General features: G+C 41.8%; 2 protein-coding genes across 2 annotated transcripts in view; both read left to right on the forward strand.

Annotated features, from left to right (window-relative positions):
- Positions 1-7,497: 7,497 nt before the first annotated feature.
- On the forward strand, positions 7,498-48,092 carry LOC145411526 (armadillo repeat-containing protein 2). Its single transcript, XM_080281537.1, is given in 20 exon segments — positions 7,498-7,784; positions 8,398-8,480; positions 9,839-9,943; positions 11,119-11,225; positions 14,245-14,340; positions 16,466-16,786; positions 17,757-17,763; positions 22,159-22,252; positions 23,233-23,390; positions 23,870-23,967; positions 24,283-24,360; positions 27,029-27,304; positions 38,330-38,526; positions 39,994-40,162; positions 40,795-40,935; positions 41,366-41,582; positions 43,445-43,558; positions 44,771-44,903; positions 45,221-45,381; positions 47,916-48,092. Coding segments are annotated over 20 exon segments (3,006 nt in total). The 3' UTR covers positions 48,080-48,092.
- Positions 48,093-62,758: 14,666 nt separating this feature from the next.
- Positions 62,759-72,089, forward strand: part of LOC145411700 (alpha-L-fucosidase-like) — a 12,192-nt gene continuing 2,861 nt past the window's right edge. Inside the window, exons 1-8 of the mRNA XM_080281718.1 lie at positions 62,759-62,775; positions 63,199-63,222; positions 64,913-65,061; positions 66,413-66,661; positions 66,997-67,160; positions 68,753-68,954; positions 70,175-70,315; positions 71,424-71,586. Coding sequence (XP_080137844.1) covers positions 62,759-62,775; positions 63,199-63,222; positions 64,913-65,061; positions 66,413-66,661; positions 66,997-67,160; positions 68,753-68,954; positions 70,175-70,315; positions 71,424-71,586 — 1,109 coding nt within the window. The remainder of the gene's footprint in view (positions 62,776-63,198; positions 63,223-64,912; positions 65,062-66,412; positions 66,662-66,996; positions 67,161-68,752; positions 68,955-70,174; positions 70,316-71,423; positions 71,587-72,089) is intronic.

A 72,089-nucleotide genomic window follows, 5' to 3' on the forward strand; every position in this document is an offset into this window, starting at 1 on the left:
ATATGGTGTCTTAGTTGGGGTAGTGTGGTTGAGGTTGGTGGTTGTGTAGTGGAGGGTGTTGGTCATGATGGTTGAGATTTTTTTTTTTTTTTTTTTTTTTTTTTTTTTTTGAGGGAGTGATGGTGGCAATGCTATGGTAGGTGATATGGCACTGTGTGTGTGTGTGTGTGTGTGTGTGTGTGTGTGTGTGTGTGTGTGTGGTAGAATTGGTGGTATTGTGGTGATGGTTGTGTGATGGTGGTGGTGTGTGAGTATTAATTTAGTTGTGGTTGGAAGTGGTATGGGTGGTTAAGACTGTAGTGGTGGTGGTGGTGGTTGTGTGGTACTGGTGGTGTGGGAAAGACGGTATGGTTACAGTGGTATGATAGCGTTGAGGTGATGTGGTGGAAATGGTGATGTGGGAGTGACAGGAATGATGTAGTTGAGTGGTTGCAGCGGTGGTGATAGTGGCGGTGGTGGTGGTTGTGTGGTACTGGTGGTGTGGGAAAGACGGTATGGTTACAGCGGTATGATAGCGTTGAGGTGATGTGGTGGAAATGGTGATGTGGGAGTGACAGGAATGATGTAGTTGAGTGGTTGCAGCGGTGGTGATAGTGGCGGTGTCGGTGGTGGGAGGGAGGATGTGGTTTTGTGGTTGTAACGATGATTGTGTGTGGTTGTGGTGGTAGTGGCACTAATTATACACAATAAGGAGGGCTGGCTGATATTCCTAGGGTCCACACGTGGTTCTTCCTTTACGATATGAGTACACGAAAGCACTTGGGAAATTTCGAGTCATCTCTTTTCATTTTAGACACTTATGGACCACTTATATCTGGGTTATTTATTGACATATATAAGAAGCACGCGATAATGGTTTGGCATCGCTTTGTGACATGATAGTTAACGGATTGATCCTTATCTGATAGGTGTATGTGAAAGGAATATAGAGATTTAAAAAATGCGCAGACAGACAAGTGTGTGAGGTGAAGCCAGGATTCCAGAACTTTGAATGACATCTGAATGATTGTGTGACCCATTTGAAATGACATACTGTAAGCAGTTCTCCCAATTTTATACTTTCCTTTTTCTTGTTTCTGGATCCTACCTGTTTCTTTTCTACGGTGGCAGTCAAAGTCAAGGTTATGGTTATGTTTGATGAAATGTATGTATGTATGTTTAATATACCATTTTCTGCCTGGTTTTGTTACCGTGGCCGTTAGAGGAAGCAGAATATCACAAGTAAGTTCATCTGTTTGTCCGTATGTAAATATTTCAGGGTTTGGTTCAACGATCTATTACCCTCTTTTCTGCTTAATTATTTCATTTACATTTATTTCCTGAATCAATGTTTATTGGCTTTGAAACAGTGTCTCTTCCTGGTTTGTTGTAGCGTGATAAGTGCGTGCGTGGTGCCAGTGATTACTTTGTCTCCCTGCATGTCAGTATCAGCAGTTAAGTGACATCAATTACAGGTGCCACCGAATTGGACTCTGAAAACACACACACACACACACACACACACACACACACACACACACACACACAACTTTAATCGCCGTCACCCTCACTTTGTATGTTTGTTGATGGATGTGCACCTTCTAGTTTGTGTGTGTGTGTGTGTGTGTGTGTGTGTGTGAGATCCCTTAATATTTCATGAACCGTCTGCCCCCTTTTTATGAGTGTGTGTGTGAGTATTTGTATGCAATATATATCAACACACACAAGTATCCCTGCACTCATGCACAGCAGAGTGAAGGACTAACTCACGGCGGCTTATCATCCTCGCATAAAGACTTGGAAAATATGATAGAAAGATGAGTAATTCAATACTGCTTACCTTTATTCTTTTTTATTCTTTGTTTTCAGGCGATTTTGTCAAGCTTATATAAACATTACAGTACTGAATGGTTTACAGTAGTTCAGCATGTAATCCGTCCCGTTTGAAATCTTTCCCCAACCTGAACAAAATCATCTCTAAGTGACAGCAAGACGTCTCGGGGTCAAGGCTTCTTCTTTAGGTGCCTGACATTCCACTTGTTCCTTTTTTCTTTTTTCTAATATACTTGATGACTCGACCTGAACATACACACACACTCACTCACTCTCTCTCTCTCTCTCTCTCTCTCTCTCTCTCTCTCTCTCTCTCTCACACACATCAAAATTAGACGAGCGGTACAGCTGGACTTTACCATTTTTTTTCTTTTCTATCGGCAAAATATGAACACTTTCTTGGAATTTACCATTTTCGTTTTTCTCTCTCTCGAATACGTGGAAGAATACTATTGTCAGGTACCCAAGTTCTTGTTTATAGGGCTTGAAGTTTTGATTATATGTAAAGAAATAATCTGCAGTTTTACCCTGAGCCCGGTGTTCCTTTCCTAAAACAATTATACCAGGAACAACAGAACCAAACAGATCAACAGTAAAAAGACCAACTGTAGCAACAAAACAATACAGTCGGTAGCAGCAAAAACACTGCCAACACAAACAATCACCTATAACAACAATAATAAGAACAACATCACCACGACCAAAAGCAATATTGACAACAGCAGCTACGTGACCTCAAACAGCAACAACCGCAACAACAACAACAACAACAACAACAAAATTACCCCAAACAAAAACAACAGCAGTAAGAGTAATTAGAAGCACAGTGACCACCTTACACGCACGCGCGCACACACACACACACACACACACACACACACACACACACACACACACACACACACACATTGGCAGGCTGCATTAATGAGCTATAACTCCTGTATTACCCAGAAGCCACCTCGTCATGTCTGTTCGGTCAGATGGTGGCTCCGGGAATTGTTTGTGTGTGTGTGTGTGTGTGTGTGTGTGTGTGTGTGTGAGAGAGAGAGAGACGTTTGTCTTAGCAATGTTAATCACTCCACATACCAGCTTTCAACTCAACCATTCATCTGTCTTCTCTCTCTTCCATCCATCCATCCACCTTCCTTCCTTCCTTCCAGCAATATCTAACGCTCCCTAGAACCTGCAACCTCCCCCCCCCCAGACATTCCACGAAGCCTTGTCAATGATCTTGAAGTTGATTTGGAATGGTGGCAGTGATGGTGTTGTGAGTGGTGATGGTGGTGGTGTGGATGGTGATTGGATTGGTAGTGGTGGTATTTGTAGTGGGTTTTGTGGTAGTGGTGGGGTAGTGAAGGTAGTGATGGTGGTAACTTGGATGGTTGAGGGGGGGTAATGATGGCGTTGGTGGTGGTTGAGGTGGCAGGGGTGGTGGAGGTGGGGGTAGGGGGGTTGGTGATTGGGGGTGGTAAAAGGGGGTAGGATTGGTTGCAGTGCAGTGTTTAATGAAAGGGAAGGCTGATTGAGGCAGATTGGATTGGGGGAGTGTGTGTGTTGGAATGATGGGCATGATGGTGGGGAAGAGAGAGTGGGGAAAAACGGAGAGTGCTGGAGTGGTGGTGATGGTGGGCAACAGAGGTGGGGAGTGATGGAGGGAGTGTTGGGATAGTGTGGAAGAGAGGGTTGAAGTAGTAGAGGAAGTGTTGGAGTGGCTGGGGAGAGATGATGGAGGATGACTGGAGTGGCGGAGGAGAGAGGGTGGGGAGTGAGGGAGGAAGTATGGATTGGAGTATTTATGGAGAGGAGGGTAAACACTGAACGTAAGTTACGAAGTCCGTTTCAGAATGGCTTTGAAGATTTCGTAACACGGCGATTAAAATTTCACATTACATCTCAATGTCCTCCTGCATATTGGTGATGTAAACTGTATCGGCATCAAAACGATATACAGAACAGTACGTAACATGCAAAAAAAAAAAAAAAAAAGAAAAACGCTGAAGGTGTAATATGCTAAATAAATCGCTAAGAAAGAGGTGTTACGAGACCCCGTGTGCCACTTGGAATGCGGCATGTCGGAAGAAGCCGCACACACTCATCCATCACTTCATAGAGTCTAATAAAAATTTTGTAAGCGAGTATGTAGACTATAGAGGAACCCCATTCTTTTAAAACAAACTTTTTTGAAATATCCGTGGTTACGTGTGCTCTTTAGCCTGCATCCCACATTACTAAGTGCAATCAGCAACACTAGAGGTTATACACGTTCGTTCTTCATGACGTGCTCCAGAAATTATCGTAAAAAATTAGGGGGCTTCTCTTCCCCTATGTGACCACACGCTTAACACCTTGAATCCGGTTACATAATATTGTGTTGCGTTTTTAATGTTGCCAGACGATTTTATGCAACATTGAATGCACATCTTTTTTTTTTTTTTTTTTTTTTTTTTTATTGTCCGACTCTGGGCATAGGCTTCACAGCCTGCTATCAAGGCCCAGCAGTCCTCCTACACACCATACACCTCTACATGTCACCACTTCGGCGCTAACACCCACCGTCCATATTGAATACATGCTAGGGCTGTCTCATACAGGACTGGTGTATTGGTATTAGCGGGGGTATTTTTACGACATGTCGGCGGGTCATCTGGTAGATCAGTAAAGCCTGATTTAATGAAATTCAAATCCTTAAACTGTTCCCTGCCCCAGCCGGGATTTGAACCTGGGTCCGTTAGGACCGGACGCCACCTCTCTACCGGTTGGGCCACCGCCTCTGTGGGGCAATTAATGAAAGTGTCTCCATTTGCTTGGTTAAATCGCCCGTAGGTAGCAAGAGTAAATTGAAATAGACATCATCGAACGGAAGGGGTAGATAATATGACCCTGAGGCACTAAAATCCATCGCCTGTGCTGTGTTATGCAAGGGATGTCTCATTGACGGGGAGGGAGTTAGCGGGGATGTTTTTATACTATACTGGTCTCAGGAAAGGCAGGGAATACCATTGTAACGAAATTTATATAATGTTTCTTGCAGCAGATGGAATTCAGTCATGATATCTGGAGAGGTGAGGAGAGAGAGAGAGAGAGAGAGAGAGAGGTATTGGCTCCACCTGTTCAGTACGATTACGCCATCTTATTTTAGTTCTCGCTACTGCCAGACGATTCCATTCAGCCAGGGGAAGATCTGTGTTATGTAAAGGATTAATGGAACTTAATTTCATCCCATTGATACCAGACGTCTCCTAAGCTGAACAGAATCGGCGGGTGGCAGAACGAATATAATAGACGTTGCCCTATTGAGGAGGGTATTGACAGCACTCCCGTGACGTACTTTATATATATTTTGTTGCTGCCGTTAGACGATTTTATTCAGCCTTGTAGAGACTTTTCGACCTGGAGGAGTCAGATACAGACTTCATTAACCTGTGCAATACGAGAGATCTTTCCTGGGTGAATATGATCGCTTGGAGGCAGCAAGAATAAACTAAATATACATCCTCTCACTGAACGGGTCAGTATTTCTACAGGACCAGTCAGACCCCTCTCAATGCAACGCTGATACAGGAATTAACCCTTACTGTGTCTTTTCATATGTGTAACCGATCTTCCTCATCTGTCCTTTCCCATTCTCTGTGATCTCCAGTCTTTTTGAACTCCATGCGGTCAGACATTTCGAAATTAAGGGGTCTTGAATTTAGCTGTCTTTTAGTTCAGTTTCCGTGTTTAGGGAAAAATTTTGGTGCTGTAAATTTTTCTTTAACCCGTACAGTCCAGAGACGTGTTACCCAAGCTGAATCAAATGGGAATCAAAGGTATCCCTGTCCAATAAGAGATTCTTATATTATTTTTTACCTTAACGGCCCAGGGACATCTTAAACGAATTGAAAATATATAATAAATTGGCAATGGCTTTCCTGGCATGTAAGGGTTATATAAGTTTTCCGTCACTCATACATATACTAGTCACTTCAGAAATAAATCAGAGTCAGTATTAATGTGCCAGTATGAAAAACAAGAATCTGTCACTCGCTATCTATAGTTAACAGTTACTGAGATTAGATTATCGTAAACATTGATTAGAGCCTTTCATGAACCCGACCTTTGAGGAGAATTAGTGGTGTGGTGCGTGTAGGGAAGGAGGTAGAGCAATATGTTATGGTCAAGGTCACACGGGAGTTGAGGTCACGCAGCCGGCCCTTCGTCAATATGCTCCTTACACACATGCGCTGTGGGATGGAGGTGAGAGGGGGGAGGGGGGTGTAAGCGGAGGGGGTCATCATATAATTGTGTGCTGTGCGTGTGTGTGTGTGTGTGTGTGTGTGTGTGTGTGTGTGTGTGTGTGTGTGTGTGTGTGTGTGAGAATTATGTGGTTGGTCATGTAGGTACGTATATATATATTTATATATATATATATATATATATATATATATATATATATATATATATATATATATATGTACAAGTTGTGATTATAAGAAATATAAATGTGTATGGATGTGTATTTACAGGGTATGTATGCTTGTGGATTTGAGTATGCATGTACAGTATGACTGTGTGTGTGTGTGTGGGTGGATGTGCGCGCGTACGTGTTTATGGCTGTAGAGTTGTCTTTGTGTATGAGATTTATGGGCATGGTTTTGTATAATTGTGTGTATATGTTCAGGGATACGAGTAGATACCGTTTTTATGACTCTGTGTGTGTGTGTGTGTATATATATATATATATATATATATATATATATATATATATATATATATATATATATATATATATATAAAACTAGGTGTGTGTGTGTGTGTGTGTGTGTGTGTGTGTGTGTGTGTGTGTGTGTGTGTGTGTGTGCGCGCGCGTGTGCGCGTGCGTGTGTGCGTGCGTGTGTGCGTGCGTGTGTGTGTGCGTGTGTGTGTGCGTGTATGTATGTATGTATGTAGGTCAATGTTGCCGCGTATATGATTATATATGTATGACAGTATGTGTATGGCTCAGTATGTAGGTTAGTGGTGCCATGTGTGAAAAGTTGATGCTGTATTGATTCACTTGTCAAATAGGCTTTTTTCTTCTTTTCAGGTCCCCGTGCTGAACTGGGGGGCCGCCCCTCCCCCACGGCCTTACCTTTACCCCTTATCCATAGTCCTTACCCTGACTGTAAACAATATTCTTTGACCCAGCACTCACACTTACATCTAACCCTTTACTTCCACCCTTAGCTTTAGCCCTTTGCTTTAGCACTAACACTTACCTGTTACATACAAATCAATGCCACATTCTTAGTCCTGGTTCTACGTCTTAACCCTTATCCTTAGATTTAACACTTATCCCTAGCCCTTAGCTCAAACGGTTATACTTGGTTATAGCCCTTACTTTTCCTCACAGTTCTTCTACTTCACTTCCCTAGCCTGTTTTCTTATATCTTCTGCAGTGTTACCCTCTCTTTTGTCCTACTTCCCTCCTTGTTTTATACTTTCCCTCCCTCTTCTGCTTTCTTGTCTCATCCATTTCTCATTTCCTGCTTACTCTCCTTGATCTTCTATTTCTCTTCCTCCCCTTTTCCTAGATTTCATCCCTATTCTTGTACTTCCTCATTCCAGCTTTCTCCTAATTTCTCTTCCTTTTCTCTTTCCTTCCATCTTTTCTTCTCCAACCTTCTATCTCTCCGTCTTCTCCTCTTCCGTTTCCCAACCTCTACAATGAGCCAAGCAGTGGAGAGACGCAGGGAGATGGGGGGCTGCGGGGGGGACATGCTTACCCCTTTCTACGCCCCCCCTGACCGCAAGACCTCAGCCGAAATTATCCGTGAGGCCAGGGCGTCCTTGAATGTGGGCGTGGGCGTGGGCGTGGGCGTGAACGTGGGTGTGCAGCGTGTGGGCGTGAGGACCGTGCAGACCAAACGCCCGTTCACCCCCAGGGAGCGAGAGAGAACCCTTTTTGGTAGTGCTACGGCAGGCAGAGGAGAGAGACCGCCCAGTTCCTTTACGTGAGTGTTGGGAGGATGGAGGGATTGGTGAAGAGAAGGGAGAGATGGAGAAGAGGGAAAGATGTAGAGAAGGAGGGACGGAGAGAGGGATGAGAGAGGGATGAAGAGAATAATATATAAAGGATAAACTGGTGAGCGAGCACTCTCTTTGTTAAAAAGAGGAAGATGGCCTAGTTGTTTCATTTGAGTAGTGTGTGGATGGAGGAAAGGATGGAGAAAAGGAGGAAAGAATACGCTAGGAACGGAGAGAGAGAGAGAGAGAGAGAGAGAGTTCAAATTCCTTCACGTAAGTACTGCTAAAAGGGTGGATAGGAGGAGAGAAGGGTTACCTTCTTCTTTGAGTTATGTCCGAACACAAATCAAGGAATGTCCAATACATCTCTCTGTCTGTAAAGGACAAAACGCTAATGTGTGTACTTGTGTTTCTTGATCCTACCCATCCAATGTAGTAGCAAGAAATATGGTTTGAATATGATGATGATGACATTCAGTGTTAATTCTCACGATGATGACATTCTAGTGTTAGTTCCCCTGATAATGATAATTTATTGCTTGGGATGATAGTAATAATTTATATACTCGAGTGTTAATTCTCTCTTCTGTTCTCCCTTAGGCTCTCGCCATTGCACTTCGACAGCAACGACAGCAGCGGGCGAGCCTCTGCCACCCCTGTCAGACTGCTCCCGTTACAGGATGACGGCAAAGGAGTAAGTTGGAGGGCAGGGAGGGGAAGGAGGGAGGGAGGGGGGGGAGGAGAAGAGATTGAAGAAGATGTATTGGAAGATGAGAGGGAAACTAGAAGAGGAAGAGGAAGGGAGGAAAAGAGACAGGGGAAAGGGGAGGAAAGGGAAAGAAAGAAGAAATAAAAGAGGGAGAGGGAGGGGAAGTAAGAGAAGAGGGAGGAGAAATAGAAGAGATAGAGGGAGAAGAGTCAGGGGCAGAAGGGGAGAGGTGAGACAGGGAAACAAGGAAGAAGAGGAAGTAGGATAAGAGGGAGAGGGAGGGAAAAACAAAAATATAAAGAAATTAGCGAAGATAGACGTCAGGAAAGTAGAATAGGTAGGGAGAGTCAAGGGTCGAATTAAAAGTCGGAGATAAGTGTTAGACCTAAGGATAATGTCTAGGATTAAGTATTAAGGTTAGGTATAAGGTTGAAGGATAATCGCAGATCTAAGGGCAAGGGATAAGTATTAGATCTGAAGGTAAGGGCTAAGGGTAATGTCCAGGAGTGAATTTAAGGCTTAAATCTAGGGTAAGGGGTGGGGGACGAGAAAGAGAGGGGCACTGAGGCACGATAGGCCTAATTGTGTATCTTTTTATAGGGAGAGATTTACAGCGTTATATATTAGATGACAAGAGATAATTGCAGACTGATATAGTGGTTGATAGATAGGTAATTACAGATGGGTTCATTATTAATAAACGATGAAGGTAAATTTTGACTTGTTGATAGATAATTACTAACTGATGTGTTGGTTGATAGATAATTAGATGTATTGATATATTCATAAAAAAAATTAATCGCAAACTGGTTGATAGTTTGAGGGATAGATAATTGCGCAGAGATACAATGGTTGATTGACTTATTGATTGATTGATAGGTGGTATGTGTGATTTATATATTTAGTTGATAGATGATTGCAAAGCTCATTGGTAGAGGTAATTAATGATTTATACTGATAGTTAATTATAGACTGATCGATTGACTAATAATAGACTGACTGACTGATAGAGATAGTTTGACTGACTGATGTATGAATAATTTATGCTGATTTATTTACTGATAGGGATAATTAGAGACTGATATATTAATAGAGATAGAGATAGAGACCGATTGATTTAGTTACAGATAATTAGAAGCTGACTTTAATAGATGTAATTGTAGACTGATTAACTGATAGAGATATAAGAATCCTGATTTTTTGATCATTATAGTTTGATAGATCTTGACTGATATATTGAAAGACAATTATAGAGTTACATTTTGATTCAGTGTGTGTGTGTGTGTGTGTGTGTGTGTGTGTGTGTGTGTGTGTGTGTGTTTATTCATCCATCCACCTATCCATTAATCCATCCACCCCTACAGACCAAGCTGCCGTCCCTGGTATCAGGCAGAAGAGTACAGAGACACCAGTTCAGAACTCTCTCCCTGTGTGATCGTAAGTTAGTTATTCTCTGGCTTCTTTCTTACTTTATTCTTGCTGCCAGTGGACGATTCTGTTTAGGTTAGGGAAGATTTTTTTTTAAACTGGAGGGGTTATATATAAATTCTTCGAAATCCCACTTTTAGTTTCATTCAGGTAGCAGTCTATCTATAACTTCCTTAAGTTAGCACTCTAACGTCTTTCAACAGGTATTCTTTTTAGTTTCTTTCAGTTGAGACTGTTTTTATCTTCTTTTCGACTAGGACACTTTTCCCAATTTCTTTACTAACACTTTCTTTTTTACATATTTCAGCAGCTCTTTTTTAACCTCTCAGCTGGCACATTTTGACTTCTTTCAGCCAGTACTCATTCTTAAAATCTTCTAACTAGCACTCTTTTTTTTAACATATATCAACTAACATTATTTCTTTAACTTCTTTCAACTGATACTCTTAATAACTTCTTTCACCCAACACTCTTTTTTAACTTCTTTCAAGTAGCACCCTCTTTTTTATTTCTTTCAGTTAGCCCCTCCCGTTTTTTTTTACCTTCTTTTAGCAAGCACTCTTTAATTTCTTTCATCTAACATTATTTTAAACTTCTTTCTATGAACACTTTTTACATTTCTTTCATCCAGCACTTTAAACTTCTTTCTTTGAACACTTTTTACATTTCTTTCAACCAGCTTTTTATTTCTTTCAGCAAGCACTTTTTAAATTATGCCACTTGCCATTGAATTGATAATGCGAAACTAAGCAAGCCTCTGATTTTTAGCGGTCATTTATGGACCATCTGTACTTGTTAGATGTGATAAGCCTGTGTACCACATTACAGAGCAGTCAGTTGCGATACAGAAAGGTCAGACATGTATCATCATCACATGCTTCAAAACTTATCGTCAGAAATGAGGGGGAGGGAGGGGGTCCACTCATCTTTCCCTCTTATAACGCCTTCAGTTTGGTGATGGATTTGTTTTATTATTGTTTTCTGTGGATGTATTTTAGGCTTCACAAATGGATTGGGTTAGATACTGATTTCATTATACTTTTCATGGGCATAAGTCATTCCTAAGTTGAAAAAAAAATTACCAGCAACAAGAGTACCGGTAGAAGAAAAAAAAGAAAAAGACTGCACTTTGATTCTTGTTAATAATACAGTTCTAACTCGCTGGGTATTGCTTCTGTTGGCAGTGCCTGAGGAAATAGAGGAGGGCGGTGATGATAGCAGCAAGGCGTATAGGCGGCCTCCTGGACCACCTCCTCGCAGCACCACTATCAATACGCTACACAGTTTGGCCGTGAGTACCATGTTTAATTGTGTGTGTGTGTGTGTGTGTGTGTGTGTGTGTGAATTTTATTTTATTCCTGATTAAACCATGCAAATTTGTAACCAGATCTATTTGTTTACCTATACAGTATATTTATTTTGTGGTTTCACATTGTAAACAGTGTTTAAATGTATACTTTGCCTGGTACATATAACTGGTACATAATTGACGGTGTGTTAATTATGCTGATTGTGTCTGCTATTTTTTGCATATGAAATGCCTGACCTGAAAGGTCCTTCTCTTCTAGAGCCTATCTCCAGCCTTAGGTGGCGAAAAAGTCATGATGATGATGATGATGATGATGGTAATTAGTGAGGATGAGGATGATGATAATGGTAGTTGGTGATGATGATGGTAGGTCGTGGTGATGATGATGATGGTAGGTCGTGGTGATGATGATGAAATCTTGTGGATTGAGTCACGTGTACCGTGCCACCCCTGTGCCAGTGCTATTGATTACACCCACCACTCACACTGTTCTGTCATGGATTTTGCGTCATGGGGCGGCATTCTCCTCTGCATAGCGTGCTTTCTGGACCATTTCCCAACTAGCTTCTTTCTACTTATGGCTGATTATTAGTCTTTGGTACACTACGCGGTTTATGCAATCTGTGTCGACAGTAACCTCTTCATTCCAATAATTATTATCATATTACTGTTTGCAACTTAAAAATTGTTTATTCTGCTTGGGAGAGACTATTCAGACTTGAGGTTCAGATATAACCTTCATTAAACCATGCACTATAAAGACACTCTCGTAACATGAAAGAAATTGTCTGGAAATCACAAGAGTGAAATCGAAAAACACCATCAGACTGAAGGGGTTAAAATGATGTAGATAAAAGAGAACATCAAGTGTCTCACTGGGTAAGTGCCTCTTCCCGGTCGTCCATACATACGGCTGGTTGGTGTTCTGTTTTGCATTATTTAAGCATGTCAACACTGAGACGATATAGATAAAGTAAAATTCACAACATCCACTACACTACATGGCAGCACGTCCACACATACCAAGGAGCATCATGACAACTCCCAGCACACGATATCATACACAAATACTGTCATCTCTCCCCTTTTGCCTGCCTCAAACCAGCTTCCAGAAACATATCCATGCTCAAATCACTTGCCGCTCCATTCAGTCACTCAAAGACAACACACAGCTGCATGCACGGCCTCCTGATATCCACCCTGCTGAATCCTACCTCCCTCAAGAGGACAGGGTCCACCTAGCCAGGCTGAGATGTGGGCATCATCCAGCCCTCCCGAGTTATCAGAAGAGGCTGGATGACACAGTCGCTGATGAATGTCCAGGATGCAACATAGCACCAGATACTATTAACCACATTATGGAAGACTGCGTTGCACACACTTGCCTGTGCCAACAACACAACATACACTCCTTGAGAGCTCTGTGGGAAAGCCCGGTCTCGGCTGTGGTCTTCCATTACGACTCGGGGCTGTTCAGCCAGACTGCCTACGGAACAACTACTACTAGTACCTGGTGGTTTAATGGGTAATTAAGGCACTCCAACCGGATTGAAATTATGTAGGTTTATATCCAAAGGGTGGTTTGGGTTTATTGCTCAGGTAATACCACTCGGATGAGTGAGGCTCGTCACTCTCATTGTAAATGTAAGGACTTAGCCCCGGGCTCCTATGCTTCTCATGGGGCAACACAGGATTAGATTATATATATATATATATATATATATATATATATATATATATATATATATATATATATATGTATGTATGTATGTATGTATACAGTATACAGTATATGAGCCTTTGTGGTACAGTGGTAGAGTGTGCGTTTTCGTACATAGGAGAACGAGGGTTCACGCTTCGTCAGGGTAATAAACTTTGGGAGCGTTCTTCCGGCCACGTACTGCTTTGGCGGACGTAAGGGATGCTGTGATTGAATCAGTGTCACATACTATAAAGCAAGGTAAAGAGAATGAAAGGTAGTTTCATGGGGGGGTGAGGGGGAGCTAAAATACGTCTCGGTCTGCGCATGACGTCATAGTTAATACAGACTGCAGCTCATCCTGCTCAACACACGCCAGTCACACACACACCTGCCTGTGAATAGGTACTCCGTTTTCTGTTTTTAGGGGTGGCTATGGCAATACAGATAATTTTGTGAACATGCCAACAATTTGTATAGTTCGTGGATGCAAATCCATTCATGTGAAAGGTGACAAGAGAATACATTTTCATGCACTGCCGAAAGATGAAGAACTTAGAAAAAAATGGATTGAATTATGTGACACAAAGAAAAATCGGTCATCTGGTTTTGTATACAGCGGTCATTTTGAGAGTACGGCCTTTGAACGCAACCTTAAGTATGAATTGCTTGGTTTACCAGTGCCTCCTGGACAAAGGAAATTCAAGAAAGGAGCAGTGCCTACTCTTCAACTACCGAGTTTAACAAGTAAGTTCCATTACTGTGTAGGTGTGTTGAGTAGCGACCTGTATGAACATTCATAATATAAAAGCATACCATACATACAGATGGTTTTCTGTCAAGCTCCCGTTTTCTTCCACCACCCCCACCTCTCTCTCTCTCTCTCTCTCTCTTATTAACTTTGACGTCACAGAATCTGCGCGGCTCGGGGGGGCTGTACTTACCTCTCAGTATACTCTTCTCTTTACCTTGCTATAAAGTATGCTTGCTCTCAGTCGGCTTGCGCAGGCCTATTACACTTGGTTCACAGACTACACACTCATCCAATGCCACTCCAACACTAAAATCACATTACAAACACTTCTCACCATACATACAATCTCTACCAGACAGCCTAAGCCACTTGGTAGAGATACATAGGCTGTATCGTCCCCACTTCGGACTGGATAGGCCTGTCCTGCAGTGGACACTCAAACGGCTGATAATGATGATGATGAGATGTATATATTATTAAATTTTCCCCTGACAATTCCAAGCTAATGTGAATTTTGTTGGCAGGAGTCCCAGCAGGAGGAGGAAGAGGGGAAGGGAGGAAAAGTGGAGAGAAAGGGGGACGAAGCAGAGGAAAGCCATGTGTCCACCCCTAGTCCAGAGTCCAGACCTGAAGATGGAGAGAAGGTGGGTACACACACACACACACACACACACACACACACACACACACACACACACACACACACACACACACACACACGCACGCACGCACGCACGCACGCACACACACACACACACACACACACACACACACACACACACACACACACACACACACACACACACACACACACACACACACACACACACACACACACACACACACACACACACACACACACACACACACACACACACACACACACACACACACACACACACACACACACACACACACACACACACACACACACACACACACACACACACACACACACACACATCGATACTTCTTAATACTGTACGCATATATATATCATTCTTACTCACATAACTTTCATACAGATCCTCAATATTTCTCCTTCTTCTCACTGTGTATAATTCTGGTATTTTTTACTGTATACCTCTTACTATTATCACGATGTTCTTCTGCTTCAGTTGAATTAGTGTGCTCTCTCTCTCTCTCTCTCTCTCTCTCTCTCTCTCTCTCTCTCTCTCTCTCTCTCTCTCATATTCATTACGATCTTCTTCACTTCTTAACATTTTCCCACACCAAGGACACACTGAGTAAAGTAGTTCAGTAGGCAATTTTACTACGCTGAAAAATACCCCTGGCATTTTTTTTTATGGTAGATGCTTCAATATTATCCCTAATATATTCTAATTGGCTTTTTTATACCAGCTTTGTTTTTACCCCTAGTTAGACAGTAGCCTATAACCTGTGATTCTGCTGATATGTACACCTTCTTCCTACCGTATGTGCTTCTGCCACTCTAAAACATTGACCCCATTAGCCCGGGGACGTCACATTTAATCTTGCTATCACCTGACGGTTTTATCCAGCCGGTGATTTTTCTGAGTGGAGGGATTAGATTTTAGTGGTAGGTGGGGGCGCTCAGTATCCACTCACTCGATGTAGTGCTGCTTTCTTCTCGTCCTTCCTTCCTCTTCTGTCTTTCTTTCCTTCGTTCTTTCCTCTTCCTTCTGCCTTTGGGTGACGCTACTCTAAGTGACAAGCCAAATGGTGTCCTGTACACCAGGAAACCATTTACCACGCTGGGTGGTAACCATGTAACCTAATTATGGCGCCTGGTGGTTAATGGGTAATTAAGACGCTCCAATCGGATGGAGCCTATGCAGGTTTATATCCAAGGGGTGGTTGGAGTTTATTGCTCACGTATTGCCTCTCAGGGATGAGTGAGGCTGGTCACTCTCATCTTAAATGTCAGGACCAACTTGCCTAACCCCGGGCTTCTACTCTCCTCATGGGGTGGCATAGGTTTGGATGATGGGTGGATGGATGGGATTAGATTTGCTTTTATTAGCTCCTCCACTACAGAAAGTTGCCCCAAAATTGAATGAAATTGCCTGGAGTTAGCAAGACTAAACCAGTGTAAGACGTCACCGGATCCAAGGAGTTATTTGCGTAACATGTGACTTTAGTAATTGTCGCAGCTTCGTACCATCTGCTTCCGCCACTCCTGTTAATATTTCACTTATCTACTGCTGTTTGCTAGGAGTAGTAGCTTGTTTTCTATTTTATGTGCTTTCCTAGGGTCTGTAATCATGTCGGCTAAGGTAGCTTTCCTAGCACGTCTTCTTTTCAAGATATTTCTGCATCTGGTGCATTAATATTTCATGATATGTTATTATGCTGTTTTTAGTCGATACCGTATATAATTGATTTAATTAACTAAAGCGATTAGTAAGGTGTAATATGCAGAGTCACGAAGGAAGGGATTTTAGAAAGCCTTTTCTCATCAGCTAAGGAAGCTTTCAAACCTCATCTTTAACCATCTATTTTCAGTGTTTCACTTAAACATTTACTTTCATATTACGTATATTTTAATATTGTCACCTGTTGCATAAATAACTTACAAAAGACCAATTAACAAGTCATGCAGAAATAAACTGATAAGGAAGAATGTGCTACAGATTTTCCTAAGCTGACAGTAATAGGACCCTTCAGTAGATTATTCGGCAATCCCAACTTGTGCTTTGCAAAACGTCGGATGGTGTTCTCCACATCTCTCCACGCTGTTCGCATTGCCTGGCACCTGTTAGCTTCTCCTTCCAACTACTGCTACAGATGCGTGTGGCCGGGCAGCTGGAGCCTCAGGTCACCTCCTCTCCGCTCTTCCAGCAACTCCTCAACTCCGCCGACCTCGAGTTGAGCGACCTTGAGTCTTCGCTGAGACTCAGGAGGGAGTTCCAGTCCACCCAAGACCCCAAGCAGTCCAAACCCCCAGCTGAAGACAGCCCACAAACTAGTCAGAGCCTGCTGTCACCGCCCAGCAACGACCTCAAGCCTGGATTAGTGCATCTTCAACCCATAGCCCAGCCACCAATTCGCAGCAGCCTCCAGCCCACAGTCAAGCTAGACCACAAGCCCATCGAGGCAGCTCAATCGGTAGGACAGTCCCTTCAGTCAGAGACTGTATTTTTCATTGTATTCTTGCGGTCTGCAAATGGCTGGTGGTCTAGTTGGTTAAGGCACAGACTGATGTGGCTGGGGTTTATTGCTCACATAATGTGACTCACTGACGAGCGAATAGTTCCCCATGCCTTAAATGCCTGGACCAGTTAGCCTAACCATGGGCTTCTGCTCACCTGATGGGGCAGTAAAGGCTTGGATGATATAAGGTTAGAAAGATTATATATATATATATATATATATATATATATATATATATATATATATATATATATCCGGTATATAATATTTGTACATATATATATATATATATATATATATATACATATATCTATCTATCTGTCTATTGCCAGACACCATAGTCCCGTAAGGGGTGGCTATTTGAGTTATTTGTTTTACGGGGAGGGGCACTAACCCTCTACCAACCCACTTGTTGACACGTAGGGAGCACGTATGGTTTGGTTATGTGGTTACCACTCAGCGTTGTAAATGGTTTCTTGGCTTACAGGAAACCATTTGGCTTGTCAATCAATGTAAAGCCACCTGTAAAGGAAAGAAAAGCAATAAGAAGTGACAGGAAAAATGGGAGAAATAGGAAGAGAGGAAGGCAGGCACAGAAACAGAATGATAAAGGCTAAGGAAAACGTAGGCAGCACTACATCAAGTGAGTGGATGATGGTCGCCACCACCTACCACTAATACATATATATATATGTCGTGTGTGTGTGTGTGTGTGTGTGTGTGTGTGTGACGATGAGGAATTCGGAAGGAATTTGAGTTTAAAGTGGAGGGAATGTAAGATTATGTTCTGGAAGGAGGTAAAGAGAATTAGGGTGATAAAGAAGCTAGTAGGGGAATGAAAGATAAAAGAAGTAGATTGCTAGTGGACAAAAGAGAAGAAGTGAGCAGATGGAGAGAACACTTCAAGGAACTGTTAAACATAGAGAGTGAAAGTGATTCAAGTAATAGTGGCTGGGAGAAAGAGGGTGGTGAGAAAGGAGGAAGAGATCAGTAGGATGGAAGCTGTGGGAGCAATGAAGAAAGTCAAAATGGAGAGAGCCCCAGAAATTGATGGAGTGTGTGGTGAAATAATGGAGCATGGGGGAGAGATAGTAGTAGAATGGATATAAACGATGTGCAGATTGGCCAAGCAGGAAGGTAGAGTCCCGGAGGATTCGAAGTCAGGTATAATTATTCCCCTGTACAAAAGAAAAAGGGAAAACGAAGTGTTTGGTAATCATAGGGACATTTGTCTAATTAGTGTAATAGGAAAAATATATGGTAGGATACTTATTGACAGAGTTAGGGAAATAACAGAGGAAGTAGTTGGAGAAGAACAGGGAGGTTTTGGGAAGGGAAGAGGTTGTGTAGAGCAGATATTAATCCTTAGGTCAATAGTGGAAAAGTTTCTAGAGAAAGGAAAGAAGTTGTATGCGGTCTGCTTGGATTTGGAGAAAGCATATGACAGAGTGGATAGACACGGAATGTGGAAAATGTTAAGAATATACGGAGTAAATGGGAAGTTGTTGAATGCCGTGAGTATTAATCGAGGGTGCATGTGGATAGTGAACTGAATGAATTTTTCCATCTGAATGTTGGATTGAAACAGGGATGTGTCATATTTCCATGTAGTGTTTGAGGTTCTCAGGGAAACTTCCTGTATTGTTGTTTGCAGATGATACTGTATTGTTAAGTGAAGACTAAGGGGAGCTGCAAGACTTAGTGAATGAATTTAGGAGAGTGTGTAAGAAACGGAATCTAAAGATGAATGTAGGGAAGAGTAAAGTTATGGCCTTCGAGAGAAATGAAGTCAGTGAATGCACAATGAGGTTGGATGATGAGGAAATGGAAAATGTGAGTGCATTTAAGTACTTGGGTAGTATAATGAGTAAGGATGGAATTTTGGAGGATGAGGTGCTTGAAAGGGTGCAGCAAGGAAGAAAAGTTAGTGGTTCTTTGAAAGCAATGAAAAGAATCAGGGAAGTGAGCTTGGAAGTAAAAAAGTCGCAGCATGATAGTATTGTGATAACAACTCTAAGATACGGAAGTGAAGCTTGGACCTTATTGGAAGGACACAAGTCAAAGGTGAGAATAGTTGAAATGAGTTATATGAAAGGAGCATGCAGAGTTACATGGAGAGAGATACTGACAAATAAGGAAGTGAAGGAGCGTTGTGGTGTGGATGGTGGGTGTGATTAAAAGCGTCAGGGGAAATACATTGAGGTGATTTAGCCATTTGGAGAGGATGGAGAACGGTAGACTAACGGAGGTGTATGTGAGGTGGAGGGGACGAGAGGGAGGGGGAGGCTAAGGATGAGAGAGAGGGGTGAAGTGGAGAGGTATATGAAAGGGGGGGGGGTGATTTGGGGAAAGGGCAGTGAATTGGCGGGGGACAGGGCGACATGGAGGCGATTTGTTTGTGGCCAACTCTTAGGGGATTAACGGATCTGGCAATAGATAAATAGGGAGATAGATATGAGAGAGAGAACCATTAGGTAAATTTATTTAGTGGAAGAAGGATATGTAGTAGTGAATGGGTTAATGAAAGTCATACTTATATTCCCCCCCCCCCCCCGATCGAAAAGTGTGTCCTAAGCTGCATAAAAGCCTCTGAAACCAGCAACAGCAAAATATGAAAGACTTCGGAGCATAGGGGTAAATTTCTTCGCTCCAGAGACCAATTTTAAATTTTATTATTGCTACCACCAGGCCATTGTATTCAGCTGTGGAGAGACTTTTGGAGGTGAAGGAGTTAGATATAGGCTTCACTAGCCCACTCACTACTAGTGATGGTTCCCAGGTAGAAGAAAACCATTTTGTGGTATTAAGAATAAAATCAGCTAGTCAGCTAGTCAGGTCAGGTGCGGGTAAGGGGATGGGTCTGTTATGATGTGGCAGGGGTAAACCAGTTCTGCTGTCGGGCCCTGCTGTGGATGTCACTGCTTGCATTGCGCAGTTGACCCTTGTGCGGTGTGATGCGGTGAGGATCTGTCCGTTCTCCCCTTTGGGGCTAAGATGCGAATGAATGTGTTTGAATGGATGAGTAAATGGAGAGTGAGTCGTCCTGTCTCGGCTACCTCCCTTTCCTTGGGGGAAGCAGCCTAGGTATATAGATAGATAGATAGAAGAATAAAATACAAGCTATAATCCAAATGAAGAGGTTATTCCACGTCCAGCTTCTACTTTCAGCAGCAGTGGTGAACCTTAGACGGCAGCAGTAGTCTTTATTTTTGATGATAAAGAATTTACTTGCAGGAAATTTCTTCTGCTGAATAAAATCGGCTGGAAATAGTATTCCTAGCGCTTTCAGGACGGTGACATGTATTGCATTACGCTGGCTATCTTCTGACAGTTATATTCAGATTAGGTTAGACTTTCTGAACTTGAGGGATGTTCTTCATTGATTCATATACCATTATGGGGCTTTTCTAGACTGAGTGAAATAGTGTGGTGGGTAGTAGGAATGAAACGCAAAAGACGCTATCGGATAGGAAGGGTTAAGTGAGCCTCATTCCAAGCATGATCCCAAGGTTGCATAGCCTAGCAGACTTCTTACCACCTTTTGCTTTGTGATTTATTATACATATTGCACCGTGATATTCTCTTTTATGTTATTTGCGAATATATATTTAACTCTGGACACAGCGTGCCCAGTGACGTACTGTACAAAAGGGTAAAATAGCGTACTATGTAAAACAAGTCACTGATTAAGAGATGATGCCAAGTCTCCTATGAACTAGAAGTATGACACTAAGTATGATTCCTGTTTGTTTTGGTGTTGGATTTGTCTCCTGTTGTTTTTATGTAAGTCGTGCAGAATGATTTTTTTTTTTTCCCCCACTGGAGAGTTGCTGGGCCCCAGGGAACGGGGTGTTAGGCCTATGCCCAGAGTTGGTGCATAAAAAAAAAAAATAATAAAGGTAATTCCGGCGACAACTATGTTGATTTTGTCAGCTAGACGTCTTTGAAGTGAAGGGTTAATGAAGCTTGTAACTAAGTCTATTATTTTGCAAAGTACCTTAAGCTGAATCAGATCATCTAATGTTAGCAAGAATAAAATGCACATCAATGAGTGAAAGGATATAAACAGCCAATAAGTGTGTATCTGGATTTATCATAAAACTGTAAGTATAGTATTTATAACGGTAAGTATGGAAGCTTCTTCTGCTTATGAATTTTGCATGTACCACACATTTGCTTGTTCAGTACAGCTTTTGCTCATTAGTTTTTACCGCTGTAGACAGTTTAGTACTTTGTTCTGTTACTTCGGTAGACAGTGTAGTACTCTGGGCCGCAGTGTATTTGGGAAAGGAGGCTAAATAACACCTATTCCTCAGCGATTTCTCTTATTTATAACACCGCATTCTCATTTATCATCATTTTAATACTGATGGAGTTGCGTAAATAATAATCAAGAAGATGGCAAACTGTGATGTGCAGAATTAATCGCTGAGGAAGATGTGATACAAAACCTCCAGAGCCACTTAAAATTTTAGCTTTAGCTTATACTATTTCACTGCTCTGCCAAACCTCGCTGTGTTACTCTTATATCTGCTGGTAACACTGGACGGACGGCCCCAATATTATTCCCTCCAGTGACATACATTTATTTGGATTCTTGCAGCCTCCAGACGATTGTACTCAGCGTTGGAGAGATGTTTCGAACTAGAGAAGTTAGATGTAGCCTTCTAAAACCCCTTCGCTACGGGAGGTCTGTCCGAAATTGAATATAATCGTCTGATGGAAGCATGAATAAAATAAACACGTCAGGTGGAAGCATGAATAAAATAAACACGTCAGATGGAAGCATGAATAGAATAAAACACGTCATCGAAGTAAAGTGGTTTCAGTGAAAGAGGTTAAACGTGTAGACAAACGTCCAATTTCTGATGGTCATGTATGGAACAGGTTTGAGGATCAGAGTTGATTGGGCTTCATGCCTCATTGCAAAGCCCGTGAAATAACGAAGAAGAGAAGCCACAAACTTTACTCTCGAGATAGGTTCAGCAAATGACATTTAGATATTTTGAGCATGCCGACCTCAAGAACGTGAAGGTTTGGACAAGCCCCCAGTTTTTTACGGTAATTCCTGAAGCATGTGATGGTGATAGAACATGTTTCTCTTCTGTATCATCGCTGACTACACTCTAATGTGTGAGGCAGGCTGATCACATGAAACATTCAATGGTGTTCGATAAATGACCGTCAGATATAGGGGGCTTGCTTACGCCTTCGTACACTCGGTGCAGAACATTCCTTTTTTCCTTGATGATGAAGGTAGTTTCCCCTGGTGCAGGTTGATGCAGGGCAGCCAGGAGGAGGCATCAATCCCCAGTGGGTGGGGCGAGGGGGACGCCGCGTCAGCAAGAGGGCGGGGGTCAACAGAGACTGGAGGCACGCTGTGGAGGCCAGGACACCATCAGGTACGCTATGACAGGCAGGGTAAGGCAGGCCAAAGGCGGCCAGAATAAGGCTAGGCAGAGTATAGGACAGGCCAGGGAAGAGTAGGGCAGGATAAGACAGACAGGATGTGGCAGGGCAAGGCATGACAAGGCAGGGGAATCCTGAGAAGGGTAGGGCTGCATAGACTTGAATTCGTATAGGGAAGACTTTATTTATTTAGTGTAGAACGATTCCAGCCAATGTAGAATAGTACTGGAAATTAGGGTGAGATTTCGGCAGGGTAGACTAGGTATGTGCCAGGTCAGGCTTGTAGGCTAAGGATGGTCACAGTATAGTACGTTAGGTAGGGTAAGAAGTGGGTTGGATTTGTTGGATTAGAGTATCCATGGAGAAAGTAGAGTATACTAGGAAATCCTGATTCGGTACAGTGACGACAGGACAAGCATGGTAGAGTGAGCTAAGATAGGGAACTGTAGTTAGGATGAGGTAAAGTAAAAGTGGTTGGATTAGAGTGTGCCTAGAGAGGATTGGATTGATCAGGGAATCCTGCTTTGGTACAGTAAAGTTACGGTAAAACAGGCAGGATAGCTTGAGTTAAGATAGGGCAGATTAGTTTACAACGATTCTGGGTAGGATAGAATGGGTAGACTAGGGTTGAATACAAAATAGAGAATTATGATAGTCAAAGTAAGGCATTTGGGACCGAAGTATAATAGTTGATGTTAGGTAGAATTAGGCTAGGAAGAATAAGACAAGCATAATAGATACTAAGTGGATAGGTTAGATCAGAGAAGAAGAACTGCAGTGAGGGTGGTATAGAATTGGGAAAAAAGTTAGTAAGTTAGATGGAGTAAATTATGTTAGTTTAGAATACATTATATTTAGCATGTACTGGGATAGATTATTATATGAGACAGAGACAGGTTGAATGAGGCTGGATTTGAGAAACGAAGGAGTATTGTTCCATCCCTCACATAAGTAACATCCTACATTTACCTTGCCCCCCGTTGTACAGTGAGCGAGGATGAGGAGGGCGAGGGAACAAAAGGGACGAGGATGGATGATTCCCAGCAGGAGGAGGACAAGAGGAGCCAGGAGCCCCCTGTGGACCAGACCCTGTACTACGAGGAGAAGGTGGCACCCATTCTGGATGAGATTAACAGAGCCCTTACATGTGGTTAGTGAGAGAGAGTTTTTTCAGTTATTGTGTGTGTGTGTGTGTTTGTGTGTGTGTGTGTGTGTGTGTTTGTGTGTGTGTGAGAGAAAGAGAGAGAGTACTGTACTGTAAATATGTGTGTGTGTCTGTCTGACTATTTGAATATTAATGTGTGAGCTCATACCTTTGCTCCTTAACTCCTTCACTGTAAGAGGTGTCTCCTAATTTGTATTGTATTGTTTGGAGGTAGGAAGATTAAACTAATAAAATACGTTATGTCATTCAGGAGGTTAAAATTCAGATCTTGTTAAGAAAAAGCTTGTTCCCCTTTTTGTTCCTGCTCACCCATCAGTACACCCGGGGATATGGATAGAATACAAATATTGCACATTTTATACTTGGTCAGGATTTGGAATTGGCAAATACTTTATGTCCTCCTTAGTTAATATCGTGCTGTTAGTAGGCAATAATGTAACCCTCCTCCTCCTCCTCCTCGTCAGGTGTGGAGGAGGGCGTGCTGGGTGAGTTGGTGGGTAAAGTATATGTTGTGCTGGAGGCGGGTGGACTGTTGGGACGACACTTCAGGTACCGCTCACAGGTAACACATTTACTAACTTTCTTGGCCTTAAATTGTGTAGAAAATTGCTTGCCAACAGTTTTGTCTTCGTTCATTTCCATTAGCTGTCACTCCCAGGTTCCACACTCATGCATCATATTGAGTTTAAGATGTGCAAAAGATTGCTTGTTTATACTTTGCTCTTCAGTCATACAGCCATCAGTTACATCACAGCCAATAGAGAAGGAATATTAAAGTGATAAAAATGAAAATGAAACCATTGTTCTTGATCTTTAAATTTTTGGAGACGTGTTTATCCAGCCGATTGATTAGGAGTCTTTATAAATACATTTCCAGGTTCTTCGTGCTGTGTTTAGGCTGGTAGACCGTGAACATGGTCCCCTCCTCGCTGCTATCGCAAGGGTCATGCTGGCGGTACGTGATTTTACATGTATTTTAATTGCATCTCCTTGAATATTTGTGGCACTCGGAAGTGAAGGCAGACAAGTGCTAATACCCATCTGTATGTGTGTGTGTCTACCAATCTGAGCATCTATCTGCTGTCTCCCTATTTATTTACCCGTCTGTCTTTCTGTACCTATACCCAGATGCTTTAATCCCGGTAGGAGAGGCCACAAACGAACTGCCTCCATTTTACCATGTCCTCTGCCGTTTGGCAGTCCCCTCTTCGGCGCACATTGCACTGTCTCATATACCTCTCTACACTATCCCTCCATCTCGTCTTCGGTCTCCCTCTATCCCCCTTGCCTTATTTACATACCTTCTCCTAGGCAGTCTCTCATTCTCCATTCGCTCCATATCACTAAACCATCTCGAGGTACTTCTTGTAATGCTTTCCGGTTTATCAGCAACAACACCACAACGCTTCTTCATATGTCCTAAAGTGTAAAAGATCTCAACATTAAAATATAGTAAGGGAGTGCTTGTATTCTGCATTAATTTTTAACGTTAATTTGTCTTCACTTCTGAGAGTCTCCTTTACTCTAGAGCTCTGATTTCAGCCCGATGATGATCCTTCATTCTTTCCAACTGAGTTGAAGGCCAGGTGCAGTCAGATTGTAGGGTTGATTTAACTGCTGACCAAGAAAACTCATTCCTGTTTTAAAGCTCATGAAATCTCATACAGACTTAACGTAGTTTTCAAGTATGAGGATGGCCGAGTTCCATTGGGCGAAAACAAACCGATTATAGTAACCTCGTGAATATTATATCGCTTTTCCTTTTTTTTTTTTTTTTTCTCCAGCTGGTTTCACTACTATGAAGAGCGACTTGTTGAACCAGAGGGGTCAGATACAACTTTCATTAATACCTCCACCACTAGAACACTTCCCTAACCTGAATAAGAACTTTTGGTAGCAGATAAAATAAAATAAAAATGAAATTTTGTGACTGAAGGGGTTGACTTTTGTGGATTTAGGTATCCTTGAAATATCCTGTCATAGCTGTTTTCTTTTTTCGTACTGCACAAACGGTATAATTTCTCCTGCACCTACTAAAGTCTTCTCTCGTAGCACACCGCCTTACTTTTGTTTTCAGTTCATTTTCGCTGCTTATCCTGAGTTTTATCATTATTGCCGCATTTTGCTATTGTCATCTGTTTTTCCCAGATTTCCTGAAGTGGATGGAATGGGTGGAGGGAAAGCACAGGAAAGAGCGTACGTCCTGATTGTTTTCAGCGTATAAAATGTTTAGTAATAGTTTTCGTCTCTGTTTCATAATAGTTTCTTCAGTTGCCCCATGAAATGATTACGTCCTGGTTGTATCGGTTCTGTCTCCTTGTTTTGCAGTAGGCCAATGTCTGATGATGTATGTAACTCTTAAAGTGGCCGCTGCAAGAATGCTGTCTCTTGCCCAGCAATGGACTGTGTTGCATTATTATGGTTACTGAAACACAGTATTCAGTGGAGTATGTATGTGTTTTATGTCTGTACTAAAGTGCACTACATCACTGAGGACAAGGTGCTGGATTTATTTATTTGTTTATTTTTGACTCGAAACATGACCTTTACCCGATAATTGTCTGGGGACTGGCTAAGCATTTTAGTCTGGTTAGTGCCTTTCAATCTTGGTTTCCACTGGGAAACCTCCCGGTATGTGAGGGTGTAAAAACCATGTTAATCTAACCCTTAAACGTTGGGGGACTTTTTTTTTTTTCTTATGCAGGACAACAGTAGGCGATTTTAGTTGTCCCTGGGAATTTCTCAAAGTGTGAGGATTGAGTGGGTGGTGGCGACTTCAGTGTTACGTGCACTAGTAAGCACTGTAACTTATGATAATTTTCCAGCACTTTAATTTTGGTGTAAATGAATATCCCTGTATCTTACTCATAATTTGTATTTCCTGCTAACATCAAGTATCTCCTCCTCTCTTACTTTTGTGCACGTTGCCTCTCCAAAATTCAACATCGGTAAATTACTGTAACCCTCTCGTGACCCCGCTGCTCAGTCGTAATGCAGCTTGATTTACCTTTGCAACCTTATGCCTGCAACCGCTCCTTTAACTTTGAGAATTACCTGCTTGAGTGGTGTTTGTTTAATTTTATTATAGTTTTAATTGCCTGTTTTTTTAGCTTCGTGTTCACATATTGTTTGCCATTTTTTTTTGACATTTCATAACTGATTTCTACTTCACAACGTTCCATGATCTCATAGTTTTGACGTTTAAACCCTTCAGTATGATGTATTCCTTTTCACTTCAGTGTAGTTACCTCCAGATGATTTTATGAACCACACCAGTTCGAAAAATTTCTCTTTAGCTGAGTATAATCGTTTGAAGTGACAAAAAAAAAAAAAAATCATCATAATGAAGAGATAAACACGATTTTAACCATTGTTGAGACTCCACATCCACTCTTAACCTGTGTACTGTCACTCGGCACTGATTTGATAGTTTTCCTAATTTTGAACTCTACCGTTCCTTTTTCTAGAGCCCACCCACTCTATGTGTACGTTGAAAATGGGGTTATGATTTATGGATGATGATTACCATTATTTCATCCTTGACGCTCAAAGTCTTGGGCAGCAACCTAACGTCAGTGTGGAAGCCTTTGTGTTATTATTAGTACTTTTTTTTTCCTTTTCAGCTTAAAGTGTCGGGCAGCAACCTAACCTCCGTCTGCAAGTTGGTGTTCAAAGTGACCCGCCACGACGCCAACGACGCCTTGTTTCTGGAGGGCAACCTGCTTGACCTTTTGCTGGAGGCGGTAGCTTGTGTGCCACCCCTGGACCAACCCGAGGCCTGCGTGTATGGATATGGGGCCCTCAAATTCCTAACTATGAATTCCCAGCTTGTGTCGAGATTGCTGAATAGGGGAGTGTTGGAGCTGCTGGTGCTGCATATGAAGCTTATTGTTAGCCATGTGAGTGTTGCTAGGGTATACTTGTACGTGTTAGTAATAGTTGTAATAGTAATAATAGCAGTAGTAGTAGTAGTAGTGGTGGTGGTAGTAGTTTTTATTGTTGTTATATTCATCTTGCTGTTTATTCAACATAATATATAGGAAGGTAGCTATGGTGCTTATTGCTGTTGCTGTTGTGATAACTATTACACTATTATCCCTCCCCCGTTTTTTTTTTCGTTTTTTTTTTTTTTGTAAGTTGGCCTAAAATTGCTATCAATCCATTTTGAATATTAAGGTGTAGCAATAGAGTAGCAGTAGAATACGAAGGTAGTCACGAAGAAGAAATATGGGAAGGATTTTGAGATGTATTATTGTCTTTTCTGCCACTGATCTACCTGAAATAACTGGCAAAAGGACAGAAGTCAGGATCAAGTTGGTCTGAAAGAAATGCAGTGATTGAAATAACTGTAATACTTTAGTGATGTTGTTAGGTTATCATCAAGTGTGCGTATATTGTTTGCCCCGATATGGAGCAAAGACTTTCGAAGGCTTGAGGGGTAAATAATGGATGTATGGTCCATTTCACTAAGCACTCCTTCGATATTTCTCCTCAACTTATCCTTTCCTATTCCTGTTTGTTGATTTAACCAACCCATACATTTGGGAAACAGGGTTAAGATAATGATGATGATGATGATAAACACTCACCCTCACTGTCTTCACTGTTGCCTTCCACATCAATAGGGTCATGATGATGGTTCATTGATATTGTTTACTAATCCAAAAGTATTACAAGAATTTTTGCATTGTAAGTACTATTAAAAACAGGCGTGATCCTCCTGAGAGTTTATTTAATTTTTAGAAACTACATGGTGCAGGTCTAAAACAAATTCCTTTAGAGCTTTGAAGGAAGAAAACAGTATCAAAGACAAGGGTGATCCTCTTGAGAGTTTATTTACTTTCTCGATAAGGTACGTGTTGCAGGTCTAACACAAAATTTCTTTAAAACTTTGAAGGAAGAAACCAGTAATTATTAAAAATCTAATTGTGGCATAAATAATCTTAAGTGCAAAATCGATAAGAAGGGAAAGAATCACAGGAGGTAGTTCAGTAAAAAAAAAAAAAAAAAAAAAAGTTCTCATGTTAATGTGTAGAAAGAATAAATTTGATTCAGTCCGTAGATACCAGCTTTGAATTTGTGTTTGAACGATACAAGCGAGATATGATTATGAAGGCATCCCACTCCGAATTATAGCACCATATGTAATGCAATTCCTAGATGTTGTTGGAGGTATTAAAAAAAAAAAAATGCTGATGCTGACCTAACCCCGCACAGCAACATGGTGACGCATTACGGGTAGTGTTGTCATAAAGACTTTGTAGTTAATTGTAGAGAAGTATATTTTAGACTTGTGGTCGAGCGGCTTTTATATCTTGTAGTAGTTTCCCCACCAGATGTCATGTAGTGACGGGAGAGGTAAAGAATAGTATGGGACTATTTTTATTTGTCTTGGAAATATTAAACAGGTATAATAGTATAAGTCCTGGGTAGCTACCTCCCTGTCTCGCTATCTCTCTCTCTCTCTCTGTTCTAAAGCTAATCTCCGTCTCGACCTCTCTCTAGGGTCGCTTGTCTCCTTCTAAACTCTCTTTCCTAAAATCTCGTGTAGTAGGGTGTGTGTGTCACGTATCTTCCTCATGGCAACAGAACTTTCTCACGAGAGGACTGCTGACAGCTAACTGAATCATCTCCTTACTGGCCGCTGTCGTCAGCTTTCCCCGTGTAAGACTTAAGCGCTGCTCGCTTCTCGCAAACACAACACCTTCTCATCATTTGACATCCTGCTTCTATCTGTCTCTCTATCTATCTATTTATCTATCTATCTATTATGTAGTCCTATATTTGCTCGGCCGCGCGAAAATGACGTACCATCGACATTTAATAGTTATAATATATTAATACATACTACATACACATTATAATGAACTTATAAGCTAATTAAGTGAAATACATAATATTGTAAAGTAACATAATTGTATGAATATTGTATACATATATTATGCATAGTAAATAGTGATTATTCAGTAATATTACATTTTAAATAAGTTGAATACATATTGGAATAAATGCATTAAAGTAAATTATTTAACTGTAATACAGTATGTACTTGGGTTATTATAGTGAAATGCATACATGCAAGAATAAAAATAGTTTAAAATTAAGATTATTGTAAGAGTTACTAATATTTCATTTAAAGATAATGGTACTGGTCTGCCATATATGGGTCATTCTTCTTTGTGTTATTATTATTATTATTATTATTATTATTATTATTTTTATATATATAATTAATACTATATACAAAATATATACACTTCATTCAGGGTGGTTAACTGTGATGTTAACTCTCCCCCACTAAACAATGACTCCAAATTAGCAATTCTTGCATGCATTCTGTGCATGGCCAACAGCAATACTGCAACCACAATGCAGATAATTATGAAGACAGAAGGTGCTTGGCTATACACATAATATGGGTTGAACATACTCAAACTCAAATCTTCCCAGGGCTTCATTGTTTCATTGATCAGCTGCATAGTTTCAAACTTAGGTGAAGTCAGCTTAATACTTGTGCTCATGTTTAAGTCCATATCAGGCAGTGGGTGGAAATGTTTGTGTGTATGGTTGATAATGGCGTAGTGATTGATGGTGGAAAAAGTAGACATGGATGGTGTAAATACCGCACAGTAGTCTGGTGCTATGTATAATCCTGAGGCTGATGTATGAGATGGTGGTATATCTGGACAGACTATGTAAACTGATGTGTTATGAGGGAAATAAAAAAACTGCGAGTGTCCAATGCGTTGATGGTGTACAAGTTTATCTGGAGCAAAAGTGAAGTTGCAATGATGATGAATATTGTTATTGCTGATGATAGCCATTTCACAAGGGACCGTATCAGTAGGCTGAAACGTGAAAATGTACGCAGGACAAAGATGAACAGCATGTAAGGATGTGCGGCACTTTCGCTCAATCGTTGACTCACTTGCGAAAGTGACAGTGTCTCGTCTCTTGGAGACCATGATGAGTTCGGTGTCTGTGTTGATGTTGATGATGACTAAAGTGTTGTTGTTTCTATAGGGGAAGGGGTGTATTTGGTATACTGTGAACAGGTCTTCCGTGATGAATGGTACATGAACTATCACTGATGTTGGTGTTAGTGTTGCTTCCAAGTACGGGTAATATAGCATAAATTCCCTACTGCGGAACAATGGCTTCAATTTATGTTTATGTATGCCTTGACTAACTATCTGACGTAGCTCATGAACTGGGAGTAAGTCATTTGTGATCTTGCCATCACCAGCATTCGAAATTCCTTGCATAAGTGCCCTGAAATGATCTCTAGTGTTCTCTAATTGTAGTAGAATCGTGTCAATATGTTCTGTGATGATGGAGAAGTGCTGGAAAAGGGTAACGTTACCCTCTAAGTCATTTATTTTATCTATACTCTCGAGAGCTACGTTTTCTGCTTGTTTCAGATTTTTTCACAATTGTTTTCATTGCTGAGTTCTGTCCTGTGATGAATTTATCTTGGTATGTTAGTACCTGAGCTATCTTATTAAATTTTTTGTTTATTTCTTTAAGGTCATCCTCTGTAGCCAATCCAAAGATGTTCCCAAGAATTGCGCCGCCCAGATCGAACAAACCGCGCTTTTGGCGAGTACGTGTGATGTTGTTCCTGTCGCTCAGCACCTCTGTTCCATAAGATGGGAGATCTTGGATCATGACGAGCATAGTTGACTTCGCCTGTTCTAGTTTCCATTTCGCTAACTTCACCATTTCATCCACTTCCTTGGTGATATGTGATTGTGAAACATAATTCCCTATCTTGAAGTCCAGAGTTCGCATCGGCGTCGCAAGTCTTTCTATATAAGTAGGTAAGTCATACAAGTAATCTAGACTTATTTCAGTACTCATGACGTCCTTGACGATTGTAGTCGTGGCCGTTGGAGCTATGAGGCATCCTTGTCGTACTATATGCTTGGGGTCTAGGTGCGCATATACCCTTACTATGTATAGGAGAATCCATAGCATAAGTCCCTTCATCGTAACCTACCGAAAAAAAAAAATCTATTAATTTCCTATAAAGCTGTGGTTGATGATAGTGATGATGTGCGTTACGGTTGGCTGTTATTTCATTTATAGAAGGAGTTTAAATCGATATTTAATTCTCGTAAATGATGTACTGTAGATTTCATTGGAATAGTTGCACCTATGTTCGATTGTTTGGTAATCATTGTTGTGTTCTTGCTTGGTTTCTTGAGGTACGTTCACCTGTTCGGTTGTATCCGAGGCTGAATAATTATGTGATAATTCCCTTGAAACTCGTTTTAAATGGTCAATATGAACTTGTTTTTCCTCGCCACTTGAAAGTGACTTAATTAAAACTTTGTTTGCCTTTATGTTAATTACTCTGTATGGGCCCTCAAATTTAGGGGATAATTTATTGTCTCTCGTATGAATGACTCCGTAAACAATGTCTCCTAAGCTGATAGGTGAATCTTTGCCTTTGTTAAATGCCTCCGTCATTTCTTCCTTGGACATCGTTAATTGTTTTTGCACTCTTTTGTGTATGTCCTGGAATTCACGTAAACGGAGTTTAGAGTAATCATCGTAATTGTATATAGGCATGCTGTCACCTTCTAGGAGCTCATATGGTAATTTTTTATCTGTGCCATATATAATGAAATGTGGTGTGTCACCAATGGATTTATTTATAGACCCATTAATGGAGGCCTCTACTCTGGGAATCCAATCATCCCAGCTTGCATAATTTTCACTGAGAATGTGTCGTAGCACATCTAATACCTTTTTATTTTGTCTCTCTACCAACCCATTCGATGCTGGGTGATAGGCCAAAACGTTAACCTTTTTAATGTTGTATTGTTTACATATTTCTTGTAAGATCTCAGAATTAAATTCTCCTCCATTATCACTTATTAATACCTTTGGGGTAGTAAAGCGACATATTACATTATCTGTTATTGCCTTTGCTACTGTCTCTGCTGTCTTATCTCTAATTGGAGCTAAAATGACATAACGGGAAAAATGATCCGTTGCTACGAATAAGTATAGGTTATTATTGTATGATAATGGCATCTTGAGTAAATCAACAGCGACAACGTCCCATGGCTGATGTGGTACTGGGTAATTACCCATCGGTGCAGGTGTGATTGGGTATCCTTTGTGTTTCGCACATGATTCGCATCTGTCTATATGATTGTGTATATCTCTTCGTAATGAAGGCCAGTAATATAATAGCTGGGCTTGGTTGAATGTCTTATCCTTTCCAGGGTGTCCTGCATGTGGGCTGTCGTGTATCATTCGTAATACTTGGGGTATCATGTCATTAGGTACTACCAACTGGTTAGTATTTCTTTGGCGTTTTGGTTGTTTAGAGTTAATTTTGTATAATGTATTATTGACCATTGTGAATTGTTCAAGTGGGACATGCAGTTTGGGTAATTGTATGTCATCTCCACTTTCTAACTTGTATATTACTTTTGACCATACTGGGTCAAGTCTTTGTGCCTTTGCGATATCCTCGTGGTTTGGGATATTTCCTTTGAGATCTAACGCCGCAACCTGAATTGTGTTCGGGTTCCTAGATAATGCGTCAGCTACTATATTCATTTTACCTTGTATATAATGTATTTGTACACTGTAGTTTTCAACTGTACATTTCCATCTTGCTCTCCTCCCAGAAAGGAGTTTTTCTTTAAACATACCCACCAGTGGTTTATGGTCGGTGAATAAGTGGATTTCGTAACCATATACCAAATCTCGAAACTTTTGTAATGCAAAAATCACTGCAAGTGCCTCTAAGTCTGTAGTGCTATAATTTTTTTCTGCACCTCTTGTTTGTCTGCTGGCAAATGCAATGGGTTGATTCTTTCCTCTTTATCTTCCTGCATCAGTACAGCCCCTAATCCTTTAACTGATGCGTCTGTACAAATAAGAAATGATTTCGTGTAATCTGGATATGCTAAACAAGGTGCATTCGTTAGTTTAATTTTTAGATTGTTAAATGCCCTTTTTTGTTCTTCTTCCCATTGGAATACAGCATCTTTTTTGAGTAGTTGGAATAGAGGGAAGGCTATATGAGAGAACTGTGGTACGAAGGACCTATAGTACCCAGCCAGACCTAAAATTGTCTAACTTCGTCAGTCGTAGTGGGTTCAGGAAAATCTCTCACTGCCTGTATTTTGTCATCAGTGGTGTGAATACCATCAGAGCTTAATTTGTGGCCTAAGAAATTTATTTCCTTAAAGCAAAATTTGCATTTAGAAAGTTTAATTTTTAATCCAGCATCACTAAGCTTTTGTAAGAGTAAGTCTAATTTCCTGAGATGATCCTTAATATTCCTCGTTGCGATAATAATATCGTCAAGATAAACAAATATTCCTTGTCCTAAAATTCCGGACAATACGTAATTCATAAGACGCTGGAACGTACCAGGGGCTGTCCTCAGTCCCATTGGCATTCTTGTATATTGATAATGGCCTCTGTTTGTTGAAAAGGCAGTGTATTTACGTGACTCCTGAGATACCGGAATCTGATAGTATCCGTTTAGGAGATCGATGGTCGAGAATATATTATTCTCAGGACCAATATTCTGTAGAACATCACTTAGCAATGGCATGGGAAATCTGTCTGGGATGGTGTGATTATTTAGTTTACGGTAATCTACTACCGCCCGCATTTCTCCATTTCTCTTTGGGCACAAAGAAAAGGGGAGCGTTCCACGGAGAAACTGAAGGCTCAATAATTCCAAGCTTTAACATTTCATCGACATACTGATTTGCAAGCGTACGTTGGGAGTGTGGTATGCGATAAGCTGGTACGAAAATTGGTGGTGTTCTGGGTGCACATTAATCATGTGATTAATCAAGTTAGTACACCCTAATCGTTCTCCGGGCAAGGCTACGGTGTCCCTGTGTGTTTCCAGCAGGGTTAACAAATCATTTTCTTCGTCAAATTCACCTGAGTGAATTAAATTCTCTTTTATTCTTTCTATCCGTAGATTTTATCTCACTTGTTACTCCACCAATATTTATTTCCTTCACAGGGGCTAAACATTTTTCAATATTAACTATGCAAGTTCCCTTCTTCAACTGAACTGCCCCATTCATGTGATTAATAATGAATATCTGAGTTAGCCCTTCGTCGTTCGTATGACATAATGCGTTTTCTAATGACAATCCTTTACTTTACATAATTCTTCTAAGACAAGAACAGTACTATTCCGTAATTTGCTCTTTATGGTAACCTTCATGTATGAATTAGGTGGTATAACCAAATCATTAATGAGATGGGCTGGAAAAATTGATAAATCAGTACTGTTATCTGAGTCACTAATTCTGGAGGATGGGGTTGCTGGTGTAAGTGGATCTATACACTCATCTGTTTGTGTATGTTTGTTAAAGCCTTTAATATTACCAATTCTTTTTGGCTCTCTTCTACCAATCGGTGAGGGCTCTGAAAGTATTTCCTCTATAAATTCATTATCAAAGTCTATTCCATTCATTTGTGGGAGTATAGTTATGTTCTCAGTTCTCATGGATCTTAAGCCCAGTAACATATGAGCTTTAATTGCTAAGTTTTCAACGATATAGAACAATGCAGAGAATGGTCTTGTAGTTTCTGTGAAACTGAGATTTAATCTTATCATACCTTTTACTGTAATCTCTTGACCATCTACTGTGTTTAATTCTAAATCAGCTTCATCCAGAAAAGTTACTTTTTTTATTTTTAAGAATTCTATTTAGTTCTTCATGTGTTATTAAGTTCACTGGAGAGCCTGTATCTAAAAATAAGGAAACGTTTTGATCCTCACATACAGCTGGTATCAAGATACACTCATTTCCCAACATGCCTCCTATGTGAAGTTTAACCTTGTTCTTTTTTATGTTTGTTCGTTTTTTGTCATGACTTGGTCTTCCCCTGATTTGAACATAGACACAATTTTTTCTACTGTTTTGCAATCACTAGTCCAGTGCCCTTGGTATCTATGATGCCTACAGTAAGGACCAAACCCTTGTGTCTTTTGATTATCCTCTTTGCCTTGATAAAGCATTCATACCTTGTGTGTCCTGGTTTTGCACAGTAATGACACAGAATGGACCTATCCCTTGACTGTGACCTACGAGGTGATTTCCCATAAAAAGTGTTGTTTATAGCGCGAGACCTACTCGGGCTGCGCGAAAACTTATGAAACTGCCTGTAGGAAGGCGTGTGGGAACGAGGTCTAGGCGTCTTTGTCTGTTTGGACTGCCTCATTTCAGGTCGCGATCGATTTTGTTCTTCTGTTTGGGGTCGGTGTTGATGTTTTCACAGCTGATACTGTCTCAGGTACCCTGATTCTACCAGAATGTGCATGTGTGTCGACCACACCTGCTTTACTGCACTGCATCTCTACCTCGTTCATTAAGTCTAGTAAGCACATTCCAGGGATGTACGCGATTGTTTTGGCGATCTTAAGGGTTCTATCAGGTAATTTACACAAGGCAGCTACATAACCAATGATGTCCACGACGAGGTCTGGGGACATCTTTCCATCATCTGTTATCCACTTAGAATTCTCCAGAGTAGCTAATAGGGTTCTCTTGATTGTGGAGACATCAGCAGTTATTTCACTGAGCACATGGTTTGTAGTGTGCTCCCTTACAAGATCTACAATTTTATGTAATTCTGGAATTATACCTGGCAAGAAGTTCATACCTCCAGAAAATTTCTTCAGAAATTCAGTTTTAAATTCATCATATGTCCTAGCACGATGTAGCTTATCGGAGCGCAATAAATTGCTTGCTGGACATCTTTCCTGGCTTATGCAAGATGAAAAAATAGCAATTTTCTTGTTCATCTAGTATGTGGCGCTTGATGAACATTTGTTCGCACTGACTGATTAATGAAATGACATCAATGCGATCCTTGTCTGTGCCAGAGAATTTTGGGGCAGTCTTATCCTCGTGATACACAAAAACGTGAGGTGTGGTTTTTAGATCAGCAGTATTTGTTTCTTGATTCATATTTAATGATTGCCCTGTTAATTCAACTTGTACGAGTTTATCGTTATGTGAGGGAATGGTAGAATATGTATGACCGGACCGGTGAACCCTGTTAAGTATATTGGCATACGTATTTAAGGCAGCTGCGAAGTCGATACTCTCAACATCTGAAGGGGTTTCCACTCATCATCCGAAACTCCCGTATTTGTTTCCTTATCTATAACGTGTGGTGTGGGTTGTACAATGGGTGGGCTGTCTCTTAATTGTGAGTCTGATGTTGTGGCAATTTGTGTGTCATCTGGTATTAACGTGGGTGGTTGCGAAAATATTCCTGTCATTAAGATATGATGTTATGAAATACGCCTCTTGTTTATTTATGTCCTAGCAAACTAGATGATTAAATAAGTTGAATATAGCTAATTTTAGCACTGAGAAGAAATGAGCAAGTATAATTTTACCCACTTGATACAGATCGTAGAGCAGTTTCGATACAAAAGTCGATCTCGGAAGAAAATACAGGTTTGATTGAAGATCTCTTGATAATTCTAGTGGTGTGTTGATGGACGATATTACTCAGGAAACTCCATGGCCTGGTATTTGTAGTGGTTAACGGCTGTCCCAGGCAAACCTCAACATAGAACGTCGAATTTCCATCTTAACTGTGAAAATAAGTGAATATGAGTAGGAGCTATGTGAATAATGAGTAATGAGTAGTGGGTGAGAAGTGCCTGGTGTCCGTCACACGTTGCTTGGCATGGCAGACTCGCGTTGTGATGTCATCTCAGCACATGGTGACGTCGGCTTCCCACACTGGTAGCTGTGGTGAGTGAATGAGTAGCGATGAGTAACTTGAGTGAAGACGAGTGAGTAAGATGAGTTGTAAATCGTGTCTCACTCTTCGTTTGTTTGTTCCCTTTATTCTATGTGGAAGTTTTCTCTGTCCTTTTCTCTAGTGATTTATTCGTTGTGGGATGAAGACTGCCGCTACTTGTAGGTGCGTGTAGAAGATTATACAGACGACGTAGAGTTGTTAATTGTAGTTGATTGTAGATGGCTGTAGACTTTGTAGAACTGAAGCTAACCTTGTAGTCTCGGTTGCTTTTGTAGAAATTTGCTTTTAATTCGGAGACGATGTCCGCAGATTTGCTGGTTTGTCGTTAAGCTACTTGCAAGGCGTCGAGTGATCTCTTGACCTCTGCATCAGCGTAATGATCTGGGAGACGGAGGGGGCAGGAGCTGATATTGTTGGTTGTTGTCAATCTTGATATTTTGTAGGAATTTAATGTTGATTCGTAGACGAGGTTCGTATACGTTCGCTGCTACCAAATGTCATAAAGACTTTGTAGTTAATTGTAGAGAAGTATATTTTAGACTTGTGGTCGAGCGGCTTTTATATCTTGTAGTAGTTTCCCCACCAGATGTCATGTAGTGACGGGAGAGGTAAAGAATAGTATGGGACTATTTTTATTTGTCTTGGAAATATTAAACAGGTATAATAGTATAAGTCCTGGGTAGCTACCTCCCTGTCTCGCTATCTCTCTCTCTCTCTCTGTTCTAAAGCTAATCTCCGTCTCGACCTCTCTCTAGGGTCGCTTGTCTCCTTCTAAACTCTCTTTCCTAAAATCTCGTGTAGTAGGGTGTGTGTGTCACGTATCTTCCTCATGGCAACAGAACTTTCTCACGAGAGGACTGCTGACAGCTAACTGAATCATCTCCTTACTGGCCGCTGTCGTCAGCTTTCCCCCGTGTAAGCGTTTAGCGCTGCTCGCTTCTCGCAAACACAACACCTTCTCATCATTTGACTTCCTGCTTCTATCTGTCTCTCTATCTATCTATTTATCTATCTATCTATTATGTAGTCCTATAGTGTAGCTGATAGTCGTAGTAGTACCGTAGTAGTGATAATAGTAATAATAATAATAATAATAAGGCAAATAATAATCATTTCACTGACTTTCCCCGAATCCCATGCAGCAACAAGAATATGGTAAGGTGCCAGAACAGACACACTACGCACTGGTACAACTGACGGGCACCCTGCGGCATGTCAGCAGTTGTCAGCGCACCTTCCCGCTCCTCCTGGTCACCGGTGCCGTGCCCCAGGTCTGCTCACTCCTGCACCACTTTTCGCACGATCCTGATGTCACAGCAAACGTCGTCAGGATACTCAGGTTGGGTTTGATTGAGCTGAAAATGGTTTGGCTTGGTTAAAGGAGGTTTGGATGTAGGCTTTATGTTAATCATATCCTGTCATTACAGACATAGATTGCATACCTAACATAGATGATAATAATGATGAAGTGTTTGCTATACTGGAAAGGAAGAGGTGTTAGAGGACCTCCTTAACCGAGGATAATATGACTCGAAGGATATTTTCCTTTACTTTCCCCCAGTATCATCACCCACGAGAATTTGGTACATGTTCTCGTCAGCTTTGGAGTCTTTTTAGTTCTTCTTAAACGGTTTAAGCAATTTCAGCATATGGGGAATGATAAATATTTCCCAGAATTATATATTATTTAACCTGTGTCCGGATCTAAGTAGCACAGAAGGGAGTTGTAAGGTAGAATAGGTAAAATAAATCACTAAGGCAAAGATGTAAGAATACTTCCCAATTCAATAGGAATTCGTGCTTAAGAACTACAATATATTTCTCGCCCCATCTCTCCCCCAGCATCATCACCCACGGGAATAAGACTGTTTACATCTTCCTTTCTCTCAGCATCAACTGCACCATTCCCCTTCTTCCCCTGTATCATCTCCAAAAATCGTTCTTTCCCCCAGCCACATCACCGCTGTTCCTGTTCCACCTCGGCATCAGTTGCACCATTCTCTTCGTTTCTCCCAGCATCATCTCCACCATTCCTCTACCCTCCCGCCTTCATCACCATTCCTTTTCCTCCCCAGCATCATCTCCACCATTCCTCTCCTTCCCCAGCATCATCACCTTTCCTCTTCCTCCCCAACATCATCACCATTCTTCTCCCTCCCCGCATCATCACCATCCCTCTCCCTCCCCAGCATCATCACCATTCCTCTCCCTCCCCAGCATCATCACCATTTCTTTCCCTCCTCAGCATCATCACCATTCCTCTTCCTCCTCAGCATCATTGCCATTCCTCTTCCACCTCAGCATCATCATCATTCCTCTCCCTCAGCTTCATCACCATTCCTCTCCCTCCCCAGCATCATCACCTTTCCTCTCCCTCCCAGCATCACCAACATTCCTTTTCCTCCCCATCATCATCGCCATCATTCCTCTCCTTCCCCAGCATCATCACCATTCCTTTCCCTCCCCAACATCATCACCATTCCTATCCCTCCCCAGCATCATCACTATTCCTCTCTCACATCATCATCATCATTACTCCCCCTCCTTAGCATCACCATTCCTATTGTCCGTTATCCGTGTTACCCTAATTCCCTATTTCATCCTCAGCATCATCTTCACCAGTCTTATTTTCCGTTTTCCCGTTTTCTCCCACAGCATTTTAATTTTCCTTTTCCCTTGTTTTCCCATTTCCCTGTTCCTCCATCAGCATTCATATTTTCCAGTTCCCCATTTTCCATTTTCCTCCCCCACCATCATCACCAATCCTATTTTCCTGTATCCCAGTTTTAATATTCCTTTTCCCCAGCATCATATCTACCCACGAGGACTGTTGTGCCGCTGCCGCCAGTTACCCTTCAACCCTGCCTGCTGCCGTGGCCGCCCTCCGCCGCCATGCTGCCTCCCCTGCCATCGTGGTCAGACTCGCATACGCTCTGGGCAACATGATGGCGCACTCAGACGAGGCCAGGTGGAAGGTGAGGCAGGGGGTGGTAGGATGATGGGTTAAGCAGGGGTGTGGTAGACAGGTAAAAGTGGAAAGTGAGGCAGGAAGAGTGGTGGTAGGCAGAAAAATTGGAGTAGACAGGAATGGGAAGTGAGTTTGGCTGGCAAAGTGGATGGAAAGGGAGATAGGCAGGTAGATTGGGAGAGAGTGTTGAGGCAGCCAGAGATGGAAGATGAGAAAAGAAGGCATGGATGAAGAGTATGGAAGGCAGGCATTGGTGGAAGACAAAGTCAGGGGGGTTGGAGTGAGTCAGGGGTGAAGGGTGAAGTCGGGAGGCAGTGTGAGTGGTGGAGAGGAGTGGAAAGTGAGGTAGACAGGGAGGGATGGAAGGTGATTTAGGTAGGCAGATGAGGTTGGAGCAGCAGAGTTTTTGACAAGCAGGAGAGCGGGAAAACCTTCAGTAGCTTTTGGTTACCACCGCAGTGCCTTGTTCATCTGCAAGAAACCCCTGCTTGTATATTTTAGTTACTACCAGAGGTTTTTTTCTTACTTAAAAGACACCTTTTTGAGCAAAGACATTTTTAACCCATTGACTATTGTAGGTCTCCCCTAGTCGTATGCACACTTTACTTTACTTAGCTCACTTAGCTTTCCCCCATGCAGTTGTTCAGTGAGTCTGGGTTCACGGAGACCCTACTGGAGCTGCTAACAGACTATCTGCAGAGGGACCGTCACGCACAGGCTGGCGACCTCTCTGACCCACTCACATCAGCCAGTGCAACACCCGAGGACGTCATGGTTAAGGTGAGAGAAAGAGAGAATGTGTGTGTGTGTGTGTGTGTGTGTGTGTGTGTGTGTGTGTGTGTGTGTGTGTGTGTGTGTGTGTGTGTACTTGTACAGGTATTTTTATTACAGTATTTAGTATGCCTGTCTTCTAGTCAAACATTTATAGAAATTATAGATATTTTAAGTTTACATAGCTTCCTCTTGTAATTGATTGCACAGCGTTGTGGCCATCATCTGTAAACCTTTTTTCATTGCATCTATGCCAGCTCTTTTTCCTTCATGGAGTTTCTGATCGTGATCACTTCAATATAATTACATAACTCCCGTACCCACAACCTCCCTTATGACCCACAACTCCTCAACTTGCTGACTCAACACATTCACAACTTAGTGTTACCCACAACTCTTATCCCCCCTCCAAATCTAACCTACCTCTACTGTGCCCCAGCTAATCCGTGTGCTAGCCAACGTGTCAGTGCATCCCCGCGTGGGTCCACTGCTAGCACGATCCCGTACGTGCCTGGGCCTGCTGACGTCCGTGCTGCAACACAAAAGCTTGGCGGCCAGCGAGGAATTGGTGTTGTCTGCCCTTGCCACACTAAACAACCTCACTTTCTACACCAGGCACCAGCCAGTCTCTGTCGTTCATACTGATCTAGCAGAATGTGAGTATAGTCTTTCCATACTGTGGTAGAAAAACTGAAGAAAAGGAACACAGAGTTATCGTTGTCTGTTTTCGTCACACTTAAAAAACCTTACTGGAGACAGCAGACAGCAGTCATTCCCTGTCATTAACACCGATTTGGTGAATTTTGAGTTTGTTACGCCTTTATGAGGAAGGCACCACACCACACCATACAGCACAACACGACACCGCAGCTGAGTGGTCAGAGAGTTGGTTTGGTGTTCGAGTGGATGTAAGGGTGATTCCCGGCGGGGGCCTGGCACAATTTAAGGATTTGGGTTTAGTGTAAACAAACTTTACTAATGTATCATAAAACCCACACATGTCAAAGGAGTACCTCTGATAATACCAATAGACAAATCCACTATGTGACATCCCTAGTATGTATTCAGTGTGGACATGAATGTTAGAGCCGAAATGGTGACATGTGAAAGATGTATTGTAAGTAGGAGGACTGATGGCCTTCAGAGAAGAGGCTGTTAAGCCTATTCCCAGAGTCGGACGCATAAAAGAAATAATGATAATATATAACTGAGTATCACACCACATCCTGGCACACTGCATCACTGACTAGGCCATTACTGTTTGAGGGAAAGGGAAGGTGAGTGAAGGTGAGGGCTTGCGGAAGTTTGAACAATAAGCAAGCTAACAAAAGCGACCCATAGTTTGTTTCAACCCAACCAGCCAGAGGACATCATATACCGGTATATATTTTTTTTTTATGTGTCCAGCTCTGGGCCTAGGCTTCACAGTCTGCTCCCAAGGCCCAGTAGTCTTCCTACATACCACACACCTCTACATGTCACCACTTTGGTGTTAACACCCACTGCCCATATTGAATACATGCTAGGGCTGTCTTATACAGGTCAGGTGAATTGGTATTTGCAGGGGTATTTTTACGACATGTCAGCGGGTCTTCAGGTAGATCAGTAAAGTCTGATTTTATGAAATTCAAATCCTTAAACTGTTTGCTGCCCCAGTGGGGATTTGAACCTGGGTCCGGTAGGACTGCAGGCCACCTCTTTACTGATTGAGCCACCGCCTCAATAAATGCCACCTTCACTACTACTTTTTTCATCTTGGAGGAAGCCTTCAAACTGGACGAGTGAGGTATAGCCTCCATTAATACCATCACTAATAGAGGTCCATTCTTAATGTAGTAGTCTAAAATTTACTGGTGGTAGTAAAAATAAAAAGACATTATTGGATTGCAGGGATTTGTCATATAGCATGTGTCCACATCTTCGTGGTAAGTCGTGTGCTGCAAGGTTTCAGTTGTCTTTCTCCACAGTTGCTACTTTTCAGAACTCTGCATTCCCCTTCCAGTACGGCGTGCATGCAGCACCCGTCTGGCTGCTCACAATCATCACTTTTCTGTTCACTTCTCGTATGGAAGAGTTAATTGATCCTTCGTGTACTCATACACAGTTGGTCTTATATAATCATTTTGTCTCCGTTTACCTATTATGCCTAGTTCTCCATATCCAGTATGCCAGGCTTTTTGTCGTGACCGAATATTAAAATGGCTTTTGTTTAGTTTTCTTTGGAAGAGACAAGTTACGTAGACTCCCAGATTTTGACTCCATACATTGCAAGAAAAATTTCTCATTCATGCAATCCATAGAACAGTTCTTTTATTCGTATATTTCATACAAAATTTTTTCATTTGTGTACCCCGTAAAACATTTCTGTTATGTACTCCGTGGAAAACTTACCTTATTCATGTACTGGACTCTACAAAACAATTCTCATTCGTGTACTCATTGAAAAAATCTCTAATCCATATACTTCATAGAACATTTTTCTTTCTCATATGCTCATTTATCCACCCCCACCCCCTAGGCCTGTGTGAGCTGCTGCCCATGGACCACATCGAGGGCCTGGTGGAGACGATTAGGGTGTTTGGTAACCTCACACACTTCAAGGAGGTTCGCGACATTCTTACCAAGAGGGCAGGTACGCACGAATATACACACACCTCTACTTTGTAAAGCCTTTTCTTATATCTCAGCCTTTCTTCTTCATCATCTTCCTCCTCTTCTTCTGACCCCTCAAGGGGATACAGTACTGTATACCTTCTGCTATGTAAATCTTTCTTTGCATTTTTGTCTACAGGAGAAATCACACTCACGAATGTAATAAATGGATGATGATAATGATAGTGATTATAATGGTGGTGATGATGATGAATTCATTACTTATAGTTTTCATATTTCCTCATTTCTTCCACATACCTGCACAATTTTTGTCTTACAGTGTAGAAGAATTTGTACTACCTCTGTCCTTTTTTCTTTTTATTCCTATACCTCCCTACATTTTTTCTTTCGTTAAATAAGTTTATTAACTTTTCCCTCCCCTCCCCCGCTATTCCTGTCTTACACTTGCCCTCTTACTCCATCTCTCCCATTTTCCCTCTCCTCCATTCCTCCCCATCCCTCCTTCTCTTTCATCCCTCCCCATCCCTCCTCCTCTTTCATCCCTCCCCATCCCTCCTCCTCTTTCATCCCTCCCCATCCCTCCTCCTCTTTCCTCCATTCCACCATATCTCTTACTCCCCATCCCTCCATATTTCCTCCTTTCCTCCATCCTGCCCCATCTCTTGCTCTCTATCTGCTGTACTATCCTTATTGTCAGCCCATAGAATTAGGTATCATAGTCATAGTGCTCTGCAACATTAACTCCAAAAGGATCATTTTGTCTGTTGGTGTTTGCTTTCCTGTGTATTCCTTTATATCCCTCCCCATCTCTCCCTCTTCTGTCCCTCCATATCTCTCTTTCCTCCTCGGCCGTTTCTGTACAGCCATCCCTCCTTCCATTCCTCACCCTTTTCTCCATCCCTCTTTACCTCCATTTTCTCTCTTCCATCATCTGTCCCTCTGCATCCACCTCTCCTCCTCTCCTTTCAGTCCTTTTTCTCCAATCAGTCCATATGTTACCTTCACTTCCCCCTACTTCCTCTCTGCATCCCTCCATATCTGTCTCTCTTTTGCCCACAGTTCTAAAAGTGTTGGTAGAGATGCTAGACTTCTGTTTATCCCTCTGTCCCTCTGTATCATCACTTCTCTTCCGCTCTCCATCTCTCCACACTTAGCTCTCCAATCCCTCCATCTTTGTCTCCTTTTCTCCATCCCTCGACACGTTTCCTTTATTCCTCCTGCTCCTTCACAGTGCTGGAGGTGTTGGTGGAGATGCTGGACTGTGACTCAAGGGAGCTGGTCTACGTGTGTGCTGGTGTGTTGGTTAACCTCATGTCCGACGCTTCAAGGCGGTCCATCTTCCAGGCAGAGAATGGCGTGTTGAGGTGAGAGAGAGCGAGAGAGAGAGAGAAGGCGGGTTAATTTTTTAAAACAACTTTGGGCATAGACATAATTGTACTTTCCCTACGAGCCACAGACATGCACTTGACATCACCTCAGCACTAAAACCCACCATCCTTATTGCATACATGCTAGGGCTATGTCACTCAGAACCAGTGTGATGGTAATAGGGGGTGTTTTTTATGAAATGTCTGGGGGGGGGCGATCTTGACAAAAAATTAAATGATTAATTAAAAAGAAAGGGTCAAGCAATAAAGACATTCTCGGTATGTAGGTATTAACACTGCATTTTTATAAACAGGATGATCGACGTGCTGCAGTACTTTGGTTATGGTGACTGGCAGCTCTGTAGTTTGGGGTGCCAGGTGCTGTGGAATTTCTGTGCCTCAGCCGCAGATGCTCAGGAGGTGTTGGGACATAAGGAGACAGAGAAGCTTATTTATGTGCTTGAGGAGTTCTTAGGTGAGTTTAAGTTTCTTTTCTTTTTCTATCTGCGTGTATTCCCTGTTGGCCTGTCTTTTACAAGGATATATAGATGCGTGTGTTCGAGTTTTGGGGGTGAGCTTTGGGTTTCTCTCTCTCTCTCTCTCTCTCTCTCTCTGGGGCTGTTTTTCATAATTTTGATATAATTCATTTATTCAAATCGTGGTTTAAATCAGGATTTTTAAAACAAAATCGTATGTTTAAGTAATGGTTTCATTTAGTAAAGGAAGATGAAATTTAACAGTAGCCTTTGGAATTGTTAGCATCCGCAGAACAAAATATGCATTTCTTACACTATATATAATTACATAAAGTACATGGACTTTCCACTGGCAGAGGACAGGATGACATGGAGGCGATTTGTTTTTGGCCACCGCTTACGAGATTAAAGCGACTGGCTATAAATAGATAGATAGATAGATAGATCTCGTACAGATAGATCTTGTACTTTTATCATTTTTACATTCAAGTGTTCCCACAACAGAATGACAGTATCTGTTTTGTAGCACCAACAAATATTTATTTCAAATGAGTATGTAATCATACATTTTCTTACAATAGTCTACATTTTCCCATGTACAGTACATTGCATATATGCTTCAGACAACTAGGAATTGTAGGTACCGTTAAGCATTTGAAGCTGGGCCTGCTGGCTTTTTTTTTTTTTCTTTTTGTACAGGACCTTGCAACTCCAGTTGATATTACAGTACATTCACTTGGGTTTACATCCGCTGCCAGATTATCTAGGCTTTTTCTGTGTGGCTGCCTAGCTATGACCAAGGGCTATTGCATCCTGGTGCAGGTATTTTGCACAATAAAACAGGTTTTCACTGAATGATACAGTACTGTTATCAGAGGATGGTGAAATAATATATTTTGCCACTGGCTTTTGATTAGTGCAAACGAATGAAATGACAAATTCCTTTTTAAATAGATCGGTCTTGATATTTAAAAAAACAGCACCCTTGTTTCCCAACCACCCGCAGACCTAATCTGACGTTCATAGATGACGACGCCAACAACCCCACGGTATTAGTCGAAGCACACCTAGCCTAGCCTAAACTAACTAACTAACCTAACTGAACCTAATCTAATCTAACCCAACCTAACCTGACCTAACCTAACATAGCCCCATAGATGACTCCTCCTCCTTATGCAGTGACTACGATGTGTTTAGCAGCGTTGACCTAACCCAGTGGTTTGCTGCCCGAGGTATACTCGATCGAGAAATTATTGGTGCACACTTTGGCAAAATAGTCTGACACACCATGAATGGTGAATTGCCCAATGATTTTATTGCATGTTGGTCGACGTGTTCTCAGTAGGATGCATTTCCTTGTCGGTAGTGTCATCATAAACATGTTTGTATGACAATGAATTTACCGTTTTTGGGAGGTCATGGACTATACTGTATTGATGATTTAGGATATCATTTACAATGAAGGCCAAGAAGATGGAGGGATATGATGAGTGTGTGAGGAAGAGAGGTATGGAGTCGGTGAGGCTAGAGGACTGACAGGAGATCGAGCTGGCTGGATGAATTTTGTGAGAAGAATGCATGACCAGGGTTTTGGCACACATTTTAATGTGCCAGCGTTTTGATTGACTCTGTCGGATACGTTTATTTGAAGCTACAGAATGTGGTGAAAGTTTTTGGTGTATCAGATAGAGTCAGGATTCAGGGGGCTTGAATGATCAGCGTGGCCCATTGAACTGGGCAAGCTTGGGCTGTCTGGACGTTGCTACACCTCACCCTGCCGTGATGATGGTGATTTACGATTAAGACATATGACTACTAATAGAGAAGGATATCGTCGAACCCATTCTACACAACACTACGATTACTACACGATACAGGTTTAATCATGTGTACCGTACTTGTATCCCCAAGAGTATGTGGAGCTTAGGTGGAGGACAGACAGACTCCTTTCACATTCTTTGATAACTGTATTTGGATAACTGTATTTTTTTTATACTCTTTACCTACTTTTATGACAAAAAAAAAAAAAAAAATAGTTACACCGGGGCGTACAGCATTCACAAAAAGTATTGATCGTGGTTATTATTTGTAGGTATAATGATTGCAATTCCATGTACTGTGTCAGTCCCAAATGTTCCGGGTTAGAGTAAATTTGTTCATGACACCAAAAAGGTTGGGAACCACTGTTGTCTAGTCTGAGCTAATCTAGTTAACCTGATGCAAATGGAGAGACAGTGATTCTTATTTTAGACAGTCCTGAGATGTTTGCAGAGGCTAATATTACCTAATCTAACCCATCAGATGACAGATCCTTCATCAGCAGCCCTCTGGTGTTTGTAGAAGCTAACCTAATCTAACCTAACTTAACCTAATCTAACTCCATAGACGACAACTCCAGCAACCCTGAGGTGTTTGAGAGGCTAACCTAACCAGATCTAACCCAACCAAACCTAGTAGACTAACTTAATCTAGCCATTACTAACCCATTCCAACCCAACTAACCTAAACTAACCCAACTAACCCGAACAAACAGACGATGACTCCTACTTCAACAACCCCGAGGTGTTTGGCGAGGTAGATCCTGACACCCGGGACGCCGCCTACCAGTTATGGGAGGATTTCGCCGGCGTGGCCACCAAACTCCTGGACCGCATTGAGGACAACTCATCTGCTCTGCCCGTCGTTCCTGCTTCGTAAATCTCAGCGTACATCCAGGACAACTTTCCTGCATTGCCCAGCCCAAAGTCTTATTGAAGAAAAATCACCCATCCTGCCTGTTGTTCCTGCTTTCTTTTTTCAAGTTGCACTGAGGACTAATTTTCCTCACATATAGTTCCTGCTTCGTAAAGGCCAAGCAGCATTGAGGAAAATTAATTGTTCAAGTTTCCGCATTCATTTGTTTTACCTGCCTTGACCTGTTGTTCCTGTTTTGTGATCACTAATGTCAGTACTTCTGCCATGCCTGTCGTTGTTGTTCCTCTGCTCTGCTTGTTGTTCCATTTTCGTTATATCATGTTTCACTGCTCATCCAGCTTGTCGTTCCTGTTTTGTGATCATAGTTTTAGCATTCGTCGGCCCTGCCCGTCGTTCGTGTTTCATAACACACATCAGAGACAACTCAGTTCCACTGCTTTGTCTGTCGTTTCTTCTCCGTAATCTCAAGTTTCGATTGAAAAACGTGTCTGGCGGTAGGAAGGATCAATCAAAACAAGAATTCATCATATTGAAGGGGTGACGATTTCGTAATCTGGTGCCTCTCAGTTAAGAGTAATTTTTTTTTTTCTCGGGTTTCTGCACCAGGCTCGTTTTGTTTGTGCTGTTGATGTTACAGGAGAATTTAAGTTGGCTTGTTGAATGTAGGAGGTCTGTGATTAGTTTTGCAATATTCTTCTCCCAAGGCCGTTACCATAGATTTAGATTTCATTTGCGTCTGTGTTGAAATATCTGTTAGGGATCAATGGGTATTTGAAGTTACAAGAGGATTTCCCTTCCATATTTTCAGATACAGACCTCAGTACGTTGTCCACTCTGACTTGGCCTTAAATTGCCATCTCGTCATCAAGAACACCGAGTTGAAAACAGATTAACAGTAGAGTATAAAGCAAGTCACAAGGAAATGCTATTCGGTAAAGGATGTACAGTACTTCCGTAGTATTGTCGTATTGTGCCATTGAGCTGTCAAAAACACGAGAAGACTGCAAATGCAATACAGTAAAGTCTTAGCCAAGTTAATGTAGTCGAACTGTAGTGGCTTGTTCAGAGCAAGGAGTATTTTTCAGAGGGTATGTTTGGAGAAGAATAGTTGTATTTCAGAATTGAACAGTTTCTTACACTTTGACTGTGTAAGGATATTGTCATATATGAAATAGTTTAGATGTCTGGGGCAATGGTTGTTACTTCTGTATTTGCTGTTATCCGCACCAAGAAGGGGTCAGGAAACCATTTTTATTTCTGAACTGTACAACGGAAAAGGCAAGCTTGAGCCACTTTGAAAACAGATTATGCATTTTTTTTAATGCAGAAGCTCGACAAGTTTGAAAAGATAAAATTGGATACAGCGTCCTCTCAGCGTTTTTAAAGATTTCTCCTCTGGTTCTTAAATATTAATGGGTAAATTTTGAAAACTTGTAGAAGAACTAATTATAAAGCGTGCTGTCCTTCCAAACTCATTGAAAGCACTGAAAAACTCTGATAATAACTGCATATTTTTGAGTGAAAAAGTTTCGAATTTTTTACAAGAAAATACAGTCAGCACATAATTCTTTTAGATTCTTGGAAGACCAGATGCCTTCAACCTGTCATCAGTTGTTGTTTTGAGAAGGTAGAGGTAAGACTTGCTCACACTGACGCCGGAAATGGATTTATTAATTGGGCGCAAATTGTCTGATTGAGTCAGTTCGGATAAAAATTGAAAGAAGAGCACTTCATTTTAATATGCCATTTTCTGGAAGACGTATTATATAGCCAGGCGTATTGGTGGTTACAGTGAGAACTGAATACTCAGAGTTTGAACCAGTTGTGTTCATCGTCCAGATTTATTCTGAGCCACACAGATGAAATGCATTAGAAATTTAGAATATACCTGCTTTTGGCCTCAGTGTAATCTAGGCCTTCGAAGTGTTTATGTACCGAGCCAAAGCTGCTAGTTTGTGAAGATAGAAATTACAAGATCATCTTAGAAGGTTCCTTTAGAATACGAGAAATTACAAGATCATCTTAGAAGGTTCCTTTAGAATACGAAATAAAAAAATCACTATATGAATCTAGGTTTTGAGGGTCCATTTAGAAGACATTTCGTTTAGTGTTATATTCGAAGTAGGAAGTTAGGATAAATATCTGAAGAGAGAGGTATAATATATCATAGGTAAATGTGTCATATGTGACGGTAGTAGTACAATGGCTTTGTTATAATTATTTACACTGGTGATTGTCATGACGCTGGACGTCATTGTGTCTAAGCTGTTGAGCCCGAGTACGTCCTTTTTATCGTTCAGCTGCCAGACAGTTTTATTCAGCTTAGGATAGCTTCTCAGTGTGGAGAAGTTAAAATTGCCACTCATTGTGAAGGAGTTAAAAAAAAGCTGTATTTAACTTACCAGTTCAGAAAAATCTCCTCTGAACTGAAACTCATCATATTACTGTGCTAACAGACTGTTCTGTTTAGCTGTAGGATAGTGTTTTAAAACTATGAGGTTGGATACTGCCTTCAGTGACCCTTTCTATCCGACAGGTCTTTCCTAGGTTATTAAAAGTAGCAGGAGTAAACTAAAAAGACGTCACCGAAATAAAGGAGTAAGAGCACACGTCATTCTTTTATGTCTTTTGAATGGAGGAGCTAGTTGAGTTTAAGTGCAGTTTGTGTAGTGTGGAGTACATTGTTTTGGCAGGAGGGGAGTAGGCAATGTTAGGAGATGTGTTGAAGTTTACATGAACGAGGACAAACCCTGATGGAGTTGCGTTATGTGGTGTGTATTCTCACTGGCTACGGAGATTTCGTGACTCCTCTTCCTCAGCGATTTTATTTAGCTTGGTAAACCAAATAATTTCACGTTCATCCCTGTAATTGAGACGAAAAGTCACACTGCTAGGTGAATATTTTCATTCTTGGAGATTTCACTTCAATATTTTTCATAATGGCATACGACATGCATCATTGTTTTTTTTTAATGTTCATTGTGTTATGGTCACAAGCAGAAAAGACGCGTCTATGACGGCTTCTCTGCTTGGAAGCAAAATTTCATAATCTTCCCAAAAGTAGTTTTGGATTTTTTATTCAACAAATAGTTATTATTATTATTTTTTAAAGTATATGTCGGGACCAACTGCCTAGCCCTGGGCTCCTATTCTCCTCATGGGGTAATGTAGGATTGGATGATGGATTACCATCCTGACAGAGCATGATAACCAAGTCAGCATCTTCTGGTGTCTTTTCTGTGACTCCAAGAACGAGTAGAGAGTAGCCGAATGTTTCACTAGATGCCACTTATGCCTATCTTTGACGAGTTAGAATTTTACGTCATTAAATGAAGGTCCTTGAAAATATTTGCCGCGCTACCTGCGTCAAGTTCCACGAGGCCTATTCTACTCGTATTGTATATATTTTGGTGAAATGATGCTCATCTCAGAAAGAAGTTCATAACATAAAAAAATATTAAGTGTTTAATATGCAAATCAAACCGCTGATGAAGAGGTGCCACGGTTTTCCACACCGAGTATGTGGTTCTTTGTGGTCCTCATGTTAGACCATTTTGTGATAATGCTATAACAAATTTAGGAGGTCCAATAGGTCAGTAAGCAATGTATATATCTAACAACTACTAGTGATGCTAATTATAACGTGTACTGTATAGTGCTCTTCTTAACCTAGAACTTTTGTTTACTCACACAAACACACGATTTTTTGCGGTATAGAAACATAATGGGGAGGGGGTAGTGTGTGACCTTTGTACTTTGTTGTTAAATACATTTTGTTCATGGAATGCTCTGCTGTAGAGAGATGCCTTCATGTGGTGACACTGCTATTAGCGGGCAGATGCGTGACCCCACACACGTCCCTCAGCTCCATCCCTATCCATCGACAGGAGGTTGGTGGGCTGCAGGAGAATGACAGTTTCAGCCTGCAGTCCACCGAATTCACATCCATTTAAACCTGGGGCCAGAAAAGCAGCAGCAACAAGTAGAATGCGGTCTAACTATTTCCTGTCCTTAAAGTTTTGAAAGGGACCTTCTTAAATTAGGGACCCACCCACACCTCCACCAACATAGTTTTGATAATATGACCCGTAGTTTCACTCACGTAGCTGACATTAGTCCTTGGTTGTAGTGATGTAAGTAAGTGTGTTATTGGAGCAAGCAGTTATTTGTAAGAATATACATTAAATACCAAAGTATATGCCATGTAACTGATAATTGTTGTTGTGAAGTGTAATTAAAGTGATAGTGAAATAATTAAGAGCTTGCACTTATCGTATAGCCGCATTGTCGTCGGCTAAAGTATGCTCCGTAGTACATTTTCCTACTTTATATTACGTAGCCTTAGTCTAAGAGTTAATTGATTATTTTTACCAAAGGAAAATGATACCCTGACAGACCTAATACCTGTATATTAAAAACGTACATTGGTCGTAGAGAATGAGTAAGCTTAAACGCTATATCGATGTATTTTGACTTGAGAGTAAGGAAATTTGATATTGAATTACAGTATATTGTATTTTTGAAAACAAAAAAAATTACCGGGTACTTAAGTGCTTGTAAATTCTATATGTATGTGTGTGTAAATGAAGAGAGGAGGGCATTAGTGAACGTAAGCGAAATATGGGGCAGGAGAAGTAAAAGACATTAAGTATTGTATATCGCGTATAAAATTAAAGTTGAATCCGTCCATATTCAGTATGGATGAATAAAAGCGGGTTAACCTTTTGAATCCCGTGATGTATTGATTTAGTGTATTCTTGCTCTTGGCTGGCAATTTTGTGAAGTTTAGATGTGACCATTGATAAAGAAGGGGTGAACGAAGCCCACATTAACTCCTTCATTTCGAAAAGCCTCTCGAGCCGATTATAATCGCCAAGAGATACCATGAAGTAGTAAGAAAGTCCTCGGGCTGAAGGGATAAGAAATACAGCTAATTAACCCCTTGAGTACGATGACACCTTTAATCTTGCTGCTGACCAGATATTTTGGTTAAGAGAGTGCCCTAGTTTTAGAAGTAGTAATGGAGGCTGTATCAGACCCGGAGAGTTGAGAGAGAGAGGGAGAGAGAATCAGCAGAATAATGTCGTCTGGAGATAGTAAGATAGTTTTGGAGAGACTTCGAACTGGATGGATTAACTACAGCCTTCATTCACCCCTTCGGTACAAGATCCCCCTCCTAAGTTAAAATCGTCTGAATGTAGCGGGAATGGGCTTTTAAAAATACATCATCGGACTGAAAAGGTTAATTGGCTGCTTCCCCTGATGGCATTAGCTACGCGATAAACCTCTAGTCAGGCCAGTAGTAATAATAACGATCAGGTGTAAGATATACGTGTACTTATGGTTGTCAGCATGTATTGGTAGTTTAGTGGGTGGAATGCCCCGGTCGGAGTGACGGCGTTGCATACTCTTAACTATCGATCCCTAAGTGGTAACTGTGTGTGTGTGTGTGTGTGTGTGTGTGTGTGTGTGTGTGTGTGTGTGTGTGTGTGTGTGTGTGTGTTTTAATCCTGTAATGCCATCAGGGAAGTAGACTGGTCATCTATCCTTAGGTATACTGGACTACGGTAGTCTGGCCCGGGCTCCAGCACCTTTTGGGAACAATGTGGGGTTGGCTGTTATCGTTTGTACTTGCATGGCCGTGTTACCAATTTTTAAAAATACCATAACTGTTGTGTCTCGTTTAGTATTTGAGGTTTAGTTGTGAGAATATATATATATATATATATATATATATATATATATATATATATATATATATATATATATATATATATAATTTGATTACGTGTAAATACATAATCGAACAGTTTCGTGGTGTGATTAACCTAAAGACCAAGTGATTCCGTGCACACACGAAGAAGAAGGCGTACAATGAAAGCCTAACGACTGCACGAGGTCATAAAGGTAGGAAATTAAATGTTTGATCAATCCGAGTCTTCCCCGATGATGCGACCCGCAACGATGATGTTATATCCAGGACTCTAGTTGTACTGCAGTCTGAACAAGGACAACTGGGAATAGAATACTGTCCAAGAATCGAACTCGGGTCCTTCCAGTTTCGGACCGTATGTGCTGATGAGCACACCACCTGTTCCACTAAGGCCCAAAGTCACTCATACTTGTTCATATTCTAAGCAGTGCATGAACTCCATATTCCGGTGCTGGAGAGAGACGCCTTCATGCGGTGGCACAGATACAACAAGGCGGCTCCACTTCCCAGTTGTGCAAAAGTCTCACCTCCCTCCCAGTCCCCGTAAGAGTGGATAGTGGTTTATAAGAGGAGGGTAGCTTCTGGCTGCACTTCACTAGGTTCACGTTCAGATGGGCTTGGAGTTACTACTACTACTGCTACTAATACTAATATTACTATTACTACTCATACTACTACTACTACTATTTCTAGTACTACTTCTACTACTACTACTACTAATAATAATAATAATAATGCTACTGATACTTACCACTAACTATTACTAGTACTACTGCAACTGCTACTTACTGCTGACTATTACTAATACAAGCTTGTAACGACTACAAATAACCGATAACTACTAATTACTAGTAACTACTACTACTACTACTACCACCACAACTTTTGCTGCCGCTGCTGCTTCGGGGTTTTTATTTTTCACCATTCCTTAAAGGAGTGACTTAGGTTTGTTTTGCTTTTACTCAGTACTTTAAAGGACTTGCATTTTTCCATTTCATCGGTCCTTAAAGGAGTAACTTGTTTTGCTTTTTCTCTACTTTAAAGGACGTATTTTTTCCCCACCATTTCTTAAATAAGTGACTTAGTCTTGTTTTGTTTTTTTCTCAGTATTTTAAAGGACTAGTATTTTTCTTTGTTTCACCATCTCTTAAAGGAGCGACTTAGATTTGCTTTGCTTTCTTTCATAACTTTAAAGGATTCTAGTTTTTTTGTATTTTGCCCTGTTGCTTTGACCATCGACTGATTGTTGTCAAAATTGATTTAATTCATTCATGCCACAACCTCAGCCTTTCCACCGATTCAGGATCAATCGGATCAAAATTGAGTCGGCCTTGCCCTATGACCATGATCTATCTATCTATCTATTGCCAGACGCCTCAATCCCGTTTGGGGTGGCCACAAACAAATCGCCTCCAAGTCGCCCTGTCCCCCGCCATTTCACTACCATGCTCCCAACTCACACCCCCCTCTCTCATATACCTCTCCACCCCATCCCTCCATCTCATCCTCGGTCTCCCCCTCCCTCTTCCACCCTCCACCTCGCTCACATACACTCTCTTCGTCAGTCTTTCACCCTCCATCCTCTCCACATGGCCAAACCACCTCAGTGTGTTCCTCACAACGCTTCCTATCACATCCACATCAACACCACAACGCTCCTATTGTTCTCCTATTGTTCTCAAAATCAGATTGCTTCATTCTTAGGTGACTGTCTGTACTTCCATAAACTTTGGTCCAAATCGAACAAAAGCTGTCAGTTTTAGAGTCGAGCATTTAACCCTACTCTGTGACCTTGATGTTTTAGGGATTGTTTTCAAAATCGAATTCCTTCGTCTCTTTAATTTTCTTACCCTCAACCCTTCCACCAAGTTTAGTCTAAACTGGATCAAAACTGTTTAAGTCCACCTTACCATGTGATCTTTACCTATGACCCAGCTATTGATAAAAAAAAAACGTCAACCCGTTGGCTGACCTCAACACTTTCAAGCTAGGTTAAAACGGATGAAAATGTCTGAGTCCTTGTTCGCGCGCGCGCGCACACACACACACACACACACACACACACACACACACACACACACACACACACACCGCTCCGGCTCAGTGGTAACGCTGTCGCCGAGCATCTGCTAAGACAGAGGTTCTCGCCTTGCACGGGATGCGAAAAGTTTCACTGACGAAGCAGGTGGGTACTGACCCCCTTGAGCAAGGGGATGGATGTGTGCGTGTGTGAAGGTCAAGGCTTTGCCCTTAGATCAGACTACATGAGCTCAAAACATGATGCTTGTTGGATCATTCAGCGTGGGGATGTAAGCGAAGAAGACATAAATTCTCTATGCATCATAAGGGAGGGGAACGATAAGAAGGGAAGGAGAAGGGTAGGAAGGGATGGTGGGTATGGATATAAGGGAAGGGAAAGGTAGGAAGAGAGGGAGGGGAAGGATATAAGGGAAGGGAAAGGTAGGAAGAGAGGGAGGGGAAGGATATAAGGGAAGGGAAAGGTAGGAAGAGAGGGAGGGGAAGGATATAAGGGAAGGGAAAGGAAGAAAGAGAAGGAGGGGAAGGGTAGGAAGGAAGGAGGGGAGAGTAGAGAGGGGAAGGAGGGGAAGGCAGAGATGGGAGGGTGGATGAGATAAAAAGAGAGAGGGGGGGGGAAAGAAGGGAGCGAGGATTAGATAAAAGGTAGAGGGGGTGGAAGGGAGGGAGGGTTGGATAAGAGGTACAGGGGGGAAGTGAGGGAAAGGTGGGAAGAAGTGAAGGAGTACTTGCATATAAAGACCAAGGGATGCGAGGACGGATTAGTGTGTTACTGGGTGTTGTTGAGGATGTTACGCTTTACCTGTCTCCTCTTCTTCCTCCTGGGTTTGTACTTGGCCTTGTTTTAAGTTAGAACAGAAGGGACACGATCATCATATATCTTTATTAGTAGAGAGAAAGGCAAGTTATTCTTTATGCTATTGTACTTACCAAGAGCTCCCTGTTTCATAGTAATTACCTGCTTGATTTCCGTTACTTCCATGCTAATTCTATATGAAGGGTTGGTGCCCTGTATCTTGTGATAATCGGATAACTGACTTCTTTGGTCATAATTATACATTTAAGATGAAGCAGATTATGCTTCGTGATGTTTTGGTATCTTCATCTCAAAATAATAGTTGTCTGATATCACTTATAATTGTACCTTTTTTTAGATAAATTATACTTCATGATGTGTAGGTCCACTGTAGGGCGTTGATTCTCAAAATACTTCATGCTTGATTTCTTTACTTAGCTATATTTTTACCTTTCTTATTTAAAATTTTATTCTCCACGGTGTTTGGATGTCCTGTTTCTGATCATCAATTCTTTGCATAATATCCTTCATTATATTTGTACCTTCTTTAGAGACAGGAACAAACAGGACACAGTCAATGCATTTCCGGTATATTAGCTCTTTTCCTTGTACCGAATCCCTTTAGTATTTCTATTCACAATAATACAGCATCACTCTAGTATTGCTGTTACACCAGACGCAATTGTGTGCTTCTCCCTCTCTTCAGCGGGCATGCAGCACCTATCTATCCACATACCCTCACCCCTCTGCTGTCCACTTCTCTGACTCCTAATGTGCTCTTTCCATTACACAACTAGACAGCTCTGAAAAAGACATCCTTTGCCTTTGTCTCAGCCACTGACCTCAAGGGTTATACTAGTAATTTTTCTAAGCGTTGCACACTGAACCTACGATGGGAAGGCGTCCGACTCCAGCACCTAGTCATTGTAGTGCAGAGGTTAAAGAGACTAATTAACTTGCCAGTGCTCGACACTACATGGGATTACTATAGTGCTTTCACCTTAACTTGGATCAGAGTTTCGTCATTTGCAGCTCATTTCACCACGGTGTTTGGTAGCAGAATAGGATATTCTACGTCCCTACATCCTTTCTATATCACTTGTTCGTGACTAGCATCATATTCTAGTGGTATTTTATTGCTGGAACTCAGCATTGAACATGGAGAGATGGTAATTGTAGGCCAAGTTAGAGCAAAGAGTGTAGTTCATCCACCTTCCGCTCTGTTTTCCCCCCATGCTTCACTTAATACAGTGTGCAGTAACAGGTGTCATAACATCCTGACTATGTGTTAATACCGTACTTGTGTACTGTATACCACTAGTGATCAGCGCGCGCGCACACACACACACACACACACACACACACACACACACACACACACACACAGTCTAGATCAAGTCGTCCTTTACCCTTCGTCGTGGAACTGATCATTCTCTCTCTCTCTCTCTCTCTCTCTCTCTCTCTCTCTCTCTCTCTCTCTCTCTCTCTCTCTCTCTCTCTCATACTCTGTTTTATATCTTACTGTTTCCTATCCCTCTTCAACCAATCTGTCTCTCCCTGTAGAACGGTGTTAGTATTCTCGTCGTTTAAGCAGCCTCCCCTGCATCTCTAATTCACTAGCTTATTTCTGCATATAACACTTTAATATTCCTTTAGTGTGGTTTTCATGCAGGCTGCCTCGATTTCTATAGTAGTAGTAGTAGTGGTGATAGTAGTAGTAGTAGTGGTGATAGTAGTAGTAGTAGTAGTTGTTGTAGCCCCAGGTTCTGAAATGTGAACTCTGTAGACTGTGGGCGCTGTTCTCGTGCAGTTCACAGTCCTCCTTTTAGGGGATAGTAAGGGAACTGAGGGACGTTTTTGATAACCGAACAGTGAACCCTCCTGGTGATATCGGTGCCACCACATGATGGCGTTCCTCTCCAGCACAGAGTTAATGTTAAAGAGGCATGAGTAGCCTAACGTACATGAGAATGATAAGATGTAGTATGCAAAATAAATTAACTAAAGAAGAGGTGCTAAGAAATCTTTAAACCCGACGAGAATGATACTTAAATGCTGCTAGATTGACAGTCGTATCTTAAGTGGCTTGGGGCAGGGTGGCTCAGTGGTAGGCGCGTGACTCAAGACCAAAGGGTCGAGAGTTTTCGCCCCGCCCGGGTAGATGCTCTGCTGGTATAGGTAGCGCTCTCCCGTGACCTAGTGGGGCTATATGATATATCAAGGTCTAGCTCGGGGAATTCATTTCTCCGCATAAAAATTCCCCCCAAATTCCAAATATTAAGTGGTGTTACGGAACAGAGAAAGATAATGTACACTTTAAGTGAGAATACTGAAAATCACTACTGTCCCGTAAAGTTCCAGGTTCAAAACAAAAGAGTTAGGTAAAATTACAAGTTAAAGTTTAATGCACATACTAACAACAAAACATTCAGAACTCATAAGGATAATGTAATGGCAAATAAACAGGTCAAATATATGGTTAACTGCAATAGCCTCTATTAACACGAAATTAGCAAGAGTAAATTTATCTAAGTCAGCCCTGATGAAATGAGATACCAGATAATACTCAGTGAATGCCAGATAAATAATTACAGATACAAACTATTATCAAAAATGACTGACATAAAGAACCCCACACGAATTACAAAAACTTCACTAGGCCTACAAATTAAACTTATGCTATACAGTACAAGAAAAAATGCAACAACAGTTATACTCAAATTACACACAGCTGCTAGATGGTTGGAGACTTCTTGAGCACTCACAATAATAATATCTGTACAGGGGAGGACAGAGATGTGAACAAAATGAGGAGCAGATCTAAGTGGCAATGATGCAGAGACTGAGCTCATTATATAGGGGCCAGGAGAGCTTGATACAACTTGTAATGAGGACGCGCAAATGAAGCCATGGGGACAAAGAGATGACAATCCCGCAAAGTATAACAGAGATGTCGACTTACTCTACTATAACGGTAGAAGGGGGGAACTGAGGCAGAACACGCTCGTGATCAAACATGCAGCATACTGTGCGTTAAAATTACACAAAGGATGATGAAATCATAGGCTATGTAACACCTCCCCACAAAGAAAAAGAAATTTAGAAAGGAAATTTCTTATTACTCTAAAACAATCTGTATAAGGCATTACAGACCATGCAAAGGTCTTTCCTAATGTTACAAAACATGAGATCTCCCTAGCACGTTCAGTCATAGGTACTTGCCAGTATCCCTTTAACAAATCAAACTTACTTATGTACCTAGCCTTTCCGATCTTGTCTATGCAATCTTCCACACGAGGGAGAGGGTAAGTGTCTGTTTTAGTTATCTCATTAACACGTCTGTAGTCGATGCAAAGCCTCTGTGACCCACCTGGCTTAGGGACCAGAGTGACAGGAGAACTCCACTCGCTCTGACAGGGCTCAATCATCTTGTGGTCCAACAGGTAGCCAAGCTCCTTCTGGATGAGAGGAACTTTCACTGGGTTCACACGGTAAGGAGGCAATTTAATTGGCTTTGCGTCTTCAACATCGACATCATGCATCAACACAGTGGTTCTTCCTGGAGTGGCACGGAACACTTGCAGGTACTCCTGCAGTAATGCCGAAAACTCCTGCCTTTCCTTGGGTGGTAGATGAGAAAGCTTAGTCTGGAGATCATTCATGATATCAGGATTCTTCCCCAAACTATCACTCAGGCTCATACTGCATGGGAGAGCTTCACTTGCAGACTCGGGTGGAACAGCTACAGTGCAGACTGGATTATTTTCGTCCCGCCTGTGATATAACTTTAGCATGTTGATGTGACATAGTTGCTTGCTCTTTCTACGATCTGGTGTGGCGATGACATAGTTGACATCACTGAGTTTCTTCTCCACGAAATAAGGGCCACTAAACTTGGCTTGAAGAGGTTGCCCATGAACTGGTAACAGAATCAAAACCTGATCTCCTGGCTGAAAGTGGCGTAACCTGGACTTCTTATCATACCAAGTCTTCATCTTGTCCTGAGCAGCTCCTAAATTCTCTCTCGCCAGCTGTAAAACAGTGGACAGCCGTTCTTTGAAATTCATCACATACTCCAGCAGGTTGACGTCATCTTCCTCCGACAGCCAGCATTCCTTGAGTAGCTTAAGGGGTCCTCTTACTTCATGGCCAAACAGTAGTTCAAAAGGTGAGAAGCCCAGTGATTCATTTGGAGATTCTCTTGCAGCAAACACAACGAATGGAAGACCTTTATCCCAGTCTTTCTGATGTTCCAAACAGTATTTCTTGAGCATCGATTTGAGTGTTTGATGATATCTCTCCAACGCTCCTTGGGTCTGGGGATGGTAAGCTGAAGACGTGATCTGGGAGATGCCCAACTCTTTCAGAGACTGCTTGAAAACATTTGACATGAAATTACTTCCTCGGTCTGACTGTACCTCCTTGGGCAGACCAAACTTTGTGAAGAACCCTAGCATTTCCTTAACCACGTTCTTTGCTGAGATGTTTCTAAGTGGAATGGCTTCAGGATAACGAGTAGCCATGTCAATCATGGTCAACACATAAGAAAATCCTGAAGAAGTCTTAGGAAGAGGGCCCACAATATCCACCAGCACACGGGTGAAAGGCGCCTCAAAAGGAGGAATGGGAACTAGAGGTGCAACCTTTTCGGTCTGATTACACTTCCCCACAACTTGACAGGTGTGACAAGACTTACAATACCAGGAAACAACCCTGAAGATACCTGGCCAGTAGAAGTGTTTCAAATTGCGTGCCACAGTCTTCCTCACTCCAAGGTGTCCTGCCAAACTGGAATCATGAGCCACTCTAATGATATCCTGCCTACAAACACGAGGGATGACAACTTGATGTACAACCTCCCATTCACAGTCGGCTGATGCTGTTGGGGGTCTCCACTTCCTCATAAGTACTCCTGACTTTACATAATAACAAGTAGAAGCACCGGCTGACTCTTCTTCACTGTAAGCAGAGTTAGCTAGACCTTTCAACTCAGGGTCAGCAACCTGCAACTCAACCAACTCTTGACGAGACAAATTATCAACACTACGGGGTACTGCCTCATCTGGTGAGTGGTCCAAATTAGCAAGAAAAGTGTCAGCTAGGATAACATCATCATCATCCTCTAAATCACCAGTAACTTTAGACTTAGCCCTAGTGACAGCACATGCAGGGAATACATCAGTGACATCACAATCCTGGGACACAGCCACTGGCTCACTAGACAACTGAGGAGCTGGACACACTTGACTTCCACCAATATCATTTCCAAGTAAGAAAGTTACACCTGACATTGGGAGTGTCTCAACCAACCCAACCATAACAGAACCATTAACAAAACCAGACTCTAAATTCACTCTGCACAGAGGAACAGAGAAGTAATTATTCCCTACACCTTGTAAGATTACAGTTTCATCAGAGGAATTAAAATTAGAGCCTAGAACACTGGTCAGCATAAGGGATTGGCAAGCACCTGTATCACGATATATTTGAACTGATTTCCTGTCATTACTGTCCAGAGGACTGACAAAACCTTCAGACAGGAAATTAGCACATGAACTCTTGAGAGTGTCACCCACATTACTGCTCAAAAGAGGAGCTCCATCATGAGAATTTAAGTTACCCCTCAAAGCAGGTTCAGTTAACTCGGTTAAAGAATTCTGGGAACTCTCAAGAGTGGACACTAGACCAATTGACTGAATATTTAAAGACTCCTTTTTGTTCACATCACGCTGTCTCCTGAAACATCTCTCCGTAGTATGACCAAGCTTACTACAATAAGTACATTTTACTTTTCTGAAATCTAGAGGTGAAGCTGGTATTTACTTCCTGAGAAACATCATCTTTATTCTCTCTTTCCTGTTACCTGTACTCTGAGTAGAGGCAACGTACTTACTCTCAGCTTTCCTTTTTCTCTAGAATATCTCTTGTGAGTGAGAACATACTCATCAGCTAAAACTGCAGCATCAGACAAATTATCTATTCTTTTCTCATCAAGATATAGGCTTACATCTTTACTAATACACCTTTTGAAGTCCTCCAGCAAAATCATCTGCTTAAATTTGTCAAAATCAGAATCCACATTCTTAGAATTTAACCACTGCTCTAACAAATCTTCTTTGATTTTTGCATACTCAACATGGGATTGCTTATCTTGCTTGTATGTTGTCCTAAATTTTACTCTATAAGCTTCAGGAACAAGCTCATAGGCCTTAAGAATCAAGCTCTTAACTACATCATAATTATCAGACTGATCCTGAGGCAAAGATGCATAAGTTACTTGAGCTTTACCGGTGAGAACAGTTTGAAGGAGTACTGGCCAATACTCCTTAGGCCAATTAAAACCTGTAGCTACCCTCTCAAACAACTGAAAATACTTTGTTAAATCAGATTCATTAAAAGGAGGGACAAGTTTAACATTTTTAGCCACATCAAAATCATCAGAGCTAGATGATCCAGTTCCACCTTGTTTCATGCGATACTCATGGTCTGCCTGAATCCTGGCAAGTTCAATTTGAGCCTGAGCCTGTACCTGTGCTTCTTCAATACGAGCCTGAGATTCCGCCTCCTTAGCCTGAGACTCAGCCTCCTTAGCACGTGCTTGAAATTCAGCTTCCTTCACACGAGCCTCCTGCAGGGCTAGCTGTAACTTAGCTAATTCAATCTGCGTTTGCTCATTTGGAGGAGTTACATTAAACAAGCTTTTATTAATCATGCCAACAATTTGATCTTTAGAATGATGAGAGTGAACTGCAATTCCCAATTGTTGAGCAACAATCTTAAGTTCATTCTTTGTTCTGTTTTCTATATCACACACTGTTTGCACATTTGACAAAAAATCTTTGGCTTCATCAAGTGTAGTAATAGTAGACATCATGAATAAGTAACAGTCACAAAATATCAAGCAATATCCTTATGATAATATCCTGAATATCCTGAAATGAGGTCGCCAAATTTATGTTACGGAACAGAGAAAGATAATGTACACTTTAAGTGAGAATACTGAAAATCACTACTGTCCCGTAAAGTTCCAGGTTCAAAACAAAAGAGTTAGGTAAAATTACAAGTTAAAGTTTAATGCACATACTAACAACAAAACATTCAGAACTCATAAGGATAATGTAATGGCAAATAAACAGGTCAAATATATGGTTAACTGCAATAGCCTCTATTAACACGAAATTAGCAAGAGTAAATTTATCTAAGTCAGCCCTGATGAAATGAGATACCAGATAATACTCAGTGAATGCCAGATAAATAATTACAGATACAAACTATTATCAAAAATGACTGACATAAAGAACCCCACACGAATTACAAAAACTTCACTAGGCCTACAAATTAAACTTATGCTATACAGTACAAGAAAAAATGCAACAACAGTTATACTCAAATTACACACAGCTGCTAGATGGTTGGAGACTTCTTGAGCACTCACAATAATAATATCTGTACAGGGGAGGACAGAGATGTGAACAAAATGAGGAGCAGATCTAAGTGGCAATGATGCAGAGACTGAGCTCATTATATAGGGGCCAGGAGAGCTTGATACAACTTGTAATGAGGACGCGCAAATGAAGCCATGGGGACAAAGAGATGACAATCCCGCAAAGTATAACAGAGATGTCGACTTACTCTACTATAACGGTAGAAGGGGGGAACTGAGGCAGAACACGCTCGTGATCAAACATGCAGCATACTGTGCGTTAAAATTACACAAAGGATGATGAAATCATAGGCTATGTAACAGTGGCTTTAGAGATTCTGTGATATCTCTTCCACAGTTGTATGTTCTACACAGTATACCTCAATTCCTCTTATGCCTTATCGGAGCAGACCATGTTGGTAGTAGAAATATATCAGTAACGCAACATAGAAGATGAAGTTGTAATTGTCAAAATAAATCGCCAAGAAGAAGGTGCTACAAAGCCTACAATGCTACTCAGAATACGGCCTCGATTACCGAATACAGTAGCAACAATCTGCACGTAAAGCATCCTCTGAGGAAAGTATCCGTTCAAATAAGGTAGTCTCTTGAACTTGTATCTTAGTGGTTAATGAGATTTGATTAACAGCGATGATTTCTCTTTGTCTGAGGGTTCGATGGTTTACTCTGGTTGGCATACAACATAACTTTGGCTGAAGGTTCAGCGATCGCATTCAGCTGGGCCACATAACACCTATATTTGATACCGAAGGCTTCTCCATTGGATAAAACTTAGGATGTTAATGTTTTTCGCACTTCACCATACCCCAACCACCCCATATTCCTCTCTGTCCACCCAGGAGTGACCCAGGGTGAGTACAAGCCCACGTGGGAGTCCCTGGACACACGACCGCTGCCCTCGTGGTACGATGAGGCCAAAATTGGCATCTTCCTGCACTGGGGCGTGTTCTCTGTGCCATCATTTGGTTCAGCGTGGTTCTGGGAGTACTGGCAAGGTGAGTGAACACAAAACTGAACAAGAAGAGCATTCAGAGTCTGCAACACCCGCGCCTCCCAAATGATCTTAGATTCCTCAGATGAAAATAAACCGGCCATGGTAAAGGCGTGGACAGTGAACACTGATATTTTTTGTTTGTCTTTACACTTAACATATTTATAAAATCTGCCGTTTATGACTTCTGCGATGTACTGTTTACAGACGCAAGTAAGACTATAGGCTAGATAACTTTAGCGGTCGATTATTAAATTTATCGGGTGAACGCCAAACTATTTTACTTTGGCGAACTTGTGACTTGTTTTAAATCTGGCGAGTGATCACACGAGATTTCCCTACTGGGAAACCTCTGAGGCTTGAGGATGAAAGGAAGGTTTTGCTTTGGAAATTTACGGTGTTGGCGCAAAATAAACCGCTCGCACATAGCGCCATCGCATGTTGGTACGGTCCAACGCGTCACAAAAACCGGTAAAACAGATGCCTTCACTCCCACAAGCCTCACCAAACATCCCTTGGGAATGACCACACCTCCCTCTGTTTCTATCCGCTTACACGTTACGGGGGGAAGAGTCGTATCAGATGACCTTGTCTGCTTAATATTAACATGACGAGGACATCTTATTGTGGCTTATTATTTCCATCTACTGACTATACTTCCCCTGTTTCCATCCACACACACGTTCAATCAGTACAGTTTTGAAGGATGATCATATCTTGCACCGATTTACGTCGTGTCAGTAAAGACTTAATTAGAGAGTGTGTGTTAATACTGGTGCAACTCTGTTTGCTTGATGTTAGGCTATTTAATATACCTACAGTATATAATTATATGAAGTACTCGTATTTTAAAATCTCAGTCCAGTAAAGTTTCTTTTAGTTCCAGAGGAGGCGACAATTGACATATGGTATAGATTTCGTAAGATGTTTGATCACTCGTCGTAAATTACTGATCATTCTGATATGAAACTTTACTACCCATGTATTTTGCTGTCTTGGCTAAGCGTGGGTGAGATGACGGGAAGGGGCTGCAGGGAATAATATGTCTTCTTGATCTGTGTGTGTGTGTGTGTGTGTGTGTGTGTGTGTCCGGTCAGCAGAGGGCAAGAAAGATGATAGAAGAATAAAAAATGTTGGTCATCTACCATCACCTACAGGTAACTGCTGGTTGAAACGTCAGTGTACACCATTTGTCACCGAAATTGGCAGCAGAATCCTGCATGTCATCTTAATGGAGAAAATATCCCCTTCAACTGCCCTCATGTTAGTTATAAGCTAACTTTTTTAGTTTTTCTGGTAACCTACATTTCTGCTGATTTAGCTTTACTTTGTATGTTTGATTTCACCTCAAACAGGCAGCAAGGACCCCGATTATGTCAACTTTATGGAGAGCAACTACCGCCCCAACTTCACCTATCAGGACTTCGCGCCACAGTTCACGGCCGAATTCTACGACCCTGTGCAGTGGGCCAAGGTGTTCAACGCGTCCGGTGCTCGCTACGTCGTGCTCACCAGCAAGCACCACGAGGGGTTCACCAACTGGCCTTCAAAGTATTCCTGGAATTGGAACAGCATGGATGTGGGGCCGAAGAGAGACCTGTTGGGTGAGTAAGATGTTGCAAGATCCAGAATACTTGAGATGTTGTTGTTGCAGACTTGCAGGCCATATTCTCGTTAGCAATCATATATTTCGTAGAGCCTCTTCCGGGACTGTTTATTTCCCAAACTATACCAAGATATTCTCTTGTTTATTTAAATCTACTTAAGGTGTGAGAGGCAAAAGATTTTACTAAGGAAGAAGTGCAGTATTACGAAATGTCGTAAACCAACGAGAATACGGCTCATTGTAAACGTTCACCGATCTAATTTAAGGCAGTGAACACTATACTGAGAAATGTCATATGAAATGTGTGTTAATATCTTCTCATTTTCTGTCCAGGGGATCTAGCCGACGCGATAAGGAAGACGACGCCCAACATCCACTTTGGTCTGTACCACTCCCTCTTCGAGTGGTTCAACCCGCTCTACCTGCAGGACAAGCATAACAGCTTCTCCACCAACCACTTTGTCCTCGGCAAGACCATGGCAGAGTTGTATGAGCTGGTGAGTTCGACAGTTCTTATTGTTTCGATGCATGGATCAGTTACTCTAATCATTCTCTCATTCATTTACCCATTCATTCACTCACTCGATTGTCATTAGCTCTGTGTAATCAGTCAGCCAGTCAATTAGTCAGCTGTCATTTTCTCTGCTGTTACGCTGCCAAGGTCAGTTTATAGATTGCTTATCAATCCTGCAAAGCAAGATGGCATCATTATCGGCAACGCGTCCTATACCTTTGCCCTAGACTTGTGTGTGTGTGTGTGTGTGTGTGTGTGTGTGTGTGTGTGTGTGTGTGTGTGTGTGTGTGTGTGTGTGTGTGCGTGCGTGCGTGCGTGCGTGCGTGCGCGTGCGTGCGTGCGTGCGTGTGTGTGTGTGTGTGTGTGTGTGTGTGTGCGTGCGTGCGTGCGTGCGTGCGCGCGCGCTTTAATTCCTGCTTGGCTGTTTGATGGATTTTAATGAAGCTTCCCAGGTGAGTTCGTTGGATTCTGGGAAAGGTTTTCTACTATGTACAGTTTTTCAAACATGATTTCTAGGGGGCGTCAGCCCTCCTCAGCAAATTAAAAACTCAAAGAATTTGTGAAAGGAATTCTGATATGGCTTTGACATCTTGGTACATGTTGTACAATGGACTCTTATCAGTAATGCGGTTTTTGGGGAACTTGGCCCTCTTAGTGATTCTTTGAGGGGTCAGCCTTCCTCCGAAAAATAACGATCAGAAGTAGGGAAAAGTGAGCATATAGATGTCAACGAAATCGGCAGCCATATCGTAGGATTGGGTATGCAGTGTCATTGTTTTTTCTGATTGCACAGGAGCTGTACATTATTGGCATCTGAAGGACCTGGGCCACCCCCCACCTTGTCATCTCACAGGACAGGGCCACCCCCCTCCCTCTTCTGGAATACTAAGTCGTGTTTAAATTCATTGAGCCTGGAAGTCCCTGGTCTAGATAGGTTAAAAAGAGGAGTGTCTTTTCATTATACTAGTGACAGTTTTTAAGATCACTCAAATATCACTTTCGACTTCATATCCCCAGGAGGACCAATATTTCTCCCATTGTCCAGTACCCTTTCTCATACCTCCCTGTACTTCTTGTGTCACCCAGTACTCCTCCAAATACCTCCCTTCATCATTATCACCTCCCAGTACTCTGATTACTTAGTACCCCTCTTAACACCTCCAGTTACTCGTATATCCAATACTCTTTCTGTTATCTCCCAGTACTTTTTTAATCACCCAGTAGCCCATTGCAGTTCCAGTACTTCTCTAATCATCCAGTTCCCCTCCTAACACCTCTCAGCACTCCTCTAATTATCCAGTAGCCATCCTAACACCTCCTAGTACTCCTCTAACCAGTACTGGAGAGGGACGCCTTCAAGTACTGGCAGCGTTCTCAGCTTCCCGGCTGTGCTAATGTCCCTCGTGTCTCTCTATATCCCCCAAAAGGAGAGTGGTGGGCTGCAGAAGGACAGCTTCAGCCTGCAGTCCACCAGTTCCACGTTCAGATGAGAAAGGGGCAAAATCAGCAACAAATACGACGAGGACGACGACGAGGACGACGACAGTTCCTTTAATCATCTTCCATCATCCTCAGGTAGAAGAGTATGAGCCTGAAGTGATTTGGTCTGACGGTGACTGGGAGGCTCAGGACTGGTACTGGAACTCCACCGTGTTTCTGGCGTGGTTGTTCAACTCTTCCCCGGTGAAGGACTCTGTGGTGGTCAACGACAGATGGGGCATCAGCGTCACTTGCAAACACGGGTCTTTTTTCACCTGCGCTGATAGATACAATCCAGGTGAGAAGACACACTACTTTCACAGTTTCTTTGATATTCGTGTGCGGTTTTTCAGATTTCGTTTTGTCTAAGAATGATGCTTGCTGAAATGTACAATGTTTTACAGTACTGCACCTTGAGTACTATCCATGGCTTTTCACCATCAAAAACCTTTGATGACAAATGAAGGTTGTACGGAATATTCTATCAGTTTGATTTTTTAGGTTAAGTGTTAAAGTAAGCAGCCGCATTTAGCCAGTATTTGTTTCCATTCATGGCTGGAAGTAAAAAAAAAAAAAAAAAAAATGAGGTGACCAGGGGGTGCCCAAGCCTGATTATGGGATAGTCCAGGGACAGTACGCTAAGAGAGTTAGGAGCATTTTTCGAAAGTTTCGGGTGGCCACTGGGGTGACCAGAAACATATACAGGGTTTTCAATGTCACTCGGGCAATCCCACTGGCTACGTCACTGCTCCTCCAGTCCGATGCCACTAGTTTTATGCTGTTATAAAACCCGCGTGTCCTGGTGTCATAAATTCCATAGCCAGACGACCACAAGTTCCCTCAGACGAATAGCCTTACGTCCTTGTCAGTTTCTTATTCCGTATAACCTTTTCATTCCTAATGGTGTAAGTGGTCTCTAAGCCCGTTGCTCACTGGTAGCTTCTTAGTCATTCAGTTTGGTAGGTGTATTGCCTGTATTGAGTAAGTGTGGTCTCAAGGTTGTGTTGTGTGTCTTCAGGTAGTTAATAATCATCTACAGATTTCGCCAGTATGTCTGCGTCTTACGCCTGCCTGATTGATGCACAGGTATTTGTCTTGACTTTCTTGGAACTCTAGGCATCACGTGTGGACTCAAGAACAAGGATCAGTATTGCCAATAAGAGTTAAATTTGCCACTATACCTGTGGGCTAATGAAAATTACGACAGCTCACCATTCGAAAGAAAGAAAAGAGCTAACTTGGCCAAAGAAGACCGGGATGAGAAGGGACACTGTGAGAGAAAATTGTAGCAAAGGTGATATACTGAAGAGTTGATGTTCCCTTCTTTTCTTGATGAAGAATACATAATTATATAAGCATCTTGATTAAGCTGTTATTGTTTAAAGATCCGTCACAACCCATAGCTGTTGATCATTTACATTTGACAGATTTGCTCACTTTTTTTTGCAACCCCGACTAACTAAGCCCTATTCTATTTTGCGTCCCCAACCCACATTGCATCCCTGTTCCCCATTGCAGGGGTGTTGCAGGAGCACAAGTGGGAAAACGCCATGACGCTGGACACGGCAGCGTGGGTGTACCGACGCGAGGCCACTGTGGGCGACTACCTCACCATCCACGACCTCCTCACCACACTTGCGCAGACCATCAGCTGCGGAGGTCAGTTTAACTCTCATGTGTGTTAGCCATCTATACCCATTTTACTCCTACTGAGCCGATATTCCCATCTCTCCATGTTGAATAATGAGTTATAATAAGGGATTAACCGTAGCATAACGCCAGTGACGATATAGAAAAGGATGCAGAGCTATGATATGGTCTGATTCTTCCACTAAACTACGCGAAGTAGCTGCAGAAGGGCAAAACTCTGGACTAGGTTAAGGTAAAAGGACAATAGTACAGTGCTGCCTGTCTCTGTCTTCTCCAAAAGGTAGTCTCAACAAATGCATCTCTAGGCACTGTTTTCCCCCATCACCCTTCCACTTTCTCACTCCCTCTGTTTCTTTACGTAAATCTTCTTTCTACTGTCTTTGGTTCTTTTTGCGTCCTCTTCATACTTCCGGTGTTTCTTTATGTCGTCTCTGTTTCTCTCTGCTGCTTCTGTTTATGTTTCCTCTGTTTCTTTTTACCTCTATTTCCATCTGCTGCTTCTGTTTCATTCTACTTCCACTGTGTCTTTCCGTGTTTTCTGTTTCTTTCTGCTGCCTCCGTGTCTCTCTGCTTCCTCAGTTTCTACTTCCTCTGTTTCATTCTACTTCTTCTGTTTCGTTCTACTTTTTCTGTTTCTTTGCACTTCCTCTGTTTTTTTCCGCCTCCGCAGTTTCCTTCTGCTACCCCTTTTTTTTTTCTGCTGCCTCTTTCTGCTTCACCTGTTTCTATGTGCTACCTCTGTTTTTTCTGATATCTCCGTTTTTTTTCTGCTGTTTTCGTTTCATTCTGCTTCCTCTGTTTCTTTCTGTCTTCCCTACTTCTTTCTACTGTCTCTAATCCTTTCAGCTACTTTTTCATCCAAGACCTTCCGACCATACTGGCTCAGACGACTAGCTGTGAAGGTAAGTTAATTTCTTAATTTCAGTGATTTACTTGTAGGTGCCTAAAGGTATAGCTCATAACCAGTGTTTCGCGCCTAGCTAATGTGCTGTGGCAGTTACTTGTGTGCTGTAATGTTCCCTGTAAAAATATATAAATTAACGGATAGATAACTAACTAAATTAATAAATAGATAACACAAAATAGGGTAACAGCTAAATCGGTTGTCATCATTTAGGTAATATACTGATCAACGTGGGTCCCACTCACGACGGCCGCATCCCACCCATCATGGAGGAACGACTGAGGCAGCTGGGGGCCTGGCTGGAGATCAACGGGGCGGCTGTATATGAGACCAAACCATGGGCTTACCAGAACGACACGCTTACCGAGGGAGTGTGGTGAGTTTGGAGGGAAATATGTTAATGGATCTTGTGGGAAAATGCATTTCATAACGTAGTTTGTTGTTGTTGTTGCTTACCCGCTGTCTGTCTGGCCAGGCAGACTCAACTACAGGCAAGCAACTGTTTCTGTGGGGCCGTCCTACAGGTACAGTTCAGTACACACACACACACACACACACACACACACACACTGTATAAGAATCTGGCTCCCGCATGTGGTAGACAGCGCCTTACCAGGGCAGGATCATAGTCTTTCCTACGTCGAGGTACAGGGAAAATAAGATTTTGCTCCTGAGTGGACATTGTAGCTACTCCACTCAACGTGCAAAGCGCCAGTGCGCGTAGGCTCTCCGACAAACACTGATAAAGTGCAAAGTGAAACATCATTATGGAGGGATGAATAAAGATAATTGAATATGTACCGAATGACAGATTGATTGAAACAGAGAGGTATATGGATACTGATATAATAAACGGCGAAAAATAGATAATTATAGAGA

This window comes from Coenobita brevimanus, chromosome 90 (assembly GCF_032717465.1).
Source record: "Coenobita brevimanus isolate Jiangsu-jjx chromosome 90, ASM3271746v2, whole genome shotgun sequence".
NCBI lineage: Eukaryota > Metazoa > Arthropoda > Malacostraca > Decapoda > Coenobitidae > Coenobita > Coenobita brevimanus.